This window comes from Eulemur rufifrons, chromosome 7, assembly GCF_041146395.1.
Source record: "Eulemur rufifrons isolate Redbay chromosome 7, OSU_ERuf_1, whole genome shotgun sequence".
NCBI classification, from domain to species: Eukaryota; Metazoa; Chordata; class Mammalia; order Primates; family Lemuridae; genus Eulemur; species Eulemur rufifrons.
This window is the reverse complement of record NC_090989.1, coordinates 274721538-274793626: the sequence shown is the minus strand read 5'-3', so window position 1 is coordinate 274793626 and position 72089 is coordinate 274721538. Positions and strand designations below refer to the sequence as shown.

The window sequence follows — 72089 nt, the reverse complement described above, 5'->3', positions numbered from 1 at the left end:
TTCAATTCACCTCTCCACCATTTGTCAGCTATAAGTCTTTGGGCAAGGTATTGCACCTCCTAGAGCCTCAGCTTTTCCTCTCTAAAATTGGCATCACAATCCATGAATTATAGTAAAAATTAAATGAGGTAATGTATGTAAAACACCCCACCCACAGAATGTATCCTATACAAGATGACATTGCTTCCATTAAATATAAAATGCAAAGATCTCCATGGAAGAAATGCAGTGCCTTATCTTCATTGCAACCCAAGCAAAAGTAAATGTGGTCATAGATCTTTCCTGGGATCAAGGTTTGATGCCTTTGATGAAAGTATGGGACTACACTAGGGATTATAGGCAGGAAATCATCGAGTAGATTCTACTAAGGAGCTACAATATTGATGCTAATTAGAGAAAGAAAGAAACCAAAGCTCTCTAGCTAGAAGTGTCCTTTAAACAGACTTTCAGGTAACAATGCTGTCTAAAGAAGAGGGAGGGAATGATCAGGGACTTTGGAGAGAAACCTTAGAGAGGACTGATCAATACTGCATGCACTAAATAAGCACACATTCTGCTACCTAGAACATGAGTCATGAGACGGGAGCCCCAGCCTAGATTTGAGGATGTGCCCACTAATTTTTATAGCCTGATGGCTCTGTTCCTCATCTCCCCAAGGCTTGAGGTTAAAGGCATGAAAGTCATTGGCCAGTGGTGATTTGTGGTATCCCTGTCTTCAGGAGCTGGGAATAAGAAATGACTTCAGCAAAAGCACAAAATGCTGAGCACCTGTACACACACACACACACACACACGCACACCTGCTACTGATAAAGGATACCAAGTCCTGCTCTGAACTTTATGCTTAAGTTCTTCAGCTCCTGGGAGTACGGATTGGTTTCTCAGCTTCTTTTCTAGGAGACTCAGAAACCATAGTAAGCCTACAAATTCCATGGTTTGAAACTTCTCACTGAAATCAGAGAGAAAAGTCATGAGTCTGGAACTTACTCTTTTCAATTCATCAGCTTCAGAAATGGAGATGTGAAGACTCAACTCTACCTACCAGGAAGAGGATTCACGTAGACAGGGCACCAAGCTCTTGGTTTGAGACCTGCATTAATTGCTCAGTTTTTCTCTTACTGTCTCCAGGACAGATGCCCTATGGCAGTGCTCCCTAAACTTTGATGTTCATCAGAATCACCTGAGGATCTCATTAAAGATGCAGATCCCAGCTGCCCCTGCAGAGATGCTAATTCATGAGATCCGGAGCCAGGTGATTCTGAGGCAAGTGGTACTAAGAGTAAACCTTGAGGGAACAGTGTCCTTAGGAAGAGTGTCAGGGTACATGCCCTGTGAGTGTAAGTCCAAAAGGAGTTGGGAAAAGACTTTCCCTGCCAGCTTCAGGTTTCCCCTACTTAAGTGTTAATTTAAGATATAGATAGGGATTTTTCTCCCAAATGGAAATTCTTTTTTGGTTTGCTGGTTATAAAATTAATTCTTCTTCATGAAGGAAATCCAAATAACATAAACATGAAAACAAAGGAGACAAAGTGCTTCACCCTTTCATTATTTTTTATCCTTCTAAGATGGCTTTTATTCATAAACATATATGTTTACATAAATGAGATTTATTTTATAGTACTTTATGGCTTTCTTTTTCTATAATAATTTATTGTGACCATATTTGCATTTCTACTTATATGCATATCATCACATACATATGTACTTAAAATTTTTAATTTTTAGTCAATCTCTTATTAAATTCACACAAAGATTCACTGTGAAAATTTATTAAAGACTATGCAGTGCCCCAAAATCATCTCTTTTGTCAGTTGTCTGATCAAGGCTACTTTAATCTCTCTAAAAGCATAAATTTTAATGGCTCCACTATCTTTGTGCCCTAGTGCCTGTGGCTCCCTCTTTTGGAGAGAGAAGAATTCAACTGCTGTGAGAATGCATGAACAGTGGAAGTCCAGATAGAACTCTGTGGAAAGGGAGGCAACAACGCTAGATTGTTTTCATGCACTCATAGCCTAGGTCAAAGGTTATGGAATGAAACAAGATGAATAACAGAGAAAAGTTACTATGGCAATATTCCACATGCCAAACTCCTTCAAAAGGCATGAAGATTTCTGTCCTCACACCTCAAACAGATTCTAGTTTAAGCCATCACCACAGTCTTCAATGTCATCCGAGTTACTTGTTGCATACTGATTAGTCTTACCTTTATGTATGAAATTGGGTAAACATATTGCATTTTGCATAGGGCAGATCAGGCAGAAAAAGAGAGGAAGTAAAGACTGCAGTAAAAATAACAATAACGTAGATTGGATTCAAGACAAATGCAATCTCACTGGCTATGTAAAAAACATGGCAAGTTAAATGAGGCCTTTTAGAAATGAATGAAATCATTTAACATAAAATTGTTCAATGTCCTGCCAAGAACTTAAGTATCCTTTTGTGGGGCTTTTCTGAAATCGTCTAGCACTTTATACCTGATGTACAATTTAATGTGCATCACATGTGAAATAATTGTTTCAGTTAGTTCAAAAATATAAAAGTATGTTTTTTTAGAGTTGTTATAGATAGAACATGTGAACATGCCTCAATAATCTTCAAGGAAAATTAGAACATTCTGAGTGACATTAGCAAAGTTACAAGTCACACTGAAATTCCACAAGGCTTAAAGGAAACAAGGAGCCACAGATGGATATGGAATATAATTTTTTTCAAAGCCTTGGCTTCATTTTCATTAAGCATATAGTCAGGTGTGAATGGTACAAAGCATGATATGTAGTAACTGATATGTCCATATTATATATAAAGGAGAAAAGAAAATCTGATAGCTCAGTAAAGAACTCATATATTAGAGATTGAACAAAGGAATTTACTACACTCATAATTAATCTGAAAATATCAAGGTGAACTACTGACTTCTCTATTACTAAAATAAGCTGTCTCTTGTTTCACTCTATCTGCTACCAGAATTCATGTAAGGTGTTATAAATGGGCATCCCACAACTTCCAAGATTTAATTCCCAGTTCTGCAGCATCAGTGTCACGTGGCAACTTATTAAAAATGCAAATTATTGGGCCCCACCCCAGAACTACTGAATCAAAATTTGCGGTGGTAGATCTCAGGAATCTGAGTTTTAACTACCACTCCAGGAATTCTTATGCACACTAAAGTTTGAGCAGCTTTGCTTTTCATTCTTCATTTGGGAAGGCAGGATGTTCATGAAGGATAGTCAGTGGTGACTCTGGAGTGACATTTGTAGGAAAATGATGATGCTTTCAGAGAGCTAGGACTCTGATTTGGTCATATTCCAAAGGAGGCCAGTATGAAACATCCTTTCATTAAAGATCGAATATGGAAGCTAAGCAATACCAACCATGCAGCATTGGCAAAAGGGGAGCTTCTGGAGAAGTCTCAATCTCCTACAGGTCCCTCAATCCTCAGAGTTATTGTTGTATCACTTTACACCATGGACAGAGAGTAATACACTTCCTCTTATGTAAGTGGCAAGAAGTTTGGATTTTTTTTTTTTTTTACTACAGTAGACCCATAAAGACAAAAAGAAAATCTACTTAGTCCACATGAGACAGAATAATAAAATAATGCGGCTAATTCTTTAGATCCTGTGTTGTGTTAAAGCCTAGGATTATGGGCCAAAAATAGATGTATCTCCAAAAATCTCCTCAAATAAGGGATAACAAAACTGTGTATTATTGTATTATTTATGTCCCCCCCAAGTGGCAGAAATAAGTAATAAAATTAATTTAGCATTTGCAGATCAAAAGCTATTTACAAAGAAAAACATTATTAATAAGAAAATGAAATTCTCATCAATAAATATTTACTAAGTGCATCCAACATGCCATCATTTGGCTTAGGGTTGGAGGACAGAAAGGGTTTTGAGACACATTCAAATGGAAAATCAAATAAATGAGATCAACTAAAATGAGATTGTGATTTTTAAGAGTCAGATGTCACTGTGAGAAGAATGTTGCTCTACTGCAGAGTCTCCCAAGGGCCTCTTTCATGTCCCTGTTCCTAAGGCTGTAGATAAAGGGGTTCAACATGGGTGTGACCACCGTGTACATGAGAGCCACAATGATGTCTTTGTCAATGGAATTGCTTAATGCTGGGAAAAGGTACTGCCCAAATATTGCCCCATAGTACAGAGACACCACAGAGAGATGAGACCCACACGTGGATAATGCTTTGCAGATCCCTTTGGTTGAAGGGACCCTCAGGATGGTGGCCCCAATGTAGCCGTAAGATACCAGGATACATAAGAATGGTAGGGTAATAACCACCACCCCTACTGTGAATATGACCAGCTCATTGAGGAAGACGTCTGAGCAGGACAGCTTGAGCAGAGCAGCAAGGTCACAGAAGAAGTTGGGAATGGCATTAGCAGCACAGAAGGACAGCCGGGTCAGGAGAAGGGTGTGGGAGAGGGAGCTGGCACAAGACAGGAGCCAGGATATAGCCACCAATAAGGTGCAGAGCTCTTCCCTCATGATGGTGGTGTAGTGGAGAGGGTGACATATGGCAACATATCGGTCATATGCCATTGATGTAATAAGAAAGCTGTCCAGGTCGGTAAAAAATATGAAAAAATACATCTGTGCTATGCACCCTGCATAAGGGATGGAGAGGTGTTGGGTCTGCATGTTCGTCAGCATCTTTGGGACAGTGACAGATGAAAAGGAGACGTCAGTGAGGGCCAAGTGGCTGAGGAAGAAGTACATGGGGGTGTGGAGGCGACAGTCCAGCCGGATGAGCAGGACGATGAGCAGGTTCCCCAGCACTGTGGTCAGGTACATGCCCAGGAACAGAAGGAAGAACACGCCCTGCCGCTCCGGCGGGATGGGCAGCCCCAGGAGGAGGAACTCGGACACGCTGCTCTGGTTCTCAGGCCTCATGCTCCTCTTTTCCCTAATGGGGATGAAGAAAGGTTGAGAATATTAGGTTGAAATAACCATTTTTAGCAGTCAATTAAAAAGATATATTTTTAAATGTTTACAGCATCTTTGTTCATATAATAATCGCTAAAACTTGGAACCAACCAAGATGTCCTTGAGTAGATGAATGAATAAACAAACCGAACATGCGGACAATGGAATATTATTCAGTACCAAAAAGAAATGATATCAAGTCACGAAAAGACATGGAGGAACCTTAAATGTATATTGCTATGTGAAAGCCAATCTGAATGGGCTACACACGGTATGATTTCACGGACGTGACATTCTGGAGAGGGGAAAGCTATGGAGACAGTAAAAAGATCTATAGTTTTCAGGGGATGGGAGTTGGGAGGGAAAAATAGGTGGAACACAAAGGATTTTTAGGGCAGTGAAACTATTCAGTATACTATGGTGGATACATGTCATTTTACATTTGTCAAAACCCATGGAATATACAACACAAATAATGAACTCTAATATGAACTATGGACTTTGGTTAATAATAATGTATCAATATGGACTCATCAATTTTTTTTTTTGAGACAGTGTCTCACTCTGTTGCCCAGGCTGCAGTGCAGTGGCTATTCACAAGCGCGATTATTGCACGCTACAGCCTGGAACTTCTGGGCTCCAGCAATCCTGCTGCCTCGGCCTCCCTAATAGCTGGGACTACAGTTGCTGGTCACCATGCCCGGCTCCTACTTATCAATTGTAGCAAATGTACCATCGTGTAATTGGAAGATGTTAATAATACAGGAAACTGGAGGGGAAGCTTGGCAGAGTGTATATGGGAGTATTTGGGAACTTTGTACTTTTCACTCAATTTTTCTATAAACCTGGAACTGCTCAGAAAAAGAAAATGTATTAAGAGAAAACCAAGTTGTACTCTATATAGCTAAATACGTCATAAATCTGTACTCCAGGCGACAGGAGATGCTTGGGATAGTTAGGACATAGCACAGCAATTATTGGGATGTAACTCAATTTATGGGCTCTCCACCATTTGTCCTTCCAATTAGAGAGGCAACGAGAGACTTTTATAAATTTTTGCCCTGCATTTTGGCAAATAGTGGGAAGCCAGAGAGTTTTTCTTGTATCTGTTTCTTCTCAATTGCCTTCAGCTTAAAATAATGTTGATTTTGAGGTGGCATATTTTGGTCCCCTACATTGTGTTCAAACAAGGTTACTTCTTCTTCCCCATTCTCATTAATCTTTTCATTATCTTCTTATTCCTCTTAGCACAGTCAGGGCATAGCATATTATCTTCTACGCCTGGGGATGGGAAAGTGCAGGCTGGGAATGGGAAGAGAGAAATCATCTTCCTGGGAGTGCCAGGCACCCAGACCCGACTGGCATGAAACTGCAGGCAAACCCAGCCCTTTGTGTCTGCTGGGAGAGTTGCGCCATGGACCACACGCCACCTGACGCCAGAGGCTTCCATCAGAAAGGCCTCAACAGGAGCAGGAATGGAACGTGAATTCACAGCCCCAGGCTGAGCAGCTCTAGCAGCAATCCTTGCCCACGATGCCAACGCAGATTCCTGAGCTGATGTTACCACTACAACTATATCAGTCTCTCCTGCTTTCTCATTCATCTTGCGACTTTCCTGCAGCCCTGCTCTCTTGATCCCTGCCCTGTGTCTCCTTGAATAGTACCGAGATCTGGCCTCCTTAAAGGTTTCAGGAATATCATGTTTCTGTTCAAGATAAGCGTGCTGCGGAAGCCTCAGAAAAACTTCTGTTTTCTTGCCATCAATACTCAAATTGAGTTGTTGGCACCAGTTCCGCAAAGGGCCTCAACACACGTTATTAATCGGAGGCAAAATGGTTGGCAAGGGAAGAAATGGGCTTTTACATCTAGCTTTTGGGGGAGCTTTCAATTCTTCATTTGTTGGGGGTAGACGAACTTCGTTCATTGTGTTTCCTGGGCTTGTTTGGTTTGACATCAGAAGTTGAAGAAACAGTTGGTTCCACTTGTTGTTCTAGATTTGACTCATCTTTAACTGGAACTAATGTCAAAATCACACTTTCCTTATCATCTATTTCCTCGACAGAGAAATTCTTCTTGTTGCTATCATAATTTGAGTCTGTGTTTTCAGCAACACCTAGGGGAAGGCAAAGCCAGCAATGTTAAGGACACGTGCAGTTTACTTCTCTTAATCTCTAAAAAGATATATGTTTTATTTCAGAATGTGGGAAACTTAACCTATTTCTCATATTGTTCCCTATGCTGGAACATAAGGAAGCTAGAAAAATCATTGTGGAGGCAAATGTTAATGAAAGCCAGCATTTCCTGGTTCACTGACAAAATAGAATTCTTGAACCTGTGACACTGAGCACTAGACTGTGGAAAGAGGTGTTTCAGCCACATTATTGCCCCAAAAAGTTTCTGTGGTCCATGGTCCAGCAACTGTTAGAAGATTTGACTTCAACATCCATTGTTAAATAGCAGGTGAGAAGTGGCCTTTTCAAATAAAAGGATGCAAAGCATTGTATTGTATTCCTTAAAGAACAGTTATTAATATGCATACATTTTTATTTGTTTCAATTAAGTAGAGGGTCCCTAAGAAATTCTGGATTCTATCAATCCATTTTCTCTACTGTAGCCAGAAATCTTTTTTGAAACCCATATTTCAATATGACTTCCCCTGTCTAAAAGTTTCTACAGATCCTGCAAAACCTATGTTTCTCCTGCACATCCATCCTCTCTCTCACCCTCCCTCTCCTCTCTTACCCTTGCTGACTTCTCTGTTCCAGCTTCCCTGGAAGGAAGGTTTCTATTTAATGTCATTTAGACATCTGGTCATCGTCCCGTTTGTGGCTGTGGATTTCCTGTGATCCCATGTTATGTTGAGAGGGCAAGTACCAGTCTGGCTTCTAGAAAATATTTTAGGCAAATTCATTTATACTTTATTGTCTACTGCTATTACTAACATAGAGCAGCTTAAGTGACAACATCATCTGAAATTATATTTGAAATGTATATTTTCTAATTCTTTCCCAATCAAGCCCTCTTTCCTGCCTAGGCAACATAGTATTAATGGCACTCATCCCATAACAAGCTGTGGAGGCTATTATCAAAAGTTTCCAAAAGAAGTGAGATATTAGTTGTTTCTCAAGTTTTTGTCTCCCTCTTGGGTTCTCCTGTCAAGTTAAAACACACCGGTTTGCCAGTTGTGGTAAGCAGGGTAATGACCCAAAAGAGGTTAGTCCATGTCCTGGTCTCCACAATATATCAGTATGTTATGGTGCATGACAAGGGGGAGTTCAGGTTACAGTTAAGTTTGCTAATCAGTTGACTTTAAAATAGGGAGACTATCCTGGGTTGCCTGGGTTGGTCCAATGTAATCATGAGTCCTTAAATGTGGAAAAGGAGGCAAAAAAGTCAGAGTCAGAAAGATATTTGAAGATGTTATGCTGCTGGCTTGGAAGATGCAAGAAGATAAGCCGAGGAATGCAAGTGGCTGCTAGAGCCGCAAAAGGCAAGGATACGGTTTCTGCTCTAGAAGCTCTGGAAAGAAGGCCAGCATTTTGGTTTTAACCCAGGGAGGTCCAGTTCAGACTTCTGACCTCCAAAACTGTAAGGTAATAAGTTTGTGGGGTATTTTAAAGCCACTGAGTTTGTGGCCAATTGTTAGAGCAGTAATAGGAAACTGATACATCAGTATCAGAAACACTTCATGTATATCCAAATATTCTGGTTACCTGGATACCAGGATGCAACAAAATCCATGTTTCCTTACCCAATTTCCACACTGCATGAAACAAAACAAAGCAATTACTCAACAGGGCTAATTTCTACCTAACAAGTAGGGAAATTAGGTTATTATCTCATTAGAAGCATTTGTCACTAATCATAAAGGAGACTCTAGTACACCCCCTCTCCTACAAAATTTTAATGCCATCCTTTCTTTTAATAAGAATAGGCAGAGAGCTGGAGAGGGCTCTTACCCATTAATAGACTTTTAGCCAAGAGCAAAAATCCAGCAGAAGAAGACAAACTGGTGGCAGGTTTCAAATCTTTGAATTTCTAAATCTAACCACATAGACTTCATCCCAATTCCTAAAGGCATCCTCACTCTAACATATCTAACATACATATTGAGACTGGTCAGTAAACACAGTGTTAAAAGTGTTAGGCTCAAATTTTCTCCTTTTTCTAGTGCTACCCAAGGAATGAGGCATTCTCTCTCTCTCTTTCTCTTTCTCTTTCTCTCTCTCTCTCTCTCTCTCTCACACACACACACACACACTTTGGAGGCAGCGTGAGACTAGAGAAAAATCCATAGGTTTTGGAATAAGATAGGCTTGGCTCATAATCATAGTTTGATTATGGTATGCTTGTCCCACAGCAGGTTTCTGAACCTTTGTGAATCTCAGAAAGATGAGGATCTTTAAGCAACAGGAAATTACACCCCATAAGGTTTTTGTAAAGATGAAATGAGACGACATGTGCAAAGCCCCTAGTACCTTTGCTTGCAGAGCACTCAATACATGTTGGCTCCCTTCCTGCCACAATTAAAGACAAAATGCAAATCTACCCAGAGAGGGAGCAGAGGCATTTACATTCTTTTGCACCCAAAAGAAAAGGATCCATATCAATTCCTTTGCTGGACTCTGGGAGTTAATTCCTTGGACAAAGATGTGGAATTGAGTGTAGAAATTGCTGGCAAAAATGTAGGTGGCAAACCAGGAGCAGCAACATAGAACACATATGAGCCCAGAGGAAAACGATCATCCCACTGCTGGAATGATCATTCAGGCCAGTGAGAAACAGACAGGTACCACTCACCGGGGAGAGAAACCAAACAGGAAACTCAGGAGAGCGGCTTGTTCCCACAGCAGTAGTTTTGTTCTGACACCCAGCAGCACAGCACAGTGCCTGTGTCCAGGCTGTACTTGGGGATGAGCCGGATGATTTACGAGGCAGCCACGTGCCGGCCCACCAGCAGCCTGCCAGAACTCAGAGCCAAAGGCAGGAGGTTAACTGCGTCTTCAGCAAGATGTAAAGAAATGACATTGATTATCCTGGTCCCAGCCTCCTACATCTTTCCTTCTTCAATGACCCTTCTTACCTCCATCTTTCTTTTCAGCTTCAGGTACCCTCGTATTGCTCCAGAGATTAGGACTTAGCCGAACAATTTCTACACAGGCAGACATCAGGGAGTAAATGAGTGACCCTTTGGAGAGACATTTGTCCTTAGAAGACACCTGCTCTCATTCTGCAACTGGACCCTCGAAACCCACCACACAACGGGCACTGTACTAGAGTGTTGTCCTGACTAAACAGAGAGGAATAATGTTTGTCAATAGGGAAAAATTATCCCAAATGGTGGCAGTTGGAGGTTTTTTTTGTTTGTTTGTTTTATAGCCAAAAGTAAAGACATCAAAGCAACATAGTTAGATGACATGGGGGTCCAGGCTGTCTCTTTCTGAAATTTACTCTTGCTCTCCAGACCTACCAAGGCTGCCCAGACATAAGCTGTCCTAGTCCATTTTCCAGCTGTTGTTATAATTCAATAACTGAGGTTACCTTTATTTTTCTCTCTCTCATTTTTGCCTTTCTCCCCATTAAGTCATCACTCTTCTGTTTCTATACTTCCATTCTTCCATCACTCCATGTATCTCTGTTCCTTTCTTCTTCTTCTGTATGTCTTATTTTTCTCTCTCTCTTTCCTCCCCATGCCAAATTTTACCTTCTGATTTTTCCTCTTCTATGTCTATTTATAAACCCATCTATTGATGAGAGAAAAAAATACCCATTTCATCCCCCTTACTGACCTTGCCTGCATTTATGTCTGATGTTTGGTGGGTAAATGTGCCCTAAGATCCTCTTTATAGGACCGAAAAACCAGCTTCCAAAATCCCAGACATTTCTCAGGCATCAGAAAGAGAAGCTGTGCTCTCAAGTTCTCAATCCTGTCTGCCAGCCCCAGAGCTATGAACTGAAGAGAATAAACCAACCAAGAAGAGAACCCTAGGGGGCAGGGAGTAGAACTTGCATATAATAACTTCCTGTTAAAGACATCCATAAACATGGATTAATTGCCCAATTCTCCCTCGATTCCTCTAGGAAAGGTGTCCTGTGGGACGATATTTGTCCTGGGAACCTTAGAGGATGAGCCCACAGAGGAAAGATCTCAGGGCACTCTCAGTCTCCCTTCTGTTCTACCCTCTGCTTTCTCTGGCTTAGTCACACTTTGGCATGGGATAAACCCTGGGGAAGTTTAAGACAATACTGGCTTCAACCACATCTAAATAGAAAGCCATATGGCCTCGGGAATTTAGGTAGAGCCATATCCCACTCAAGGGGGGTCTTACTGGACCCTACCCACCAGGTAACTCAAAGAAAATGAATTTGTGTTTCTTTTCTCTGGTGATCATTATGAAATGCAAACTAGGAAGAGGCAGGGATAATCACCTTTTTTTTTTTTTTTTTTGAGATTTTATTTTTTGTTGATGAGCTTAGGTATGGTTATATATATAAAAAAAAAATAGTTTCCAAGGAAAAAAGGGAAGGAAGGGAGGATAGAATGAGAGAAGGAAGGGAAGGAAAAGAAAACTAAATAAACAAACAAACAAAAAACACAAAGAAAACAAACTTGCAAAAAAAACATGGACACACAAAATCCAGAAAAACTGACTCAAAGTTGAAAAGCTTCAGGTTCTTTGAAATTGATCTTTTGAAGAAAATGATCATTTATTGTGCCATTTATGATTCTTAGGGGTAATATATAGGAAAAATAAAGAACAATTTATAACTTGAAATAATGTTTCGGGATTTATTTGGCCTTTTTGGTATCTGGGTTTAAGAGATGATGGATACAGCAAAGCTTATGCTATGGTTTGAATGTTTGTCTTCTCCCAAACTCATGTTGAAACCTAATTCCCAATGTAGGAGATTTGAGAGGTGGGGCCTTGAAGAGGTGATGGGGTCACGAGGGCTCTGCTTTCATGAACAGCTTAATTCATTCATGGCTGTCTAGGTTATCATGGTAGCGGGACTGTTGGCTTTATAATAAGAGGAAGAAAGACCTGAGTTAGCACCCTCAAGCCCCACTCCATGTGATGCCCTGAGCTACTTTGGGAAGCTGCAGAGAGTCCCCACCAGCAAGAAGGCCCTCACCGGATACAACCCCTTGACTTTGGACTTCCAGCCTCCAGAATTGTAAAAAATAAATTTCTTTTCTTTGTAAATTACCCAATCTCAGTTATTCAGTTATAACAACAGAAAATGAACTAAGACAGCTTATACCTGGACAGCCTTAGTAGGTCTGGAGAGCAAAAGTAAATTTCAGAAACAGGTGGCCTGGACCCCCCATTTCATCTAACTATGTTGCATTGATGGCTTTAACTCAGCTCATACCTGTGGCCTCATGATGGATTCTATTTAACAAATTGAAAAGGGGGGGAAAGTCCTTAACTTGGTTCATCTTCAATCCATATGAAGATGGATTGGCTACATATGTTTGTGAAAGCTGAAAATCGACTCTTGTTCCACTTCAGGCCTGATCAGTGTGACTCTGAACAGCTGTGGTAGAGGGAAACCCTCCCTGCTCTGAAAGCTTTTTCACAGAATACCTGGTCCTGTCTTTGTGCAAATGGCCTGAGGTAAGAATGTGTGTGGATTCTTTGGTATTGGTGAATGGTGTACCTGGTTTTCAGGGGCCTGGAGGGAATAAGAATGGAAGTTATACAATATTCTTATGAAGGAGTAAATGAATGAATTCATTATTGAAAGAAGTAATGAACAAAATGCTGTCTCCTCCACTTAATTCTGTGTCTCTTCTCTGTTTTTTTCAATCTGAATAGAGCAGGTTTCTGAAGATTTCTCACATTCATTTTTATGGTCAAAAAATATTTTTTGAGCCCTGAGTATGTGCCAACTACTACTATGTGCCATAACTGACCAAAAAAATTGCTGTGTGTATTCTGGTATTTCTGTAGGAAGAAAGAACTCTCTTTTCCTTGGTAAGTGTTTTTGTTTCCCAGGGACTTCTAGCAACTCCTTTTCCAGTTACAAATTGAATGTGGGAAGGAAGAAGCCCATATGACACAGAACCCACTAATGTAAGGAAGGCATAGGGGTACAATGGAACTAGGCTTTAGGTCTGAAGTTAATGTGTTGGTGTTTGAAAACTCATTTGGCCATTTTCCTTGGAGCCATTCTCAAACTCAACAAAATGGGAAAAAGTACTATCTACATTAAAAATTATTGTGATAGATAAGCTCATAGATGTGGAAGTTCTTTATAAATAAATGAATCTGTAAATAATAAAAGTTCTTATTTATATTCCCAAAGGAGTTGGCTATCTTTACTCTCTGGCAAAGGCACATCTCCACTGGGAATATTAAGGGAAATACAGTAATTACTCTCTAATTGTATCTCACCAGAAACTTGCGGCATCAATCCCCTAGGTTCCCAACCTGGCTGCTAAAGGGAGATGTCCTTGTCACAGTCTTGAAGCTGGTGAAAAAGAGAAGTTGTGCCTCTTCCCTACTTCAGGGTTGGGCTCATGACTTTCCTCCCTGTCCCAGCTTTCAGACTTTGGGGAACAAAAGGAAAACGTATTTCATGCTGTGGAGCTGATAGTATTTGAATTTATCACTCGCCAAGCTAGGTAAGGGCAGTGCTTGCAGACTGCACTAAGCAATGTGCGTGTGTGTGGTGTGCATGCATGTGTGTATGTGTGTATGTATGTGTTAAACTAAAAAATCTTGCAGATGAGTACACTTGTGCCAGGCACTCTATATGAATGTTTTGTATCATCTCAAATAACTTCAGTGAACATAATTATTGTAATTCCTTGGGGTTTGTACTCTCCTCTCCAGGAAAATGTTCTCTCTTACAATCTTGCTGAATATCTGGCCTGCATCCCAGCTGTGAGCATGTCCCATCCTTCAATGTTTAAAAAATTATGATAGTCTTCATTTTTGCAAATAGTTGTAAATATACTATATGTAATTTTCTATTATAGCCTATAAAATTATATCATAAGCTTTTCATAAACTCATTTTATTGACTACATATTACTTCTAACAGCTGAGTACCATAGTTGCCTTAACTTTTCCTTTATTAATGAAAACTAAGTAAAAACATTGGCCAGGGTCTTATTGGCTTTTGTCCTGGAGCTCTGAGAAATTCACTTTATGGGCAACTGTCTTTGTAATCCAGTAACTGGGAGCCTAGCCTCTCTATTCACTTCTGATCACCTGATTAAACACCGAAGCAACACAAAACGCAAAGCCTTTTGCAAAATTACAGGCTCCACCTTCTCTGTAATGAGAAGTGCATATCCAGACGTCTCTTTTCCATCAAATCATGCTCTGATGGAGGTAATATAACATAGTGATTAGGAGTATAGGTTTGAAATTGGACAGATCTAGGATTGAATGACTTCTCCATCATTTTCATAATGTATGATTTTAGGCAAATTATTTATACTCTGTTAGCCCTGGCTTCCAATTGCTTAAATGAGAATAATGCCATTTTTGTGATCCTGTTGGGCTGACATGACATAAATTACACATCACAGCAGCTGGCCTATATTATTATTCACACAATAAATATGTGATTACTGAATGACTTCTATTCTAATTTTTATTATTAATATTATTGATATCTAGGCACAAATCTTGAAGCCATAGATTTTTATTTATCCTTAAACTCTCTGATTTACTCCTGAAATTCTTGAGTGCTCTCAGGCAGCAAGTACTGAGAATTTATTTAATGACAGCTTTTAATAGGGTGGGAAGAACATAGTCTTCGAAGTCAGATAGACGTGGGATCAAATCCCAGGCTCACCATATTCTAGAGCTATAACATTGGGCAAGTTTCATTACTGAGTCCCAGTAATAAAACTAAATGAAAATAAAATGAGAACCAGAATGCTGAAAGGTTGTGGGAACAAGTGAATAGTATGTGAAAAGCACCTGGTGCAAATTAAATGCTATATCAGATTTTATTAACAATGCAACTATTTCTACAGCCCAACCTTACAGCAGTCATCTCAGCCAAATTGGGAAGATAGTAGATTTGTTCTCAGTGTCTATAGCCTCTACTTTCATTCTGCCTGAAATCCTCAACCCCCTTCCCACCTCACTGTGTCTGAGGAAGCCAGTGCCCTTATTCTGCCATCCAATCCTGGTCCCCCAAAATGGACTGCTCTCAGCCATTCCTTCTGAGTGAGAGTGTTGACCATATGGCTGTCTCTCCTGGAATATTTATCCTTAAACCTAATCTCTAGTTGAAAACTTAAAGTTCTTTTTTTCTTGCTGAAATAATTTCAGATATCAGCAACCTATTCAGGGTGGTGTCTTGGGTAGGGGTATGGAAGACTCAATGTTGTTCTGGAAATCACACTACACAGGTGTAGGTTTGCATGTTCACTTGGAAAACAAAAGCGACTCAGATAATCTGAAGAATGTAAAAAAAACTTAAAGAGAGGGTTCCATCACTCATTTTCCATCACCCCTGAAGATTCTGGGATCAGGTTTTGGTCCAAGGTGCTAGAATTTGTGCAGAAAACCTTCAGCCTCTAGAATTAAGTAGCAAACTCTCTTTCACCTGTTTCTGGGAGACCTATTGGTAAAAAGCATTAATAAATATTCTAAAATTAGGCTTCCAGAAATTATATGGAGCCAGTTGTCTACTGTAGTCACTGAAAGATTGTTTTACATGAATTTTCACCTACTTGATTAACTTGGTTCCTAATAACACTCTTCCTTCACTCAGGTGGAGAGGGGAAACCTAGGATTGGTGGTACATGGTTGCCTTTTGAATACATTTGACAAAGTGATGGTGGAACTTCTGGACACTACCATCTTGAACTGCTTCTTTCTAAATATGACCAGGGGCCCCAGGATTATCAGGACTAAACCTTTTCTTGAACTATGGCCAATGTAAATTTCTGAATGAAGCTGTCATCATGAATTTAAATGGATGTGAGATTTCATTGATCAACAAATTTATATAGAGCATATGTTAATTGGCTATGGTAGATACTGAACAAATTAAAAATAATCACGTAATGTGTAGACAAGCAGGGGATACAGAATTAAACCAATCATGACACACAAAATTATGAAAGGGAATGAGATTTCTGATGTCAAATAACTGCTTTGCTTCCAGGGAAGAAACTCTGGAGTCAAAATACTTGGGTCCAAATCTCAGCTTCTCTTCTTACTGCTGTGACTATGAGATTGTCTGCCTCAGTTATCTCATCTGAAGAGTGGAAATAATAACAGTACCCAGCTCATACATTTAAGACCATTGAATCAGTTACAACACATAAGCTATTAGAACAGTGTATAAGAAAAACATTCATTAAACATTAACTGTTGGTATTATCATTTACAGAGACTGGGACAAGATTAAAAAAGAAAATGGCTGCATAGCCTAAACCAACATTTTTTTCCAGCACATTTGCATCAAAATATGTGGAGAATGTAAGAACATATGGATGAAGACATTCCCTAAGTCAAAAGAACATTTCTACTATACTATGCCACAATCAGCATTTCTTATTCCAAGACATTCCATTTTTTCCCTTCAACTTTCCAGTGCCCTCCAGCTGATATACAAGCATGAGGCCAGGGAACCAGAGCAGCATGTCCGAGTTCCTCCTCCTTGGGCTGCCCATCCTGCCAGAGCAGCAGGGCGTGTTCTTCCTCCTGTTCCTGGGCATGTACCTGACCACAGTGCTGGGGAACCTGCTCATCGTCCTGCTTATCTGGGTGGACTCTCGCCTCCACACCCCCATGTACTTCTTCCTCAGCCACTTGGCCCTCACTGACATCTCCTTTTCATCTGTCACTGTCCCAAAGATGCTGGTGAACATGAAGACCCAACACCTATCCATCCCCTATGAGGGGTGTGTTTCACAGACATATTTTTTCATATTCTTTGCTGACTTGGACAGTTTCCTTATCACATCAATGGCCTATGACAGGTATGTGGCCATCTGTCACCCTCTACATTATACCACCATCATGAGGCTGAGTGTTTGTGTCATGCTAGTGGCTGGGTCCTGGGTCATTGCTTGTGCTTGTGCTCTTTTGCATACCCTCCTCCTGACCCGGCTTTCCTTCTGTGCTGACCACAAGGTCCCCCACTTCTTCTGTGACCTTGGTGCTCTGCTCAAGTTGTCCTGCTCAGACACATCCCTCAATCAATTGGTAATCTTTACGGCAGGACTGACAGCCATTATGCTTCCATTCCTGTGCATCTTGGTTTCTTATGGTCATATTGGGGTCACCATCCTCCAGGTTCCCTCTACCAAGGGTATCTTCAAAGCCTTGTCCACTTGTGGATCCCACCTCTCAGTGGTGACTCTCTATTACGGGGCAATTATTGGTCTCTATTTTCTTCCCTCATCCAGCAACACCAATGACAAGAACATAATCGCTTCAGTGATATACACAGTAGTCACTCCCATGTTGAATCCCTTCATTTATAGTCTGAGAAATAAAGACATGAAAGGGGCCTTAAGAAAACTCTCGAGTAAAAAACCATAGTCTTCTAAAGGACACTTACCTTTCTTTTAAAACAGCCATATACACTCTGGTTTCTCTTCAGATCATATAAATCTTTTGCCTTTTCCTAAAATAACCATATGATCTTATTTCATAAATAACAAATAAATACAAATTATTGAAAATATAGCTCACTTATCTTCCTTCCACAGCCATAACTCTGAAATGCTTTGCCAACATTATTCTTACACCTGTTGGGGGAATAGCAAAATATAATATGTTTTATAGGACTTTATTTGACTTTTCTTATATAATGGGATTGGAAAATATTTTGAGGATGTTCTATCATTTTGGCTGGTATCATTAAATGGAAGGCATCAGAGCTGGTCCTTCCCCAAATTTTAAATATATTATAAAATGTGTCTGACCTTTCACACCTCCATTTCTAAGGGATTTTGCATTTTTGTGAAGATATGGTTCCTCCTTCACCCAGGCACCCAGACATCCAGGGACCCTGAGGTTTTCCAGAAATTTCGGGGAAAACATTACATTTTATTCTCCTTATGGAATAATTAGCACACTGCTTTCTTGTCCTTCAGGAATACAGCCTATGCTTCCTTTTTCCCAAAACACATACAGTTATTCAGTGACACAATAAATGTTACCTCAATTCTCTCAGGTACTAGTCTAAGATACATTAAAATTACCTAACTTAACCTTGACAACAACACCAAGAGGTAGGTTTGGAAAACTCAGGCTCAAAGGGGGTTAGAACACCCCAAGATCACACAGTTAGTGAAAGGAAGATTTGAGTCTTGGCTGTCTGACTCCAGTGACTCAGTGGGGCAAAGACTGTAATAGTTTATATGGAACACTGTAAGTTTGAGGAGGAATAATTAGCTTAGCACGGTAGAAGAGGATATAAACGACTTTCCAGAGAAGATGTTGCTTTACCTGAGTCTTAACGGATAAGAATTATCCAAACACACAAAATTTAATCTTGTTCTGATGGTCACAGGCAGAGGGAGCCGCATGTGTCAGGATGTTAAACTGGAAGTTTCAACCAAGGCACCAAGACATCAGATACTAAAGTGAGTTGTGGGACACAAAAGATATTTATAGGACATACCCAGTAATCAATATCATAACTCTTGAGCCTCTCAATCTAATATGGATCTAAAGAGAGCTGAGAGCTGGGGACAAGAGGGTGTCTTGTAAAGAGTTTTCTTTTGGAGAAAGCTTGTGTAATGAACTCCAAATCCTCCCAACAGAGAGGGGGCTGCTTTCATCTTCATTTCAAGCTTAGTGAAAGAAGCATTAATAGACGATTTAGAGAAGTTGATATATATCCCCTGCTATTGTGAGAGCAAGGAAGGGTAAAGTGAAAGTTTCATTGGCAAAAAGGAAGGGGTTCGTGTAAGCTACTTAGAAACAGAGTTCATTGGCTCCAGAGGCTCAAAGCCAGAGTTGTCATCAATTCCTTGGTGAGGATGCTATTACTGGGCAAATGTCCATTTGAAAGTATCTTATCTGAATTCCTCCAATCCTAAAGAATATCTAGTGATCAACCTTGTTATGGAAACATATGTAGGTTCCTCAAAAAACTAAAATGAAAAATACCATATGATCCAACAATATCACTGCTGAGTATCTATTGAAAACAAAGGAAAGTAGCATGTCAAAGAGATATCTGCATGCACGTTTATTGCAGCACTAGTCACAGCAGCCAAAACGGGAAATCAACCTAAAGTGTCCAACAACAGATGAATGGATAAAGAAAATGTGTTGTATATACACAATGGAATATTATTCAGCCATAAAAAAGAATAAAATCCTGTCCTTTGCAGCAACATGGATGAGCCTGGAGGACAATGTGTTAACTGAAATAAGCCAGGCACAGGAAGATAAATATCATATGTTCTTGCTCATATGTGGGAATTTTAAAAGTTGATCTCATGAGGTAGAGAGTGGAATGATGGTTACCAGAGGCTGGGAAGTGTAGGGGGGAGGGTAGGATGAAGAGAGGTTGGTTAATGAACACAAAAATACTGTTAGACAGAAGGAATAAATTCTAGTGTTCAGTAGCACAGTAGTATGACTATAATTAACAATAATGTATTGTGCATTTCAAAGTAGCTAGAAGAGAAGATTTGGAATGTTCCCAACACAAAGAAATGGTAAATGTTTGAGGTGATGGATATCCCAATTACCCTGATTTGATCATTACACATTCTACACATGTATCAAAATATCACATGTACCCATAAATACATACGATTATTGTGTCTCAATCAAAAAAAGAAACTAGAAAGAGAAGAACAAATTAAATCCAAAGGAAGCAAACCAAAGGAAATAACAACAAGAAAGCAGAAATCGGTGAAATAGACAAAAGAAAAACAATATATAATATCAATAAAACCAGAAGTCAGTTCTTTGAGAAAAATGATAAAATTAGTAAACCAGATTAAAGAATGAAAAAAGAGAAAAGACCCACAATTATTAATATCAGGAATACAGCGAGGGAGGGCAGGCTTACAAAAAGCATATAAGAAAACAAAACAAAACTTCTCATGATGACTTCTGGGGGTGACAGATATGTACATTATCTTGGTTGTGGTGTTCACAACCACAGGTATATGGTTCAAAACACATCAAGCTGAACATTTTCAAACTATATGTTAATTACACCCCAATAAAACTGAGTTGAGTCTATAAACTCTGGAAAAAAGACTCTGGGTCCTCCCCTTTCACTAACAGCATACCTAAGCACATTACCAAAGGTCTCTGGGACTTGGGTTCTTCAAAGTTGAAATGATAATAGTACTTTCAGTGTGGGTTTAGGGTATGATTAAATAAGTGTATAATGAAAGCTTAATAAATGCTAAGGTTTATTGTCAATGTATTTTACTACTAGGGATCAGCTAGCTGTGGCACACATTAGGCACTTGGTAATTATTAAATTCATTTGTTCACTCACTCACTCATTTACTCAACAAAACATTAAGGCTCTCACAAAGGTAATACATCGATATACGCTCTGGAGATGTAGCAGTGGATAACATAAACAGAAATCCCTCTTATGAAATACATCTCCAATCTGGAGATTACAGAAAAAAATATTTTAATGCAAAATAAATGGCAGGTAAATGGTGAGAAGTGCTGGGGAATAATAAAAATAAGGCTTGGAGCTAGGCAGAACCAAGGAGAAGTTTAAAAAAATGTCCAGTGTTACAGAGGTCTTTCTCAAAGGAACCCAGCTGCTCTCCAGACTTACGGGGTTTTTGTTCCAGATATACAAATCAATTATTACTTTAGTAGATAGCCCATTCATTTCATTCCTAGGGATCGCAAAATCAAAGAGCCATTGCTATAGATCTCTATGCGTTAGAGCAGTTTTATTGACACTCTGCCATTGCCATATAGTACAGTAAAGCATCATCTTTTCTCTGTTGGTTAAGCAAGAGAACCTGGCCTTGCCACACCAGGTGCCGTTAATCCATGGAAATCAAGGAGCTCATGTCAATGGCTGCATCCACTATTACACCAAACCTCAGAGACACTGTTGCTACGATGAATTTACCGGTGCCTTAGTGAATGAGGTGTCCTCCAGGCCTTTCCTGGAGACACAGATGGGGAGAGTAGGAAGGTTGTATGTAATGAATACACTCCAAAAACTTCCACTTCTCTAAGCCTTTGGATTGTTTCCCTTATATTTTTCAAAGAAGTACTGGCATCTTGGTATTATTAAATACAGGCCATTAATAAGTCAAGTTGGCTAATCTGCCATTCTAGCTTAGCAATTATTTTTGATTTTCAGTAAAGATGTCATTCTTTGTCTTCTGGTTTCCATCAACCTTTTCTTGCTGCTATTGTTAAAAGGTCATGTTTCAATCTTATTATGGCTTTTCTTCCTTTTGTTCATATAAGTTCTTCTTTTCCCAGCTTTATTGGGGTATAATTGACAAATAAAAATTATGTATATTTACTGTGTACAACGTGATGTTTTAATATATGTATATACTGTGAGATGATTATAGCAATCAAGCTAATTAACATATCCATCACCTCACATAGTTATTATTTTTTTTTGTGCAGTGAGAACATTTAAGATTTACTCTCTTAGCAAATTAGAAGGTGCTCAAATATATAATACAGTGTTATTAACTATAGTCACCATACAGCACATTAGGTCTCCAGAACTTATTTATCCTACCTAACTGACACTTTGTACACTTTGACCAGTATCTCCCCATTTCCCTATACCCCAGTCCCTTGGCAACCACCATCCTACTCTCTGCTTTTATGAGTCTGACTTTTTTAGATGGCACATGTAAGTGTGATCACGTGGTATTTGTCTTTCTGTGCCTGGCTTATTTCTCTTAGCATAATGTCCTTCGGGTTTATCCATATTGTTGTAAATGAGGAGATTGCCTTCTTTTGTAAGCCTGAGTAATATTCCAATGTGTGTGTGTGTGTGTGTGTGTACCACTTTTTTTTATCCATTCATCTACTGTTGGACTCTTGGGTTGATTTCGTATCTTGGCTATTGTGAATAATGTTACAATTAACATGGGAGTGCGATACCTCTTGAAGATACTGATTTCAATTCTTTTGGATGTATACCCAAATGTGAGATTGCTGAATCATATGGCAGTTCTAGTTTTAATAATTGAGGAATGTCCATGCTATTTTCCATAGTGGCTGTGCTAATTTACATTCCCACCAAGAGTATACAAGGATTCTCTTTTCTCCACACACTCACCAACACTTATCTTTTGTCTTTTTGATAATAACCATTCTAACAGGTGTGAAGTGATGTCTTATTGTGGTTTTGATTTGCATTTTCCTGATTATAAGGGATATTGAACAATTTTTCATATACCTGTTGGGCATTGTCTTCTTTTGAGAAATGCCTATTCAGGTCCTTTGCCCATTTTTTAATCAGTATCTTATATTGTCTTAATTGAGTATTATGTATTTTTTTTAATCTGGCTGCTTTTAACATTTTTCCCTTCTCTTTAAGATTCAACAGTTATACTAGGATGTAATTTTGTGTAGGTTTCTTATTTGCATACTGCTATGGTTTTTCTGTTTCTTGAATTTATCACTTGGTGCCTTTTATCAGTTTTAGAATTATTGAGAATTAGCTATTTATTTCTCTTTTCTTCCTCTCTCTCCTCTGGAATCCCAATAAATGTGTTTTTAAACTTTCCCCTCAATTTATGTATGCTTTCTTTCTATATATTCCACTCTTTTATTTCTTTATGTGTTTCACTTTGCACATTTTCTCTTGATATGTCTGCCTATTCATGAAGCCTTTTCACCATGTTGTATAGGTAAACCCATCTCTGGCATCTAGCTTTTGGTCCCACTCATCAGCCAACAAATTCTCCAGCCACCTCCCCTCAAGTAAGACCACTGGGAAAAGCTTTTGTTGGCTTCCTAGAGGGCAGACTTCCAACAAGCTTCATGAATGCCAGAGAACAATTGCAGTAAGTCAAAAAGAAGTACCAGATGACCTCTCAATTCCACATCTAGGTATATACTCAAAAGAATTGAAAAAGGGAGTTTTAACAAAACCTTGCTCTGAACATATGGATGTTCAGAGCTGCATTATTAACAATAGCCAACAGGTGGAAACAACCCAAATGTTCATCAGTGGATGCATGGATAAACAAAATGTTGTATATCCATACAATGAAATATTATTCAGCCACAGATAGGAATGAAGTACTGGTACAGGCTACAATATGGATGAACCTTGAAAACATTATGTGAAATAAGAGAAGCCAGGCATGAAAGGCTCACATATTTTAGAGTTTTATTTACATGAAATATCCAGAATAGGCAAATTCATACAGACAGAAACATTTTGCTGTTTGTTAGGGTTTAGAGGAGGGGAAAATGGGAACAACTGTTTAATGGGTCCATAGTTTCTTTTGGAGTTCTGGGGTGAGGTAGTGGTAATTGTTGCACATTGTGAACATACTGGATGCCACTGAATTATACATCTCAAATGTTTAAAATGATAAACTTGCGTTATGTGTATTATGCTTCCACAAAAATTTTTTGAAAGGAAGCAAGAAGTAATTGTTACATAAGGCACAGAAAAGAATAATAAAATAATAATGTATGATTAATAAGTTAATAAGGAAGGAATGGAGGAACAAAAACACATATTTAATTAATCAAAATGGAAAAGGAGGAAAAAATATGAAACAGATATCTCAAATAGAAAACATAGTAATATGGAAAATATAAATTCAAATATATCATGATTACATTTAATATAAATAGATCAAATTTTCCAGAAGAGTAATAATTGTCAATCTACATTAAAAAAAGAGCAAAATCAACTTACACTATTTACAATGGGCACGGCACATATATAAGGACATAGAAAGGTTCAATGTTAAATGATGGAAAAGAAACATCATGTAAACACTAACCAAAAAACAAGCTGGTATATAAATATTAATATCAGAAGAAGTGGGTGACATGTTAAGGTAGGAGTCTTCAACAGAAATCAAGAGAAATATCTCCTAATTATAAATGCAATAGTGTGCAGCTAACTTAATAACAAATGGCTCTCAATAATGAGAGATCCTTGTTTTTGGAATTTGTCAATTTCCATACTGTAATTATTCCCATTATGGCTAATTTCAAACTATCAACAAAATGTCATTGGTGGTAGACTTGGGAAGAGATGTACACAGTCAGCTTGAAGCCAACACGAGCCAGCTTCAGCACATTACTACATGAAAGGATCAGTCTACCAGGAGTAGATCATAATGCTAAATCTATGTGTCCTCATAACATAGTTTAAAAATATATAAGGAAAAATTGACATATCTCAAAGGAGAAAAAGACAATCCTCAATTATAGTAATGCAACACGTTTTGCATAAGATTTTGCACATTCTTATAGGAGATGATGAACATTAAGGATAAAAAAGAAGGTGCCTCGTTAGCGCAGTAGGTAGCGCGTCAGTCTCATAATCTGAAAAAAGACATAACAACCCAAATAACAAACTTGATTTAGTTGACATATTAGGAACACCATACATATAGCAAAACACATGTTATTATTTTAAAACTATATGGAGTTGTCTATGATATAATAATTTTTAGGAGATATATTAATATCTCACAGTGTTCATGAATGAAACCAGAGAATTTAGTGATTGTCACTTAAAGAAGTTAGCCCTATTGACAAATATTTCTAGAGCCTGTTTTATATCTCTGTTCCTCAAGCTGTAGATGAAGGGGTTCAGCATGGGGGTAACTACCGTATAAATAACAGAAGCAGTTATTTCTTTGTCATTGGAGTTCCATGATGAAGAGAAAAAGTAAACAGCTGCAAGTGTCCCATAGTATAAAGACACCACAAAGAGATGGGAGCCACAGGTAGAAAAGGTTTTAAAGAATCTCTTAGTAGAGGGGCCCCTGAGGACAGTGGTTCCTATACAAATATAGGAGCCCAAGATACTACCCAAAGGTAGGGAAAAAAGCACTGCCCTCTCAGTGAAGATGACCAGCTCATTGAGGGAGATATCCGAGCAGCTCAGCTTCAGGAGGGTAGTGAGGTCACAGAAGAAGTGGGAGATGGTACTAGCAGCACAGAAGGACAGTTGGACCAACAGGAGGGTGTGCAACAGGGCATGGGCACAACAGAAACACCAGGACGCAGCTACTAATGAGACACACAGCTCCTCCGTCATGACAGTGATATAGCGCAATGGGTGGCAGATGGCCACATACCTGTCATAGGCCATCACTGCAAGAAGGAAATTGTCAAGACAGCCAAAAAGTATGAAAAAATATATCTGAGAAATGCACCCCACATAGGAGATGGATCCTTGCTGAGCCTGCATGTTCATCAGCATTTTGGGGACCGTGATAGAAGAAATGGAAATGTCAGAAAAGGCCAAATGGCTGAGGAAGAAGTACATGGGGGTGTGGAGCCGAGAGTCCAGCCGGATGAGCAGGACGATGAGCAGGTTCCCCAGCACTGTGGTCAGGTACATGCCCAGAAACAGGAGGAAGAACACGCCCTGCCGCTCTGGCGGGATGGGCAGCCCCAGGAGGAGGAACTGGGATACGCTGCTCTGGTTCTCCATCCTCATGCTGTTCTTACTCTGTTGGGAATTGGGGAAAGTGGGAAATGCCAGTGAGCATGGCTGTAACATTACAGAAATGTCTGTTTAGTTTTAATACAAAAATGTTTAATTTTGGCTACACTTCTGTTTATTTTTCACACTTGGTGCACGAATCACAAGTCTGTCCCATTTTAGTGCCAATGATACATCAAACCCTCACATTAACCAAGTTTTTTCCAAAGAAACAAAAGGACATTAATTCTTTATCCAATATGTGTTTATTTAACAACAGCCTTGACCCAGGTACTACACTAACTACGGAGTCCATGAGTACAAACAAGAAATGCAATGTCTCTGCATTTGAGGAATTTATACCTTTATATCAAGCCAGATTCAAACCTCAGTCATTCACTATGATGATTGAAACATGAAATGAGTATCGGTTATTTCCTTTTTTTAAGCTGCTGGATATTATTTATTTACTTATTTTATTTCCTGCAGCATAACCTAGGTTCTCTTAGCGAGACACAGAAAGAAAATACTTCATCATCTCACTTATATGTGAAATCTAGAAAAAGAAAAAAAGCCAAATACATAGCAATAGAGAATTAAGTGTGGGCTATCAGTTATTTCCTTTAGAAGAAAGTGAAACTCCCTAAGTTGTAACAGAATTGCTAAAGTTTTGTCACAAGCTTACAGTGTCATTGGTTGGGTCCTGCTGTTCTGAGTGATCTACAATTCCCTGTCACCAAAATTGTCCTATCCAGGTTTGCAAACTGACATTAACAATAGTGGTAGGCACTATTCCAAGTTTTTTACATGCACTTTCTACTTAAATCCTCAACATAGACCTATTATTTTACCTATTTTAACAATGGGAAAATGAAAGCATGCGGTATTTAAATGTGCAATTAAATACAACAGATGGAATCACAATATTTGTCTACCTGACCAGAATCCATGCTCATAGCTACTCTGAATAGAAATATACTCCCCATTAGTCAGAATATCCAAAGAGGCAACATTATGTCCACTGCTTTTGTCCAAAATGTCCTTAGCTCCCTACTTAGAAAATTTTACCACTCACATTTATACATCATACACTTTACAAAAGACTTTCACGTCTTTTGCTTCCCTCAAAGCAATAAATATATATTTAGAGCCTGTCAGGTACACAAGGCAAATACTATGTCCTTCATTTCATAGATGTGAAAACACTTAGGCCAAAGAGATAAATGGCCAACACAAAGTCACTTGGCTGTTTGACAGGGGATTCCAGATTGAACGTTTCTCCAACCGAGAGGTTGGGTCAGAGGTTAGGATTACCAAATACATACCCTGACGAGGGAATAAAGACTGGCCTTCTCACTCAAGTGTAGGATCTTGATAGCAAGTCCTTCTAAGGGACTATGCGCTTGCTTGGGGGCACAGGTTATCTACGTTTGTAGCCACCAAGTGGGACAGTGACTGGACCCTTATGCTTGGGCCCAGCTGCCCACTGACGTGGGCTGTGTCAGTGCTCACCAGGAAACCAGAAGGAAAGTAGAGGGCGGCCAGAATCAACCAGGAACCATGATTCCAGTAGGAGCTTACATGAAGGAGGCAGCTGGGCCCATGAGCCATGAAAAGGAAGTCAGGCTGTGATGTGAAGGAGTTAGAGGGAGTCCTTGGATGGGCCAGTTTTCTCTGACTTCTACCTGTGCTACTGCACACAATGGTGAAATAGAAACTTCCATGACACAAATATTAGATTTTGAGAAAGATGGCAAAAATACCTTCTTTTTACTGAGCATCAATTATGTGTCAGGCATGGTGCTGAATAATTTGTTGGAATTGGCTCATTTATTCCTCAAAATACCATTATAAAATAGAAATAGTTACCTTCCTTTAAAGTAAAGAGTCTGGATCTCAGAGAGCTGTGGTCATTTCTCAAGGTCACAGAAACTCACATGGCCAAACTGAGGGTCCAAGTGTTACTCACTACAGACACTGAGCTCTTATCTATTAGATACGAGCTGCCCAATGGTGCAAACGCACACGAACCTGCTGCCTAATGCAGAAATACGGCCACTGCTGAAAGACAGCTAAGGAGACATTTTAGTTCAGAGAGGCCAACCAGAAGCCCCTAAAACACATACATGAAAGATACATACCACCGCACACACATGCACACACTTAAATTGCTGATTTGTGATTTCTTACCACCTGAGATCATGGTGATCCCAAAGAAAGGCCAGTAACTGCGTAGTTCAGTTACCCTCAGAGCCATAAAAACAAAATTCACAAATAATACACAAGGTTTGATATACAACAGCACAAGTAACCCATATAACCACACACAAACACTTGTAGAGTCTCAACACAAACAACACAACCAGCAACACATAAAAATCACATATCAGATGTATAAATTCATACTGTGAATATAGACTCATGCAATCAAACAACAAAAACACAAGAGCGAACACATCACATAAAAATCATGCAAAAAACATACCAGTTACACACACATGCTTCTTCCCAGTCAGGCAACAAACAACACACACGGTCACACACACACACCCTCATTGCAGAACAAGGTTCCAGCGCCCACTGACCTACGCCCAATATAGGTGAAGGTCGTCAGTCAGTGAGTCACTTGGGCCCATTTTCACTCACAGACGCCAGCACAGAAAACATTCCTACAAATAAAACAAACAGAAAATACACACACACACACACACACACACACACCACACTTTCTCAAACACATGCAATTACTCATAAACAAAACACAAGATCATGCACACCCATGTCGCTAAGCAGAGATTGCAAGATCTCCTTCCTATTACTGGTCATGAATAAATTCAAAAAACTTCTGCTCTAGATTGCTAAATACATCTGTCTCACTTCAGACTCTCCACTCTCATTTACTTAACTATGATATCTGTTCACAGATGAAAATGTGGGAGGTATGGAAGCAGAGTGAGATAAATATTTGAGATTAAAGGGACTGATTAGGAGATCCCAGAACACAAACAAGTCTACTCTTGCTTGTTGTGAGCCTATTTGAAGTTGTATGTTCTGGGTCTGTAGAGGAAAAGAACCAGGCTGAAGGTCAATTGCATATCAATCACTCTCTCTCACAGAGAGAGAGAGAAAGAGACAAAACTCACAAGGAAAAGATACACACACCTACATCACACAAGCAAAGAAATACCACACAGCACACGTATGGAATATATGTGAAATACATATGCAGACCTCTAGACAGAGACACACCTTGCCCACCTAGAATTCCCAGCTCATTCTGACTTCTGCCAGTCATGGATGAACTCCAGCACCTGCTGATTCAAACAGTTTTCTGGGTCCTCAGCTTCTGTTGGGGACACTAGGAACAAAAAAGTAATGGGTGAGGCTCTGTGAGCCCAGGATCCCCTAAGTTTTCTGGGTCTGTCCTTGAGCTCCAGAGCAATAGGCAGGAGGATACCATTTTTAAAATCACAGAGAGGACTCAGGAAAAGTCCCTAAGCTCCTGGTTAAAGAAAGAATCAAAATTGACTGATTGCTTCCAATTCCTACCAGACCTTGGGGAGGAGCCTGTGCAGGAGGGACTCAGGAAGGACTGAGCTGCTGGGGTCATCTGAGAGGGTATCCCAGATATCAGGAACTCTCTGGACTCCTCTCTACCTGCTCATATCTCTAGCTGGGAAGCACGAGTGGCTGTCATCCTCCAATACTGATACAGCCAATGCAGAGTCAGCCTTTCCCAACAGTACGTTACGATCCAGGTATAGAGAGTCTGGCTCCTGCAAACCCTCACACCTCTTTTATGCGCTACCATGAGAGCACAAATTCGGCTTTAACCCCACATCCTACAGGTCTCTTCTCTTCCCCAGCAGAGACTACGGGGTGGGAAGAAATGACTTTTCCAATAGATTATAAAGTGGGGAGGTGGAGCCTTTGGGCTCAGGACCCAGAGAGAACTGGGTCTGGGCTATGCTAGTCAGTCATTTTTGACAGTGAGCAAGCAAAGTAACCTCTTGGCCTTATTTCATCAGCTGTAAAATGCAGATAATAATTATTGTCATCATGAAGTTATTATAAGATTAAATGATATAATGCATGCTAAGCACATAATGTGCAATAAGTATTACCTCCTCCTATCAATATCTTTTTAAATTCCAAAAGAAAGATAATTATTTCTAAAATTATTGATAGTAACATAGGATTGATATTGAATGACTGAATAATTAATTCTTCAAAATTTAATAAGGACCTCTTCCTCTCTAAGAAAGACCTATCCTGTCCCCTGCCACAGTACAACAAAATTATTTACTTACTTCCTCTCTCCCACCACTCAGAGCTTAGCACAGGTTTAGACACATGGTAGGGGCTCATGAGATGTCAGATTCTGGAATCCAGCCCCTTTCATCCAAGCAGAAAGACCACTGAAGTCACCCTCACGGCCAATGCCTAGCCCACAGGTGCTTTCATTTCTCTATCTTTTAACACCTGAATCAGGGAAAGCACAAGTTAATAGGGGATAATGAGTATCCTTAGTGTGAGGCTCTGTATTACTTTACATCATAGAACCAACCATACCAATTCCTTAAGGATAAATTAGTCAAACGACCAATTCTACAAGTGACCATGCAATGTTATAAGGTAAGTAAAGTAAGAAATTAACTGGGAAATAATAATCATAATTTTCTATTTATTGCTAAACATAAAAAATTTAGTGAATATCATACTTGAGGATTTAGCAAAACCACCTTAATATGTTGTAAATACAGAAAAAAGATTTGAAAAAGAATTCAGATAAAATTCATTGTAAAACTAAAAACTAAATACTGAAACATTTATAATTGATAATAAAATATAATTTTCATTAAAATAATGTATTTATAAGAAGTCTAAAGCATTTCATGACTCCTGGCTTTCAAAAGTTCAAGCACTCCTTAAAAGGCTGCCATAAAGACTAATAGAATGTGGTTTTTTAAAGTTTTTTGAAATATTCAAAATGACTAAAACCTGAATATCTAATATTTCTATAAACTTATTGAATCGCTAAAAGCAAACCATTTTTGTAAATCAGAAATTTGGCGTCAATTCAAGAGAATGACACCAGCAAGACAGTGGTATAGGAGGTTCTAGCCCTCAAATCCCCACAGAAACACTGATTTTAACAACCATCCATAGATGAGAATACCTTTATGGGAGCCTACCTAAGAGGTTCCAGCACCCCAGGGGAAAAAAAAAAATAAAGAATAGGTGCACTGAAGAGAGAAAGAAGAAAAGTTTCAATTTACCCATGTCATCCCTCCCCCAAGATGACACAGCTCAGCGCCAAGAGAAATCCTCTTGGCTTGTGATTTCTCTCATAGGGGAAAGTGATAGAAAAGTGAGCTCCTGGATTATCTAGCCTTGTGGGATGCTGCCCAAGAGGCCCACTTCTCTCACACCCTACCTGGAACACTGAGGGGATAAATATGGTGAATGGTCATGGGACAGGTAAAAGCAGGGGAAGGGGACAGGACTTCATTAAAACTAACATGAAGATCTCAACAACTGGCCACAGATCTCACTAGCTGGCTCACGGACTCTGCCAAGAGCCCCACTCACAAACTCCACAGGACTACTCACCTGAAGACCCCTCCCCAGCTGGCTGGCAAGTACCCCCAGCACTCCATGCTCCCTCCCCACCACCATAGCTGGTGCTCCATGTTCCCTCACAGATTGCAAGTACCCTTCCCCCAAAGACAGAACACAAATAGCAGCAGCTGGCTCAGCTCTGCTAGACCAGGAGAAGGCACACACCCTTGAACACTTCAGGACACTGCTTTAGGGAAAATAAATATGAGGCTCTCAGAACCTGAACTGTCTTTGTGGGAGAGAGAGAAGGCATACAATCCTAAGACATCCACCCCAAAAGAGAACAGAGCAGTGTAGTGGGAACATGCATAGAAAAGTTTTGAGAGATTCACAGATCTCTCTAGACAGCCTGACTAGTAAAGGTCTTTCTCTCCTAAAAACAGTAAAAGGCAGAGGAGGTGACTGTGTCTTCAGCTGAAAAGACAGCAACACAGTCTTCAAGGAACATGGAAAAATCAATAAAATGTGACACCACCAAAGGAACAAAATAAAGCTCCATTAGTTGACACCAAAGAAATGGAGATCTAAAAATTGCCTTACAACAAATTCTTAAAGAAGCTCAGTGAGCTATAGAAGAACACAGATAGACAATTAAATAAAAATCAGGAAAATAATACATTAATAAAATTAGAAGTTCAACAAAGAGATAGAAATCATAAAAATAAACCAAACAAAAATTCTGGAGCAAAAGAATACAATGATTAAACTGAAAAATTAAATAGAGAGTTTCGACAACAGACTCTATCAAGCAAAAGAAACAATCAGAAAACTTGAAGACAGATAATTTGCAATCATATGGTAAGGAAAACAAAAAGAAAAAAGAATGAAAAAGAGTGAGGAAAGCTTATGGGACTTACGGGACACCATTAAGTGAACAATTTATGCATTATGGGAGTCTTGGAGTAGAGAAAGAGATGTGCAGAAAGCATATTTAAAGAAATAATGACACTTGATAAAAGCCTGATAAAAGCCATTCTCACTGGAGTTAAGTGATATCTCTTTGTGGTTTTGATTTGCATTTCCTTGAAGATTAGGTAAGTGGGAAGGACAAGGAGGGTAAATTCACACCTAGTGGGTGTGGTGCGCACTTTCTGGGGGATGGGCATGCTTGTAGCTCTGACTCAGGCAGTGCAAAAGCAATATATGTAACCAAAGTGTTTGCACCCCCATAATATTCTGAAATGAATTTTTTTTTTAAAAAAGAAATAATGACAGATTGCACCAAGTGACATCAGCAATATGGCCAACTAGAGTCACCTGGTATTCATCCTCCTCACAGAAAGGGAACAAAATAATAAATAAACAACTATACTTCAACTGGAGTAACCTAGGATGTAAGCTGTAGAGCACCAGGGGAGCAGCAAAATTCCTGTGGAGCCTAAAAGCCCAGGATAGTACCATAGAGAGAGGAGTAAAGCACTCTGCCTCTTTCACGCTATCTCCCCCACCAGGATCAGCATAAAGTCAGAGGATACTTTTTCTCGCAGGGAGAAGATAAGCTAGAGACCCTCAGTGGTCCCTGTAGCTGCCACAGATGTCAGCAGTCTCTGCTACAGCAGGGTTCTCCAGTTCTCACAGGTCCCAAAGTCAGTTTGGAGAGTTGCCAGGAGTTTGGGCAGCTGCATTGCCTCAGATTAGGGGCCTACATTGAGCACCTCCACTCCTGAGACCTAAGCTATGATGGCATGTGGCCATCTTGAAACTGGATCCATTGCTAGAACACATCTGGCTCTAGAAGTCATTAGCCACTGACTTTCTCCATCCCAGAGGCCCTACCATCATTCTACGCATTCACATGGGTGCCTGCAACTCCATGACACCAGCTGCCCAGAGCCCACATCCAGCAAAATGACCAAGAACCCAGAATTTGAATTCATGCTATGCCCCACCCAGGGAATAAGCTGACATGCACAATGGGGAAGCTACCTAACAGCTGGCGAGCTCATGCATGCACTCACACTGCACAGCCAGTTAGCACACAAAGCCAGGCACACCCACACCCAGCCCAATAGCCAGTCTGCCAGCAGCCCTACCTCCCCAGGGAGAGTGCCACACAGCCAACTGGCCCACTGCACCCTCATACACATGCACCCAGCCCAACAGCCCATTCAGCAGCAGACTTGCCACACAGCCAGCCAGCTTGCTGTGTCCATGTGTGCCCATGCCCAGTCCAATAGCCAGTCTGACAGCATCCCACCCAACCCGGAGAGAATGCTTCACAGTCTGCTGGCCCACCACCCACATATTCCCAGCTTGACAATGAGGAAAAGGATATTTACAAAATGCCTGAAAAGGATATCAAAATAACAATCTTAAGGAAATACAGGGAGATGCAAAAAAATAAAAACAAATAATTCAATGAAATCAGGAAAATAATTCATGAACAGAATGAAAAATTCAAAAAAGAGATGGATATCAAAAAAAGGATCAAACAGAAATCTTGGAGTTGAAGAATTCAGTAAATAAAATAAGATATAACTGAGAGCTTCAGCAACAGACTATATCAAAGAGAAGAAAGAATTTTTGAACTTGAAGACAGATTTTTGAAATAACCCAGTCAGAAGAAAAAATAATAATAATAAAAAAGAATGAAGAAACCCTATGGGACTTATGGGACACCATTAAGTGAACAAATATTCATATTATAAGAGTGTTGGAGGGAGAAAAGATGGAATATGGCACAAAAAAAAAACCTATTGAACAAAATAATAACTTAAAATTTCCCAAATCTTGGGAAAGATATGGTCATCTAGATACAGCAAGCCCAGAGGTCCTCAATTAGATTCAACCCCAAAAGATCCTCTTCAACTCACATTATAAGTAAATTGTTAAAAGTCTAAGAAAAGATTAACTGAGCCAGCCAACTGAGCAGAAGGACCACCAAGCCAACCTAAAGAATTATGAACTAAATAAAGTGATCTTTTAATTTTCTTCTAATTTTTATTGATACATAATAATTGTACATATTTATGGGGTATATATGATATTTTGATAACTGCATACAATGTGTAATGATCAAATCAGGATATTTAGGATATCCGTCACCTCAAACATTTATTTCACTGGGAACTAGCTGAAAAAAATCAAGAAAGAAATCCCATTAAAAATAGTTACAAAAAAATTATAAAATGCTTAGGAATAAATTTAATCAAGGAGGTGAAAGATCCCTACAAGAAAAAGATTATAAAAGACTGATGAAAAAAATTGAAAAGAATGCAAACAAATGGAAAGACACCTCATGCTGACAGATTGGAAGAATTAATATTGTTAAAATGACCGTATACCAAAGCAATCTACATATTCAATGTAATCCCTATCAAAATACCAATGACATTCTTCACAGAGGCAGAAAAAAAATCCTAAAATTCATACAGAACCATAAAATACTCTAAATAGCCCACAAAATCCTAAACAAAAAGAATAAAGCTGGAGGCAACACACTACCCAACTTCAAAATATACTACAAAGCTATAATAACCAAAACAGCATGGTATTGGTATGAAAACAGACCCATAAACCAATGGGATAGAATAGAGAACCCAGAAATAAATCCATATATTCATAGCCAACTGATTTTTGACAAACGAACCAAGAACATTTATTGGGGAAAGGACACCATTTTCAATAAATAATGTTGGGAAAACTAGATTATCAGTATGCAGAAGAATGAAACTAGGCCCCTATTTCCTACCATATACAAAAATCAACTCAAAATGGATTAAAGACTTAAACTTAAGACCTGAAACTATAAAACTACTAGAAGAAAACACAGGGGACATGCTTCAGAACATTGGTCTAGGGGCAAAGATTTTATGGCTAAGACTTCAAAAGCACAGGCAACAAAACCAAAAATAGACAAATTACCAAAATATATTAAACTATACTATATTATACTAAATTAAACTAAAAAACTTCTGAACAGCAAAAAAAAAAAAAAAAGCATTTAACAGAGTGAAGAGACAGCCTATAGAATGGAAGAATACATTTGCAAACTGGGCATCTGACAGGGGACTAATATCCAGAATAAACAAGGAGCTTAATATAACTTAACAGCAAAAATAATAATCATCATCGTAATACCATTAAAATGGGCAGAGGATCTGAATAGACATTTCTCAAAAGAAGGTATGCAAATGGCCAACAGGTATATGAAAAAATGCTCAACATCACTAATCACTGGGGAAATGCAAATCAAAATCACAATGAGGTATCATCTCATCCCACTTAGAATGGCTATTATCAAAAAGACAACGACAACAAATGCTGGCAAGGATGCAGAGAAAAGGGAACTCTTATACAGTGTTGGTGGAAATGTAAATTAGTGTAGCCATTATGGAAAATGGTATGGAAGTTTCTTAGAAAACTAAAAATAAAACTATCATACGATCCAGCAATCCCACCACTGGGTATTTATCCAAAGGAAAGGAAATCAATATATCAAGGGGATACTGGCACCCCCATGTTTATGGCAGCACTATTCACAATAGCAATCCAAGTGTTGATCAACAGATGAATAGATAAAGAAAATGTAATATATGTACACAGTGGAATACTATTCAGCCATTGAAAAGGATGAAATCTTGTCATTTGCAGCAACATGGTTGGAACTAGAGATCATTTTGTTAAGCGAAATAAGCCAGGCACAGAAAGACAAATATTGTATGTTCTCGCTCATATGTGGGAGCTAAAAAAGGGGATCTCATGAATAGAATGGTGGTTACTAGAGGCTGGGGAGAGAAGAGGAACAGGGGGATGATGAGAAGTTGGTTAAGGGATACAAGAATGCAATTAGATAGAAGGAATAAGTTCTAGTATCATACAGCACAGTAGGGAAATTATAGTTAACAATAATTTATTGTATATTTCAAAATAGCTAGAAGATTTGAAATGTTCTCAGTAGAAAGAAGTGATAAATGTTTGATGGATATCCTAAATACCATGATTTGATCATTATACATTGTATGCATGTATCAAAATATCACATATACTCTATAAATTTGTACAGTTATATGTATCAATAAAAAATTGTAAATATTCCTGAACTATTTAAAATATAAAGAAACAAGAGGGGAAACTTGGTGAGAGGTATATGAAAAATCCTATAGTATCTTTGCAACTTTTTTTATAAATCTAAAACTATTCTAAAATTAAAAGTATACTAAAAACAAAAAATAATTCAAGCATGTTCTTTTTTTTTTTTTTTTTTTTTTGAGACAGAGTCTCACTCTGTTGCCCAGGCTAGAGTGAGTGCCGTGGCGTCAGCCTAGCTCACAGCAACCTCAAACTCCTGAGCTCAAGCGATCCTCCTGTCTCAGCCTCCCGAGTAGCTGGGACTACAGGCATGCACCACCATGCCCGGCTAATTTTTTCTATATATATTTTTAGCTGTCCATATAATTTCTTTCTATTTTTAGTAGAGATGGGGTCTCGCTCTTGCTCAGGCTGGTCCCGAACTCCTGAGCTCAAACGATCCGCCCACCTCGGCCTCCCAGAGTGCTAGGATTACAGGCGTGAGCCACCGCGCCCGGCCTCAAGCATGTTCTTTATGAAAATTGGTGAGCCAATTTTAAATTTAAATAGAAATGGAAAGCACCTAGAATATCAAAGGATCTTGAAGAGAAATCACAAAGTGGGAGGACATACATTATCAGATTTCAAGACCTACTACAAAGCTAAAGTAATTAAGGCAGTGTGGCATTTGTGTAAGAATACATAAATAGATCAGTGGAACAAATAGAGAACCCAGAATTAGATCCACATAAATGCAATTACTCAAATTCTGGCAAAGGTGCCAATTCAATTTAATATGGAAAGGAGGGTCCTTATAATATATAATGCTGAAACAACTGGATATGCATATAAAAAAGAAATAAATCTTAACCCCATACTACACACCATACACAAAAATTAATTCAAAGTGGCTCTTAGACCTAAATGTGAGGGCTTAAACTATACAATTCTTAAAGAAAACATGAAAAAAATAGAAAAATATATTTGCAACGTTGAGGTGAGTAAGATTTCTTGGTCAAAAAAGCAAAAAGGACTAAACATAGAAGAAAAATTGTTAAAATGGATTTCATCAAAATTTAAAACGTCTGCTCATCCAAAGACACAATTAAGTGAAAAGCGAAAAATATCCCTAATTGGCCGGGCGAGGTGGCTCACGCCTGTAATCCTAGCACTCTGGGAGGCCGAGGTGGGCGGATCGTTGGAGCTCAGGAGTTCGAGACTAGCCTGAGCAAGAGCGAGACCCCATCTCTACTAAAAATAGAAAGAAATTATATGGACAGCTAAAAAAATATATATAGAAAAAATTAGCCGGGCATGGTGGCGCATGCCTGTAGTCCCAGCTACTCGGGAGGCTGAGACAGGAGGATCCCTTGAGCTCAGGAGTTTGAGGTTGCTGTGAGCTAGGCTGACGCCACGGCACTCACTCTAGCCTGGGCAACAGAGTGAGACTCTGTCTCAAAAAAAAAAAAAAAAAAAAAAAAAAAAGAAAAATATCCCTAATAAATATATCTGATAAAGACATAGTCAGAATATATAAAGAACTCTTACAAATCAATAAGCAAAAACACACAACTGAATTTTTAAAAGTGGGCAAAAAACTTAAAGAGACATTTTACAAAAGAAGATATTCAAATGGCCAATATGCATGTGAAAAGGCACTCAACGTCATTGCTTATTAGGGAAATGTAAATTAAAGTCACAATGTGATACCACTGCACACATGATTGAATGGCTATACAATTAAAAAGACAACATGAAATGTTAGTAGGATTTGAAGCAACTGATGCTCTCATATATCGATGATGGGAATGTAAAATTATCTAATTACTATGGAAAACAGTTTTACAATTTCTAATAAAATTAAACATACAACCACCCTATGTATACAAAAAAAAAAAAAACTTGTGCAGAAATATATGTAGTAGCTTCAGTCATAATAAGCAAGGTGAAAACAACCCAAATGCCCATCAAGAAAATAGATAAACAAATCATCAATTTTAAAAAAAGCTGTACACTTAAGATATAAGTCATTTTACTGCATGTAAATTAAACTTCGATTTTAAAAGAAGTTGAATGACCTGGAGACGAGGAAAGGCTTTGGGGACTATTTGGCACTAGTGCACAATGCAGATTAATACTGGGCAAGCATGTGCTTCATCTGAATGTACGAGCTCACTTTGGAAATTTGAGGGGTGCAGGGGTGGGAATGAGAGAGCTAGGGACGATGCTAGCACCTCATAAAAATTATCTTCCCCTCACAAAATGTCTCTTTGTCTTATGCATCCAATTGTCTTGAGTCTAGAAAACACTTGCATGTCTTGACCGGAGATATTGCTGCTCAGAATTCTATTTAAATTCCTCTAAATTTGTACGTATTCCTAAAAGAATAATGGGCTGGATCGTGACTTGACCTCACAAGGCTCAGTTGAGAAATTGAGACTGACCATAGGTGACACCTCGCTCCCCTATGTGAAGAGAGTCCCACCATCCTTTGCCTTTCTAACCCTATGTCTTCTTCCTGGAAATGGCCGGAGAAGCAATTCTGGAAAGCCCAATCCTGCCACATGCCTGTAGAGGGCAGTATAGCTGAACGCGAGATGTCCACCCAGAGAAGCCCCGGCAGGGTTAATAACTGGAAAAAGTGGGGGAACTGTGGCTGATGAAAAGAAATCACCTAGTGGAGAATAATGCCTGGAAAGGAAGTTGTCATTCTTTTCTTAAAGCAAGAGAGTAAAATTCTCAGCTCTTTCTCTCACATGTGGTGCCGAGTCATGGCCAATACACACAGATGCCCCAGGATTCACTTTCCCTGTCGGAGGAAGGGAACAAAAGCCATCCTACAGCAATTACCTGAGACCTTACATATGAGATTTGGAGAGAAGACATTGGAGTTCCTTGATGACCTGCCTAAATACTAGTTGGTTGGGATTATGTTAAAAAATAATGTTTTGATCACATATTGTTGTTTTGGTTGTCATGCTGATACTCTGTGACACTAAGAGGATTCCTGCCTTTCGACCTCACTAGACATATTGTTACTGTCAGCTCACAGCTGCTACATTATTGCCATAAACCAGGGTGACACCATATTGTTAAAACAAATACCTAGGTATGAGGGAGACACGTTGCTGTTGTCCACCTAGTACTTTGCAGTCTACTTTGCCCTTTTGACTACAGCAGATATCAATATGTTTGCAAAATGCTACAACAGGCATTCAAAGAATCACAACAATGCCCAAAAGGGGAGTATTGGCATGACATGGTTATTACCTATCAATGATGATTTCACCCTGGAACTGCCAAAAATAATGATTATGGGAAGCCTTTGGGATTCTTGAAGCGTATCTGGGAATTGAATATGTTCACCCTGCAATCTCTTGAGGAACACAGTACTTTTTGGTGCTCGTGGTTTACTCAAATTGGGCTTCTGCCACAAATACTCATGGCAGCCGCACTTGTGATCACATACCCAATGTCTGCTGTTGCAGCTGGAACTGGGACAACTCTCATAACTTCCCAGTGGGTAAATCATGTAAAACTTCATTCTGCCTCCACACCGAAAATCCAGCACTAAGGAGCCCCTAACAACATCAACATCCCTTGAACCCAAAGAACATAGAATGCTAATCTACCTTCATCACTAGTCTCTGGACTAGTGCGTGCACACACATACACACTCACACACGCCACAAACTACACCTTTCCTCTGCCTGAAAACTGCTGCCCCCCCCCCCAAACTAAGCTATCCCACACCAAAAAACAAAAGAGCATTTCACTTCCATAGACACCCTCATCTTCCGAAATACTCACCACTGTCCCTACACGCTAGTCACCCACAAATGGGGAGCTGAGTCACACTTCTGAGACGTGACCGTGAAGCCTGGGAGGCTCTGGGAATATTCTCAACACCAGGGAAGAGACACTGGCACGTTCCGTCCCCTGGGGTTGTGCTTCATTTTCTAACTCGGAGAAGGCACAGAGCGAGTTCCCTGAGGGACCAGCAGGCAGAGAGAACACCCTGCTCTCCCGGAGCACAGAAGGCCCCCAGGAGGCCTGGCAGAGGAAGGCTCAAGCACCGCGGTGGGGGAGAGGTCTCCAGACCACGTAATCCTCACCCCGTGGCTCCGGGTGACTCTGCCTTCTGAAATCAGGAGTCGGGAAGGTGCCGGGGCCAGAGGTGGGGAATGAGAGGAATCTGAAGCCGTGTCGGGAAAACCTGTGACCCCTGTCAACATCTGCTCCCCTCCTTGTTCCCCTATAGGCCGTTGGTGAGGGGGCTGCCAGGAGCCTGCAGCCTTTAGCTGAAGTGTGGATTCTGAACAAATTGGCAGACATGGCACAGAAAGCGCTTCTGCCCCAGAGAGACCGCAGTGGAGAGAAGACATCTGGCTGGAGGAAGCACCGTGACTAAACTGGCACCGCGTACAGCCCCATCTATCAGGTACGCCCGCCTCACGAACAGTGGCGTCCAAAGTGTCTGTGAGTCAAACCTTGGCAAAAATCATTCCGAGTGCTTTTACAAGCCATCAGTAAATCAGGAAAGGGTTACCCATGTGTTATTGTCCAAATGAAGCCAACGAAATCAAGCATTTTCCATGTATACAAAAAGGAGTGGGTGGTCACTATGACTAAGCCTCCGGTTTTCGAATGTTTGGTTAACCTAAGTGCAGACGAGGCAAGCTTCCAACATCGAACCACGACTGGTTACTTCACTAAAATGGTTTTTCTCTGCCTCATAGTGTAAGTCGCTAATGTTTGGGTACTGGCCACCTGCCAGGCATGGTGCTTTTACCTGCTTTGGTTCATTGAGTCCTCCCCACAACTCTGAGATAGGTGCTCCCATTATCCCCACTTTACAGTGTCGCAGGGAGGCTGGTGACTTGTCCTATACCCCTGGCCTGATGAGGGGCAGGACCACATCCCTAAAAGTGGACCAGAGCCCATTCTCTTAGCCTCCATGCACACGACCTCTTTCCATGGAGAAGTCAAGAGGCCCAGGTTCCATTCTTGACTTTGTAAATAAAATGTCTCCATAAAAATATCACGATCATTCAGGTCTTGCCTCCCATCGGGCCTCAATTTCTCCTTTCTTTGCAATGAGGGAATTGGACCCCATCATCTCTAAGAGTTTCTCCAGCTCACAGCCCCTAGGAGTCTGTTTCAAAGTTGGAGCAAAAAGAAACAAAGAGGCACCTTCAAGAAGACGTGGCCCCTGCCATGCGTGGCTGCTCTCTGCTCTTGCGTGGTTACGTGGAGTGCTGCTCTTTAGACAGCGGCTTGAGGTCCGTCGCATTTCACCCTTCCATCTGTTCAGAATCCTGAATGACCATCCAGGCATTCTTTCATTCTGAAAATATTTATCAAGGGACCATTGTGTTCCAGGCACCGTGCCAGGTGGGGTGGGGTAGCAGGGAACCAGATGCAGTCCGTGCGCTTGGGCAGCCCACAGTCTAGTGGGGAAGACGGTGTTGTGAGTGCTAAGACTAGTTCCGTTTTGTGTGCAAGAGGGGCACGGATCCAGAACTGGGGGAGGAACATCAGGGCAGGCTTCTGAAAGGATGTGACATCCAATCTGAGCCTGAAGGGTGAGGACTCATCAGCAGGGCTAACAGAGGGGAGGATGGGCATCCTCAGGTAGATGGAATGGTGCATCCCTAAGGCAAGAAGAAGCAAGGGAGCACGGAACGCAAGGGGGAATAGGGAGGAAGGCAGGAGATGAGGCCGCAGAGCCCAGCGCGGGAAGCTAAGTGAGCGGCGGAAGGAGCTTGGCCTCCCGTCTGCAGGTAGCAGGAGGCTCAGGCAGTGCAGAAGTGGCTGGGCTGGCAGAATTGGGTTTGGTTGAATCGTGTCCCCCCAAAAAGACATGTTGGATTCCTAATCCCTAATTCCTCAGAGTGTGGCCTTATCTTTTATTTGGAGATGGGGCCCTTAAAGAGGGAATCAAGTTAAAATGAGTCATTAGGGTGAGGCCTAATCCAACACGACTGGTGTCCTTATAAAAAGAGGAAATTTGGACGTAGAAACAGAAACACGCATGCATGAGGGAAGAGATGTGAAGGGGCGCAGGAGCAGACAGTTATCCCCCAGCCAAGGAGAGAGGTCAGAGCACATCCCTCCCGCACAGCCCTCAGCAGGAACCAGTACTGACAACACCTCCGTTTCAGACTTCAGCCTCCAGAACTGTGAGACGACAGACTCCTGTTGTTTACACCACTCAGTTTGTAAGACTTCATTAAGGCGGCCCTACCAAATTCATGCAATGACTTATCTGCATTTTGTAAAAATTGATCTGCCTACAGTGTAGAGAATGGGTTGAAAGGGGACAGTCTTGTCTGCCAGGAGACCAGTTTGGAGGCAAGAGATGACAAAGGTCCCCGTGAGGGAGGGCAGGAAGGGCAGAGACCGAGAGGCTGACAGACTAGGAGACCTCACAGAGGCAGAGTCTCCAGGCTGCAGTCACAGGCTGAGTACGGGACATGAGAGAAAATGAGGACCAAGGGCTGTGTCCAGTCCACGTTTGTAGCTCAGGTAAACATGTGACCAGAGCAACGTCTAGCCAACCACCTCAGCAGGAATCTCAGGCACAAGCTCTGTGCAAATAGGTAAATGAAGGATACACTGCATAGTCACCACCTTTAGCTTAACACCCACTTCTGGCTTTTACCTTGACGTGCCCCCCGCTTCAATGCCAGGATAGCTTCATTTCTTCAACAAACATTTACTGACCACCCACACCGTGCCAGAGACTGTACCAAGCTTTGGGAACACAATGGTGAGATGAAGGAAAGAGGGTTCCAGTGTATTATAAAGACAGATATTAATCACATTGATAAATGAATAACTACACACTGTGATAAGAGCTAGAGAGCATACAGCAGGTGACTTGATCCAGAAAAGTGAAGGCTGAGCTGATATCCAAAGGACAATAGACAAGTGGAGAAGCACCTGGGACAAGGATGTCCTGAGCCAAGGTGGGAAGGGACCTGGCACAGGTGAGGGACCAGATAAAGTCCCTGGGGAAAGCAGGCATGGGATGAAGCTGGAGGGGCTAGTGAGCATTTATCCTAGGGCCTGGGAAACCATCAAAGGGATTTGGAATTCCACAGTAGGGACTCAACAAGTATTCATTAAATGAAGAAGGACTTTGTACTGGGTTGAGTCGTGTCCCCCCAAAATTCATGCCCACCGGAACCTCAGAATGTGACCTTATTTGGAAATAGGGTCTTTGTAGATGTAATCAAGTTAAGATGAGGTCATACCAGATTAAAGTGGGCCCTAATCCAGTGGCCAGTGGCCTTGTAAAAAAAGAGAAATGTGGACACCGAGAGGAAAATGCCACGTGAAGTCACAGAAACCAACACAGGGGAAGGCGGCTGTGTGCAGGGCAGAAGCAGAGATTGAAATGAGGCATCCACCAGCCCAGGAACACCAAGGATTGCCCACGGCCACCAGAAGCCAGGAGAGAGGCATGGAACAGGTTCTCCCTCAGAGCGTTCCAAAGGAACCAACTCAGCTGACACCCTGATTTTGGACTTCTAGCCTCCAGAATTGTGAGAGAATAAACTTCTATGGTTTTACACTACCCAGGGTTATGGTACTTGTAACAGCAGCCCTAGAAAACTAAAACAGACTTTAACCTAGAGAGTTAGATGACCGAATGTTGATTGGTAAAAGATCACTGTAGCTGCAGAGGATGGGTGGGGACAAGGTGTCGAGAGGGGATGTGGAAACACCAAATACGTCACTGGGACGATACTGCAGTAACCTAGGTGGGAAACCGTGGCCTTCGCCGGAGTGCCGGTGGGAGAGATGAAAAGAGTTACGAGACTCTAGAGACATTTACGAGCTAAAATCATGGGGATCCTTGAAGAAATAAAAAGCCCATGGTGATGGATAACAGATAGAATGGGAGAAAATGGAAAAATTTGTTCTAATTCCAGCAACACCTGGCCCCCTCATGCTTCTAACCCTGGCCCCCTGCATTTGCACAGCCAAAAGTCCTTTCCAGTTCCCTCTGCCTTTTGCCTCACTCAGCCCCTGCTGCTATTAATAGTTTCTTCTCTATCAGATATTTATTAGTTCCTCTGACATATATCGTGTTTGTGGCTTACACACTGCTTTTACATACATGCTCTTCGCACGAGAGCATTAGAAGCAGGTTTTGTTTTATCTTATGTATGAGGAAAGTAAAACTTGGTGGTGATTTTGCCAAAACTATTGTCAGTAGATGGTGGGGCTAGGATTCGAACCCACACCTTCCATCTCTACACCCCAGGTACTTTCCTCTGCCCTGACACAGAACAACACAGTAGCAGTCAACATGCAGCTCCAGAAAGGTCCTGTCTCTAGCAACTGCAGTAAGGGACTACATCGCAACATGGATTTTGAAAGCTTGCAAGTCACTGGAATAAAGCTGTTCCAGCAGAAAACTTCCATATTGAAAAAAGCACCCTGCGCATTTGTCTCTGGTGTAAACTTCTGAGGCTTTACTAAACTGTGAGGAGATGTTGCTTTATATTTAAGACCCATCCTGGTTGGGATCCAGGCTCTGACCCTTCCAGGCTGCATGGTCTTGAGAAAAGCACTTCACAACTTTAACCTTGGTTTTCTTATCTATTAAAAGCAAATACTCTGGAGAATTAGCTTGTAGGATTGCTTTGAGTAATACACATAAAATACTTAGCTCAGTGCCTGACACACAGTAAGGATTCAATATGCCTTAGACATGACTGTTCTTACTCGCCTTCATTGCATATTCATTTTCAAATCATACAAAGCACAAATATTTCTTCTACAAAGTCTCACAAACTTGAGTGAAGAGTGGTCAAATAATAAAAAATACAAGGGCTGCAAGATTTTGCAAAGAAATACAAAATAGCTGCTTTCAGGAGCACCTGACAGGGAAGGGGATTTGGGCAGGAAGTAAAGGAGAGGATAAAGCAAGATAAGAGGAGGAGGAGGAGGAAGAGGGGGAGGAGGAGGAGGAGGGGGAGGGAGGTATTTACTATCCCCACATTGTAGATAAGGACACCAAGAATCAGAGGTCAGGTAACCAGCCCAAGGCTGCCCAGCCAGAAAGTGAAGGAGATGACTTTAAAATATATGCTCTGAGCAAAAACAGGATGCCGTGCTATGCTGCTTTCCAGTGTGTTCATCTCTACATCTGTAGCATTTTATTGCACTTTTATTTAAAAGTTGGCCTTTCCCACTAGTCTGCACCATCCTTAAGCAAAGGAACTGGGAATTACTCACCGTTGTAATCCCCATGTTGAGTTCTCAGTGAGTAGTTGATATTACACAACAGTGTTGAATAATTGTGAGTGCATGACATCCCCAATGTCTAGGAATCCTGTAATAGAGAGGTTCATATACCAGATAGCTTCTTAGCGTTTCAGTGTAAATGTTGGCTCCAAAAGGGTGACCATAAACACCATGGGCTCATGTCAGCATTATTTACCCGATTCACTTAGTTGTTTGGGTTTTCTGTTTGTTTCGTTTTGTTTGCAAGGATAGCAGAGAGGTGAGCCACAATCTGACATATCTGAATGATATTGATGAGGAACTGGAGGAGTGTGCATCCCTGAGGTCCTCCTGGGCTTCTTTCCAAGGGGAAATCCATTCTCTGATGTCCCTGCATTTAGGTTAAACTTAATTATTGTGCAACTTATTTTTGTGGACTGTGGAAGGGAAAACAGAATAATGGACCATTTATAGGAATCCTAAGAGAGACAAAAATAAATTGAAACTTGTTCAATTGAAAATTCTAGGATTTTCTATGTTTCTTGGTGTACACAGGATCATGAAAGGGGTCAACCAAACCGGCAGTGTCTCTGAGTTCATCCTCCTGGGACTCTCCTCCCGGCCCGAGGACCAGAAGCCGCTCTTTGCCCTGTTCCTCGTCATGTACGTGGTCACCATGGTGGGGAACTTGCTCACCATCCTGGCCATCCGCTCCGACCCTCAGCTGCAAACACCCATGTATTTCTTCCTCAGCATCTTGTCCTTCATTGACATTTGCTACACAACCACCATCGTTCCCAAGATGCTGGTGAACTTTCTGTCGAAGAAGAAGTCCATCTCGTATGCTGAGTGCATGGCTCAGATGTATTTCTTCTTGGCTTTTGCCAACACAGAAAGTTACCTCCTGGCAGCCATGGCCCTCGACCGCTATGTGGCCATCTGTGACCCCTTCCACTATGTCACCACCATGAGCCCCCGCCGCTGCGTCCTGCTGCTGTCCGTCTCCTGCTCCATCTCTCACCTGCACTCTCTCCTGCTAGTTCTTCTGATAACTCGGCTTCTCTTCTGTGACGCCAATGTTATCCACCACTTCCTCTGTGACATCAACCCTCTGCTGAAATTGTCCTGCTCCTCCACGTTTGTCAACGAAATTGTAATTAACACAGAAGGACTGATAACCTTGGTGACCCCCTTCATATGCATTGTCATCTCTTACCTACGAATCCTCCTTGCTGTTCTTAAAATCCCCTCAGCCGCTGGGAAGCGTAAAGCCTTCTCCACCTGTGGCTCCCACCTCACCATGGTGACCCTCTTTTACGGCAGCATAATCTATGTTTATTTCCGGCCCCTGTCCACCTACACCGTCAAGGACCGAGTGGCAACAGTCATCTACACGGTTTTGTCCTCCATGCTTAACCCGTTTATCTACAGCCTGAGGAACAAAGACATGAAGCGGGGCCTGCGGAAGCTGATGGGCAGGAGGGAGTCCTAGGCAGCACCTCCACGGACAGGCCCAGGAGAAACTCTTCCGTGGGCCTCGTTTCTGCTGGTTCCTGGTGTATACATCCAGCTACCAGAGGTTAGCATACCTAATCCAAGTGCTTTATAGGAAATGGTACAGATGACAAGACTAGAGTGTTGTACCCAGGCTTATACATTCGGATCCATCAATCAAGGCAGCCTTACCCAGGCCTCCTGATTGGCCCAGGGTCTTTGTACCCAACCCTAATTCCCCCTTCCATTCTCTTTTCCTAGTCAGTCCTTCCGAGTGCAGATGAAAATTAATATTTTTCATTAATTTTTCTTGACCAAATTTCTCCTTGTTCAATAATTCTGAGCCCCCAGTATTCTTACATTTTTCAAGAAATAGCTACAACCAGTTACTCACTTTGCAGCAGTTTCCTGCAATTACACAAGGTGGTAGAGTGTATACGTGTGGTGTGGTGTGTGGAATGTGTGTGTGCATGGAGGTGCACATACATGTTGTTGTTTTCCCTGTCAGATTAGGACTCCTCCGCAGCAGGGACAGTTTCTTGCCCACCAGGAAGAGCATAGATGATATTTCCTCCTTTTTTTGAATCTCTCTTGGCACAGTGTCCTGGGTCCTGAGCCCAGCACATAATCAATTGTTGACTCATCTTCAGAATATGTAAAAAGCTCCTACAAATAAACACAAAAATGGGCAGGAGACTTGGATAGGGACTTCATAGAAAAGAGAATATCCAAATTCTCTTTGGACCAATGAATATGAAGAGAGGTTCAAGATACCACTAAACATCCACCAAAATTTCTAAAATGAAAGGCAAAAAATGAAAACTCTAGTCCAGATTAAGGAGCAATCGATACTTTTCTTCACTACTGGCAGGAATGTAGATTGGTACCACTTTGGAAAACTGACAGTATCTACTAATATGAACATAGGCACACGTTATGACCCAGCAATCTCACTCCTAGGAATATACCCAACAGATATGCATATATTCACTAAGGAACATATATTAGGATATTTGACTGACCGAGCACAGTGGCTCACATCTATAATCCCAGCACTTCCAAGAGGCCAGGGCAGGAGGATTGCTTGAGCCAGGAGTTTGAGGCCAGCCTGGGCAACACAGCAAGACCCCATCTCTAAAAAAAGAATTTAAAAATTAAAAAAAGATTAGCTGGGTGTAGTGGGACATGCCTGTAGTCCCAGCTACTGGCGAGGCTGAGCCAGGAGGATGGCTTGAGCCCGAGAGTTCAAGGTTGCAGCGAGCTGTGATTGCACCACTGCACTATAGGCGACGGAGTGAGATGCTATCTCTTAAAAAAAAAATGAGCGCGAAGGTTTCCTGCTGGTCCCACAGCACTGCTTAAGGTGTCAGAGGATGTGACTGGTGGGGCCTGCAGCAGCTCATGGAAGATGCTTGTCCGCCTGGGTACGACAACCCTGGTGCTGGTGCAGAGATGCCATGAGTGTTGCCCACAACCACAGGTGGAAAAAAATCTAAAATCTCCTCAAAATGTAGAGGTCAACATCATAGATGACAACTTTATCCTAAAGTGGAACAGGAGCAATGAGTCTGTCAGAAATGTGACATCTTCGGCAGATTATCAGATACCTGGAATGGATAACTGGACAAAATTATCTGGGTGTCGACATATTACTAATACTAAATGCAACTTTTCTTCCCTCAAGCTGAATGCTTATGAAGAAATTAAATTGAGTAGAAGAGCAGAAAAAGGAAATACTTCTTCGTGGTATGAGGTTGACTCATTGATACCATTTCAAAAAGCTCAATCTGGTCCTCCAGAGGTACATTAGAAGCTGAAGATAAGGTGAAAATAATAAATCTCTCTCCTCTTGGGACGAAAGGTAGTTATCTCGTAGGTGTTGTATAGCTCAAGCTCTACACATAGCCTAGTTATCTGGAAAAACACTCAAGTGCAGAAAAAAGAACTGAAACTGTTTATCCCAGAGATAGAATTTATAAACTCTCACCAGAAACCACCTATTATTTAAAAGCTAAAGCAAGACTACGTTTGCAGAGGGAAGTTGGTGTCTATAGTCCAGTCTATTGTATAAACACCATGTTGAAAATAAACTGCCTCCACCAGAAAATACAGAAGTTGATGTTAAAAATGAGAGCTGTGTTCTTAAATAGGATTACACACGTGCAAACATAACCCTTCAAGTTCCGTGGCTCCCTGCCTTTTTAAAAAACCATCCTGGGAACCATTCATATAAATGGAAACAAACACCTGACTGTGACGATGTTGAAACTACCCAGTATGTCTTTCCTCAAAATGTTTTCCCAAAAGGTATTTACTTTCTCTGTGTATAATACAAGCATCCAGTGGAAATAACACGTCTCTTTGGTCTCAAGAGAAAAAAAACTTGACACTGAAATACAAACTGTCATACTTCCTCCAGTCATTAATGAGAAATCCACTAGTGAATCACTGCGTGTCTACATCTGTGCTCCAAAACAGTCTGGAAACAGTCCTGTGAACTAGCATTACCCGCTAAGTTACGAAATCATTTTTTGGAAAAACACATCAAATGCTGAGAGCAAAATTGTAGAGAAAAAAACTGATTTTACGATTCCTAACCTGCAGCCGCTGGCTGTAGATGGTGTCAAAGTGAGAGCACACCTTGTGGAAGTGTTTTTAGAAATATTGTGTGTGAGAAAGCAAAACCAAGAAATACGTGCAGAACCTGGCTTATCGCTGGCATTTGCACTGCATTATTTGATCTGCTGGTTGTCATTTATGCTGTGAAAGTCCTCTTTTCTCTCAGTATTTCTCTGAACAGCCATTAAAGAATCTTCTGCTTTCGATTTCCGAGGAACAAACTGAAAGATGTTTTACCATTGAAAATCTAAACACGATTGCTACAGTAGAAACTCACCAAATTGATGAAGATCGCAAAAAATCCAGTTCCCATACTTGTCAAGATTTAGGAAACAATTCTAAAGAAGATGAAAATAGTGGAAGTAAAACAAGTGAAGAACTAGAACAGGAAACTGTATGACCAGAAATGAACTCTACGAAATATTAGATTATTTTGAGGGAGTTATACTGGGAGCTTGAGCTCTTTCCTCCTCTCAGTAACTATAAAGAGGATATTTGCTCATTGGGGAAGAAAAAACGTCTTCAGATCATACATTCTAACAATACAGGCAAGCACGTAACCATTTAAAATGAAATTACAGGAGTTGGGAGAAAAGTTTCCTACATTCTTTCCTGTATGTAAAACCTTGAAAGACCTGTTATCGGACTTGTCTTTGACAAGATGAGTCAAATCCAGAAGATGGACAGCTCAGGTCCCATGTGCCAGCTGTGCTCTGTGGCTAAGCATGGCACTTGTGTTCCTGTCACCCACCACCATGGATGCTGCTGGCTACTGTGTGTGTCGTCTATTCGTTCTTTGTGCCCAGTGTTATACTTCATTCTTTTTCAGGACATATTTAGAATCTTTGGTCTTTTCTTTTAACACTGAGGTAGGCCCTTAGGAAATTCATTTAGACACCATTATCACTTGGTGTTCTGAAATGTTGCTCACCCTAGCAAACAGCCACAGATGCCAGAAACATGATCCTTAATAACGTTCAGGGAATTCTACCCATTTACTCCAGACCATTGGCTTCTCCACCACAGTTACCTGTCCCCGACGTGGTCTAGGATGAAAACCAGGTAACCTTTTACTATGCATTAAGACTTCTTGATCCATAACTTATTAGAACAATCTCTTCTGGTTAGAATTTGCAATTACTGAAGTCATAGAAAATGGGTTACTATCTAATTAGGGAAGTCGTTGTTTTATTTTAAGATCTTAGAGTGTGTACAAATTAGTCACAGTGTAGGCAAAGAGTCTTGGGACCAGAAAATGCTAATGATAGAAGAGACAGAAAAAGAAGTAGAATTCAGTAGGAAAGAAGCAGGTAAATTTGGTGAAAAAATAAGAATAATGTATATAATCAACTTTTAATTATTAGCTCACTATATTTGTTTGTTTTTACAGCTCATCTGGTCACTTTAATACCAGGCCAACTTCTCTGTACCATCTAGCAGTGCTCAGGTACCCCTTCCGTTCTGCCTGTATGTACTTAAGAAAATACAAATTATTGAATGTCAAGGTGAGGGGAAAAAATGTAACTAGGAAGAAAAATTACACAATGCTTTCCAAAGTCAGCTATAAGTTACTTTTAAATTACTTGATATTCGGAGTTACCCACAGATATCCTTTATTGGTAGGAGGTCTAGAAATTCTGATAGCCTCTAGGGCAGAATCCTCCCTTCCATTGTTGCAGCAGGGACCAGAAAAAGAGAAAGGAGATGAAGTTGCAGAGAGGGTGCTGAGGAGTGTCTGTCATTAAGGCCAGTTTCACTTATGCAGCTGTCTCTGCTAACAGGATCATCCTGGTGGCAGGAAAGGCCGAAACCCCTAGAGAGGGCTGGGACGCTCAGCACATCCTGGGCATACACACGAGTCTGCAGACCACACCTGCTGCCGCCGCTTCCTAGGTCATTCCAGGAGGGCATAACGGGCCATCAAGGAGACCCAGGAATCTCCTTTGAGACACAGCTCTCTGCTGGAGAAAGCTTTTCGTGTTTCGGAACAGAGGAGTTTGGTTTGAAGCACATCTGCTGGGGTGGCCTTACATTTGTAAAGGCCCTGTCACTTAGGAAGTTTGCCTCCTTAAAGAAGAGACTGGGAATGCACCATGACTCCCTGCCACCACTGCCTTTCAGGCTGTACCAACTCATTGATCCAGGCCTGTGTTCACCACAGGGAAAAAGCTGCTTCAGACTGGACATCCTAAAAAGAGACAGTGCTGTTATAGGATGTGGAGAAGGGAAAGCACAGACATTAGCATTAAAAGACACCGGTGGAATTGTTAGGTCCCTAAGATATAGGAACACTTCTCTTAAAGTTTTGAGACCTATGGTTTCTGGAGAACAAGCACTTGAGCAACAGGAAAAACAAACAAACAAACAAAAAAAACCAAAACCTTTATTTTTGCCTTGTCTTCTAGACATGAAAAGGCAGTTCTATTATGTTCTACATGTTGCTTAATCAGGATGTGCTTAGTCGTAAGGTGATAAGTATTTTTTCTGAACAATAGTTGACTTAGAAATACCATGTACTTGGGGGCACTAAGAAACTGCCTCAAAATTATTATGTTGACAGTTCCTGGAGAAACTGGATATAATCTAAGAATTTATGTGAAAGACTTGTATCATTAGAGCCAGAAATAATGTTATATGGACATATAATACTATTAACATTAATATATATGCATGTATATATGTGAATAGTAAAATGGGCCTATAAACACAGACAGATGTACGTGTGTACGTGTGTATCCCTACCGGGATAGGGAGAGGCGAGAGGAATAGAGGGAAGGAGACGGCCAAATTGGTCCTAGAGCAGAAGAAAGTTTTTTAAATGGTGTATACTACAATTGTTTTTTAAAAAAGGTTTTTCAGAGACAGAGTTACCCCAGAGGATCAGACAAGAAGATACCAGGACCACACCCTACTCTGGGAACTACACCTTGCTTTAACCGCCACCAACTAGGTCACTGGAGTCAAAAATTCCCCAGGAGACCCCCACCAGGACCGTGCCCTTGCTATAAAAGGGAGGGGCACTAGAAGTGAGACTGCCCTCTCCTCGAAAAAGGGGATCACACTCACCTTCTGGAACTGGTGGGCCCCCTGAGCCAACATTCTTCATACCCACAGACCCTCTAGATTACTTCAGTCTGATGGACAGATCCCAGCTTGGGAACAAGCTCAACTTCATCACACCTGGATGACTGAGCCCTAACTCTCTCTCTCTCTCTCTCTCTCTCTGTTGCAGGTAAGCAAACTGATTTTAATAGACACTGGAGCCACTTACTCTGCTTTTCCTAAATTTTTGAGACCTCTGTTTCCCTCCCCTATCTCCATCATCCGTGTAGTAATTAAAATACAAAACCTCCTAGGTACCTCGCAGCTCCTCTGCTCACTGTGAGATCAAGTCTTTTCTCACTCCTTTCGGTACTTCCCAATTGTCCTCCCTCCCCCTGACTAGGAAATAATCTTAAGGTTAAGTCAGACACCTAACTCCTTTAACACCACAGGCTTCCTTTCTCAGACTCTTGGAAAAGACTTAACATTTTCACTGACTCTAAATATGCCTGTGATGTCTTTTACTCTCATATAGCTATTTGCAAAAATAGGGACTTCTCACTGCTCAAAGTACTTCTGTCAAACATGCTAACCTTATCATACAACTCATACAGGCAGCTCCTCTCTCCATTTGGGGAGGAATTCCCATTCGGGTTGGAAGCCTCAACCATTTGGAAGAGTAGGACTGTTTGTATTTGACAGTCCCCAGACTGACTTGTTAAGCTACAGTCCATTTGGTATATGTGAAATCCTCTGTCTTTACCATTTGGGATATTATGCCATTTGGACCTAAGACAAATTTGAAGGACAAGTTACATCAAGGAAAATTCAATGCTCAAGTGGTCAATCTGCCACTATAGGTTTAAAACAGAGTTTGTTAAGCTCTCTATATCTCTATATTTTCTTTTCTGATTGAGATAAAATTCATTTGAAACTAAAAACAAAGATAGAATTTGGTTTTCCCTTTTAAATAAGATTTCCATAAGATATTAATAAAATAACAAAAGATTAAGTTCCCCTTTTAAAAGGGGTGGGAGAAAAAGGAGTAAACTTTTTTGCCTCCTTATAAGCTGTGTCTCCTGTCTATCAAAGAATAAAGTTTTTGCCTTCTAAAATCTTTTTTTTTTTCCTCAGTACTTTTTTTTTTTTTTTTGAGACAGAGTCTCACTTTGTTGCCCGGGCTAGAGTGAGTGCCGTGGCGTCAGTCTAGCTCACAGCAACCTCAAACTCCTGGGCTTAAGCGATCCTACTGCCTCAGCCTCCCGAGTAGCCGGGACTACAGGCATGCGCCACCATGCCCGGCTAATTTTTTTTGTATATATATATTTTAGTTGTCCATATAATTTCTTTCTATTTTTAGTAGAGACGGGGTCTCGCTCTTGCTCAGGCTGGTCTCGAACTCCTGACCTCGAGCGATCCACCCGCCTCGGCCTCCCAGAGTGCTAGGATTACAGGCGTGAGCCACCACGCCCGGCCATCCTCAGTACTTTATGTTTTATTTTTTTTTTATGTGATATTTAGACAAGGCATTTTTTTTTTAATTTTAGAAAACTCCATACAAGAACTCTTATCCCTGTAATTCCCCTCAGAGAATATAATATTTATAATTTTTTCTTTGTATGTCACAACATGAAAAAAGCTGAGAAGCATTTGGCTGTAATAACTATGAATATCACATCTTGTCCCAAAACACCATCACCCCATCATAATTTCTTTTTTTTGTTTGTTTGTTTGTTTTTCAGCTCATTAAGGGGGTACAAAAGATCAGGCTATATACATTGCCCATGCCTCCCCATCCCCCCCGAGTCTGAGCTTCAGTTGTGTCCATTCCCTAGACAGTGCACATCACACTCATCATGTAGGTGTGCACTCCTCCCCTCCCCCCACCCCAAATCTTTTGACTGTCAGTTTGGCTAAGTGAATGACTATAATTTTATGATAACCTGTGATCCTGTTTCACAGTAACAGGTATTTTATAACAGAATGTGGTCAAAAAATTCAGTCATTTGTTCCCCTATTCAAGATACTATTTTTTCTTGTTTAAGTTCCTCTGTATTGTACTGTTCACTCGTGATCCTGGACACACTCTTGAGAATTTAGGTGCCCTTCTCATTGGGTTTGACTTCCCAGTTGTCCAAAGGGGCTTCCCATAAAAAAATAGACAAACAGAAAGAAAACAGTCACACTGCGGGAGGTTTTTCTTTGCCCTTTTGGGGGCTGGCCTGAGAGAGGCAAGGATTTTATGCTTTGTCAAGATAATCCCTGTGCTGTTTTCATTAGGTTTTTGATTGACTAAAAGAACTAAACTTTAACGGTTAAGATTTACACCCATGTAATATCCTGCATTGCCTTTAAAGTCTTCTAATAACTATCACTCTTGGTTAAATAAACACCATTGTTTTACAGTGACTTGTGATTCTATTTAAACAAATATTTTAAATCTGTAATGTTTGGCAGGCTTTCCAAAAACAAAATTCTGGAGTCAGTTTTTTTAACCTCAAACTAACTTTTAATAGTGGAGACACTAAAAGTCCAAGAAAAACGTATTAGGTTTACTGGTATGTTAAACTGTACAGAAAGAAATTGTCAAATATAAAATGGTGTTTAACTTTTTGGGAGTTATATTTGTATAAATATATTATAGATATCGGTTCCAAAACTGTATGGGATTTCTAAAATTCTAACGTGCCTTGGCATTATATTGTCAATCATAATTATATACTAAATTGTGTGCCATGGAGATGGCCAGGTCTCCTTTATGTCTTTGACCATGGCTATTGTAGAATTTTTATCATCAACAGACAATTATTATTTTACTTTGATTTTCTTAAACAACAGTTTATAATCAACTCTGATCTAAGATTTGCTGCTTTAAGAAAAAAGTCATAGAACTAAAATATTTGTATGACTTTTTATTTAAAATAGTGCTGATTCTCTTGCTTTGTTTTCAAGTCATGACAAGTGTTAAGTACATAACAAAGTTTATCTGATATCTCCAGGATCTAAAGCTGTTAAATTCCGCCTGGCCCAACCTTATTCATTGCCACTAAAACTACAAACATTCTCCCTCTAGGCCCAGAGACTATCCCAAAAGAGACAGGAGTGTGAAATTACAAAGGCCAAGGGATGGAATTAGTTCAGACTCCGCATCTTCCCTGAGACGCCTTTGTTTCCTAGCCCCTTAAAACTTAAGTATGGACGTGCTGTTCCCCTGACATCTTTCTCCTCAATTTCCCCACCCCTGCTTGGCACCTCCCGACCAGCAGTAAAACCCACTCAACAACTTCTTAAAGGAACTCCAACATTTACAGCCTAGAGACTAAATTTTGCTCAAAGATTTCCCAAGACAAATTGGACCCCCTCAAACCTTCATAGAAAGGTCCTTTTTAAATAACTCGCACTATTCCCACTGCAGCTAAGTTGCTGGGAATTCTGTCGTGGAGCCTCTGGAGGAACTTACTTCTACCCACAGTGAGCTCCCTAAAAGCCCACCTGCTTCTACCTGCCAGCCCATCATGGATACCGGACTGCGATTCTGTTGACAAAAGCCTCAAAACCATGAACTTTAATGTGCTGTTGTATTATATATGGCTCCTTATCACCCTTTTCCTCCTCTTTATACTTCTCATGTCATTCTACAAATGTCACCACAGCCTAAGCTTACAGACCAGGCTAGTCACTCCAGGCTAGTTTCCCATACTGGGAACCCTAATAATCAGAATTGTAAACTCTTCTCACCAAGTGTGGCCTTAGTTTTCTTGACTAACACCCCTTCTAGGATCCCTGTTAAGCTCTGCTTTTGGGACTCATTTTCAGATCCTACACTCTCCACTCTCTGGTAACATTCATAGAAAACTGAATTCAAGCCCTAGCAGTTTCTCTCCAGCAGAACCCCCATTTTGCCTCTAATCTTGCTTTTAAGACCAACCATTTTCAACCCCCACCTTCATGACCCAAATGAAATCTCTCCACAGGGACAGCTCTATGATCCAGTCCAGCAGGAAACAACTCCAGTAAATGAGACCTTCATCCAAATTCCCCAGTTTCTAAATTCCTTAAAAAGAATTTTAAGTTTAACCAAAGAGAGGGGGTAAATGAAAGGCGGCCTTAGTAATAACCTGTCTAACAGAGGAAAATAAACTATCTAATGAAAAGTAAGGAAAATAAACTCATCGTACATGATTTTGAAGAGAAAACTCACAACTACCCCCTTTGTTTTAATTAAACACCTGTGGGCCAACTCATTATCTATAAGCGTCTGTTTCTCAGCCTTGAAGAGCCCTAAGCAGCCAGTAGGAATACGAACTCTCTGCTCCAGCTCTCTGCTTCAGTTCCCGTCAGAAACACATTTGAAGGACTCAAACTGCCCTCACAGAGAAAAGAGAAAAAAATAAAGAGCACCTGCAACAGCTTCTCAGCCACTTCTGTTATCAGTCTGCTGAAGCAGAGGGAAAAAAAAGCCATTTTTACTGTTCAAAAACTCCAAACAGCTTTTCCTCAGTGGTCCGGCACTTACTCACTTCCTCCGTGTGTCAATGGCCACTCCCTCCTTTTCTCTCTCTTTCTCTCTTTTTCTATCTCTCGGTTTTTTCTATCTTTCTTGAAAAAATAAAATAAACTTTCTTTAAAACTATTCTACTCCTAGTGTGAAAATTGTTTCTCCAACCCACACTGTGAGCTCCTCATGAGTCTCTGCCCTTTCAGAATGGAAAAGTCAGTTGTGGTAAATTTACAGAATTAGGTACTATACAATGATGAGAATAACCAAACTACAACTACACCCAGATATATTGATGAATTTCACAAACATAATGTTGTGCAAAAAGTATATATCGAGACACAAGAAAGTATTTTGATTCCATTCGTACAATGTTCCAAAGAGACAATACTAGCATATGGTGTTAGAAGTGAGCATTATGGTTATATTTGGGAAAGGTATTTCCTGAAATGAGGCATCATGGGAATTCCTGGGCGTTGGCAATGTTTTATTTTTTTATTTTTTATTTTTTTTATTTCATCTTGTTATGGGGGATACAGAATTGCAGGTTACATACGTTGCTCCTGTACCGCCTTTCCCCCCAAGTCAGAGCTCCAGGCGTGTCTGTTCCACAGGTCGTGCGCCTTGCACCCATCGTGTAGGAATGTTTTATTTTTTAATATGAGTGCTAGTTATGTGGTGTATTCACTGTTCTAGGAACATTCATTAAGATGTTTTCTAATAATTTGATCACTTTTTTCTATGAATGTTTTAATTTTTTAAAAATTTTAAACACACACAATAAAATGCCATTACATATCTACCTAAATGGTCAAATTGTTTTTTCTTTTTCTTTTTTTTTTTTTTTATTGTTTCTTTCAGAATGTGACAGGGATAAAAAAGTTTGGCTATATGAGTTGATTTTGTACAGTTTGAGTAGAAGTTATAAATGTGTCCATCACCCAGATAGTATGCATGGTACCCATTAAGTGTGATTTAACCCATTCTCCTCCCCATCCCTCCAACGTGCTTGATTTCTGTTGAGTTTTACTTCCATATGTGCACATGAGTACTGATCAGTTAGTTCCAATTTAACAGTGAGTACATGTGGTATTTGTTTTTCCATTCTTGTGATACTTCACTTAGGAGAATGGTCTCCAGTTCCATCCAGGTTGTTACCAAAGGTATTAATTCCTCTTTTTATGGCTGAGTAGCACTTCATGGTATACATATACCACATTTTATTAATCCACTCATGAATTGATGGGCACTTGAGTTGATTCCACATCTTTGCGATTGTGAGTTGTGCTGCAATAAACATTCTAGTGCGAGTGTCTTTTTGATAAAATGGCTTGTTTTTCCTGGGGTAAATACCCAGTAGTGGGATTCTGAATGGTTAAATTTTAAAACACTGACACTATCACATTTTGATGAAGATGTAGAACAACATCTTCAATCACCTGGGGAAACTCTTGGGAATTATCTACTGAATTCTAAAATAGTCATACCCTCTGACCCAGCAAATCCACTCTTCAGTATACACCCAACAGAAATGTGCATGTGTTTTCATCAAGAGATATATCCAAGAATGGTCATATTATCATTATTCCTAATAGCCAAAAAACTGGGAACAACCCAAAAGTTCATTAACAAACAGGACAATAGATAAATAAATTGTGATGCAGATATAATTCTTTATATTCTACAGCAAGATGAAAAATTTCTTTAGGCTCTACAGGAACATGAACAAATTATAGCTATTTGTACCAACATGAATGATTCTCATAAATATAATGTTGAGGGAAAGAAGTCAGACACACAAGAATACATACTATCTGATATGTGTATATAAGGTTTTTTTAATAGACAAAAACTAAACTCTAGAAGTCCCGTCAGTTACTTCTGAGGAGGAGAAAAGAGATGGTGATGGCAAGGGAGCACGGGAGTGTCACTCATGAATGGGAGGGCACAAGGTTGCATGGAAGAGAGTATGGATAAGACAAAGTGAAGAATTGGGGCCATTTTTTTTTTTCATGATCTGTTCATCTCTTCTGTTTCCCAAGAAGGGGGAAAAGAAAAAGAAAAGAAAAACCTTAGAGAGGTCACTCTCCGGCCTTATCTTTAGCGTTCATCAGGCCAGCATGCCTTGGGGAATTTTCTCTCAAATCCCCTGTTCTGTCTTACCTCTGACTCATCTTTCTGAACCGTTGGTGATGGCCTCTTGCAAAGAGCAGTTTGGTGGAAGAGACCCTCTTTGTGGTCGGAGTTCCAGTTGTAAACCCTCATGCCAGCGCACACTTAGCTTCCAAATATTTGTTAAAAATCCCACTGTTTCTACTTACTCTCATCTTTGGAAGCTTCCTCCTCCTGCTGCTATTCCAACAAGGATGAATGCAGCCTTGTGACTCTTCTCTCTTAAGAGAAGTTCATCATTTTATGTATTTTATTTCATTTACATGGTTTTGCACTTAAATATACTTTAAAAATAAAAAGACTTGGTTCTCACTATTAGGGTAGTAGTGTTCTCTTATGACTTTCTACATCCTAAATAGAAGCAGAAGTCTAAAGTTTTTTTCATTGGGTTACACACATTTCTTATTAACTTATTCTTATGTTAGTCAGTATTGTCTAGATAAATAGAACTAATAGGACATATGTAAGAGGGGGTTTATCATGGGAGTTGGCTCAAGCAATTATTATCCCATGATTTGCCATCTGCAAGCTGGAGAACCAAGGAAGCTGTGCTCTAATTCAGTTTGAGTCTGAAGGCCTGAGCACCTGGAGCTCTGGGTAGAAGAAGGCAGATATTCCAGCTCCAGGAGAGCAAACTCACCCTCCCTCCACCTTCTTGTTCTATTCAGACTCTCAAATGATTGGATGATGCCTGCCAACATTGGCAAGGGTGGATCTCCTTTCCACAATCTACTGATTCAAATGCTAATCTCTTCCAGAAACAACCTCATAGAAACATCCAGAAATAATATTTCACCAGCTATCTGGGTATCCCTTAACCCAGTCAAGTGGACAGACAAAATTAACCATCACGATTTCTGAGTAGCTTCTTTCAGTTGTGAATGGGATCATTTCTTCAGCTTAAATGCATAGCCATGGTACAATATGGAGCACTATTTCAAACCCCTATATAGCTAGTAGCTTGAAACATTGAAACCAAGTTGACCTTGCTTTATAAAGCTAGGAGAAGTGAACCACCTAGGTATTATCCTCTAGAAATTTATGTACCAAGTTCATGCCTCAAGCAAGTATCCCCATGTTCAATGTTTCTGTCTAGGAGCCCCCATAAGAATTTGTAGATGGTATGTCACTTAGCTTTTTTAAAAATAATGAGAATCTCAGAATAAGCTTTAAATTTTGTAAATTTCTTTGTGACCACCTCGTGGGTTTTGGTTTTTGTAGTATCTCATCAACCTCACAGTTTGTTTGGTAACTTAGCAGTCCCTTTAAACCATACTATGAGGCATCAGATTACCTACATCTGAGAGAGATGGAGGACATCTGATAAAGACCCACCCACTCTCTCCCCTTGTACATAACACACAGGTGCACAGGACATGCTGAGGTCTTGGGGCAAGACAGGAGGACTGAGAAGAGGAGAGGAGAAGAGGCAGAAGAACTGAGAAAGAACCACCCCTTCACCAGGCTAAAGTACACTAGGTTTGCTAAAGGCTGAGGAAAGAACAAGAGGACTAAAAGAAACCCCACATTTATTCATACCCACCCTTCTTAAGGGAAAGTTATAATCCTGTCCTCATATCATTTGAAGTCAATAGTAAACTGGATCTAACTAAAACCACAACAAAGTCCAGACCTTGTTCAACTATAAATTAGTTTGACTCCATTTCCTAAACTAATGGCCTCACTGAAAATGGGGCATGTCTTTTGGAGAGCCTAAATATTATTTATATATTCTCTACTGATATTTTACACATGTGAAAAAACAAGATGTGACCCATCATCAAGAGAGAAAATAGTAAATATGACAAGACCTAGAAAGGGCTTATATATTGGAATTATCACAGAAAGACTTTACTATATGGTGAAAATGTTAATGGGTATACTGGAAAGACAGGGAACCTGCTTGAACAAATGGCAGTTTCTGCTGTAAAAAGGAAACTTTTGTAGTTCTTTAAAATATATTTGAAAAAGCCAAATGGAAATATTAGAAATAATAAAATAAAATCTCAGATTAAAGAATTTTCACTATGCATATATATATCAAAATACCACTATTGTGCACCTTAAATGTATACCAAAAAAAAAGAAAGAAAAGAAAAGAACTAATTTTGAAACAGAAAAAAAAGAATTTTCTTGGTGGGCTTATTAGTAGACTGAACACAGCAGAAGAAAGAATCATTGAATTTTTGGACATGTCAATAGAAATTATACAAACTAAAACATAAGATCGGGGGAAATATAGCATCTGGGATATGCAGGACAATAGAAAATGGGATAACATCTGACACTGAAGTGCGAGAAGAGGGGAGAGAAAATGTGGTAGAATAAATATTTGGAGAGATAATGGATAAGAATTTTCCCAGAGATCCAAAAAGCTTAGTGAAACCCAAGTAGGATAAACCCAAAGGAAACCATATGTAGGCATACTAGTCAAACAGGTGAAAACCAAAGATAAGGAGATAATCTTGAAAGCAGTTATAGGAAATAAGATGTATTCCACATAAGAGAAAAAAGATGAGAATAAGTTAAGAGTGATGTCTGACTTTTTAGCAGAAACACTAAAAGTCAGAAGATAAATGGAGCATCAACTTTAAAGTGCTAAAAAACAAGCCAAAAAAATTAAAACCCCACCAACCTAGAATATTATATCTAGCAAGAATATCCCTCAAATATGAAAGCAAATGAAGTGATTTTGTGACAAACACTAAGATAATTTGTTTCTGCTAGACCCTCCTTATAAGAAATGCTAAACGAAGTTTATAAGGCTGAAGGGAAATGACATAAGATAGAAATATAGATCTATAGGAAGGAAAGAAAGGCACTAGAGAAAATAAAATGTAGGTAAATATAAAGGACCTTTTTAAAAATTATATATTTGCAATTATATAGAAGTAAATTATAGGCCGGGTGCGGTGGCTCACGCCTGTAATCCTAGCACTCTGGGAGGCCGAAGCGGGCAGATCATTTGAGCTCAGTAGTTCAAAACCAGCCTGAGCAAGAGTGAGACCCCATCTCTACTAAAAAATAAAAAAGAAAATTAGCTGGACAACTAAAAATATATAGAAAAAATTAGCCGGGCATGGTGGCACATGCCTGTAGTCCCAGTTACTCAGGAGGCTGAGGCAGGAGGATCGCTTGAGTCCAGGAGTTTGAGGTTGCTGTGAGCTAGGCTGACGCCACGGCACTCTAGCCCAGACAGCAGAGTGACACTCTGTCTCAAAAATAAATAAATAATAAATAAATAAATTATAAATATGTTTATAATTGTCTATGGTCTTTAAGTCTCTTTAGACAACTGTTGATTACTGAAAGTAAAAATAGTAACAATGGAGTATGTGGTTTATGGCATTTTTAGAAGTGAAACATACGATGATGAGAGTAGAAAGGCTGTGGGAAGAATCAGAAGTGTACTGTTCTGACGTGCTTATGTTATTTGTGACACTGTGGAACACCTTTTGAAAGTAGACAGTGATAAGTGAAAGTGAATATTATAATCTCTAGAGTAATCATAAACACAGAGGCATAACTAAAAAGAGAGAAGTAGAGGCTATAGAAAAGAATACTTTAAAATAATCAATCCAGGGAACACTCATTCTATGGTATAGAATGAGGTGTTGTCCAATTCAGTAATAAATTTTTTTAATTAAAATAGAAAAATTAATCCACCTAAAGGGAGGCAAGAAAGGAAGAACAGATGAACAAAAAACATACATGACGAATAAAAAACAAACACCAAAATGGAATAGAAAGTTTAAACCCAAAACTATTAATAATTGCATTAAATGTAAATATTCTAACCACCTCCTCCCCAGAGGTTTAAAAGACAGAGATTATCAGCCTGATTGAAAAAAGATCCAACTAAATGCTTTTATAAGAAACAGACATTAAACATAAAGATAGAGAAAGATGCTGGGAATGTAGCCAATGCAATTATGTAGTTCTTATTTTTCCCCATTTCACTGCAGATTCATGAAAGTTTCATATGGGCCAACACTGACCCACAGGGGAACATTTGAGAAGCATCAGTGTAGAATACACTGGAACATGGGAAGTAGTTCAAACATTATATAATCTAAGATTAAGATTTTATTTTGATCCTGGAACATATTTGGTGGGTGCCATCTCAGCTCACTTTGAAGCAGATATCTGATGACCTTGTTTCTAGGCTCAAGTCCTTGTTAGACTCCTCAGCTTTATAAAGAGTTAATAGTAATATTATTATTTATGGAGCATTTACCATGCACTGGTTATTGTGTTAAATACTTTACTTGTATAATCATATTTAATCCCAACAACACTATGAAATGAATACTAGTATTATTCCCGTTTTACAGAGGAGGACCCTGAGACTATGTGAAATTTTATAACTTGCTTATTACTGCACAGTGAGTTGATTTATGGAGTCAGAATCTGAAACACTATCTGACTCTAAACCCTGCTCTCAGTGTGTTGCTTGATTGCCAACTCTCAATAGCATTCATCTCTACTCAGTTGATAATAGACAACACCAGAGCTTAAGTACCAACCAGGGAATACTACTTGGAGGCCACTGACACTCAGTGTTTACCAAAAGTTTAACTGAAGGAAAAATTACTTAGGGAAGATTTCTCAAAGGACACGCAGCTCATCCCTTCTTACCTGCAAGCCTAAAATCCAGTATGTTGTTAACCCAGACCACTGAAGACCTGAGCACCTGGACAGCATTATTTTTGCCTCTGAGCTATTGCTCATAGTGAATTTTTATGCACTGATATGATTGCCAAGCCTATATTGAGACTGATTAAAAGAAAGCCCACGCGATGTGTCTTTTCTTAGAACCACAGATGGTAGTGTTTCACCTAAGCAACTGGTTTATTTTTATTTTTGGTCACTGTGAACTGTGTGACGGACTAGAAAGCTTGAGCCAAATCTGAGGCCCACCCATAACAAGAGTCATCATAATCTGCATTTTCAGAGTCATTCCTGGCTCAATGTTATTTCCCCACCCTTGTTTATTCCTTCTTTTGTTCTCCTCTAACCTCATTTTCAGGTTATCTAATCTTGTATTTTATATGTATTTCCAAGCTGCCTTAAATTCTCCAGAAATAAGACTTGATATAAACATAAATAATTTTAAGTCAGAGAAGGAAATCCACTAACATGTAGAAACAATGGCTACCTCTGGATAGCAGAATGATAGATTTTTTAAATTTGCTTCTTCATAAAGGATCGCAATTCTCTGACCATAAATAGTCTTTCTTTTATAACTATAAAATATATTTTTTTAATTACAGACAAACTGTAAAGTTCTAGTTTTTTGTTTTGAATACTGATAAAAATTAGTAGTCCATTAATGGAGACTAAAGGTGAAGATAGAAATATCTGTCAGAGGCCGGGCGTGGTGGCTCACGCCTGTAATCCTAGCACTCTGGGAGGCCGAGGCGGGTGGATCGCTCGAGGTCAGGAGTTCGAGACTAGCCTGAGCAAGAGCGAGACCCCGTCTCTACTAAAATAGAAAGAAATTATATGGACAACTAAAAATATATATAGAAAAAATGAGCCGGGCATGGTGGCGCATGCCTGTAGTCCCAGCCACTCGGGAGGCTGAGGCAGAAGGATTGCTTGAGCCCAGGAGTTTGAGGTTGCTGTGAGCTAGGCTGACGCCATGGCACTCACTCTAGCCCGGGCAACAGAGCAAGACTCTGTCTCAAAAAAAAAAAAAAAAAAAAAAAAAAAAAAAAAAAAAAGAAAGAAATATCTGTCAGGAAGGGGACTGTGACAGTTGATTGTATGTTTCAATTTGGCTGGGCCATGGTGACTAAATATTTGGGCAAACGTTATTCAGCATGTTTCTGTGAAGGTGCTTTTTGGCAATCCCTGATCTATGGGCTCAGTGCAATTCAATCAAAATTTTATCAGTCATCTTCGTAAGTTGAAAAGCTTTTTCCAAACCTGATATGGAAATGCCAAAGAACCTACAACAGCCAAAATAAATGTGGAAAAAAAAAGAGAACTTACACCACCCAATTCAAGACTTCCTAAGGGACAATAATCAAGACAGTCTACTACTGATTTTATAGATCAATGAATCAGAAGAGTTCAGAAATAGATCAGCAAATACATGGTCAATTGATTTTTGACAAAGGTTCCAGTGCAATTCAATAGAGAAAAGATAGTTTTTCAACAACTATCTACGGAAAGATTCCTTAATTAAAATCAAAATGATGGCCGGGCGTGGTGGCTCACGCCTGTAATCCTAGCACTCTGGGAGGCCGAGGTGGGCGGATCGTTTGAGCTCAGGAGTTCGAGACCAGCCTGAGCAAGAGTGAGACCCCATCTCTACTAAAAATAGAAAGAAATTATATGGACAACTAAAATATATATATACAAAAAATTAGCCGGGCATGGTGGCGCATGCCTGTAGTCCCAGCTACTCGGGAGGCTGAGGCAGTAGGATCGCTTAAGCCCAGGAGTTTGAGGTTGCTGTGAGCTAGACTGACGCCACGGCACTCACTCTAGCCCGGGCAACAGAGTGAGACTCTGTCTCAAAAAAAATAAATAAATAAAAAATAAAATCAAAATGCTGGGACAATTGGCTATCCAAATGCAAAAAAAAAAAAAAAAAAAAAGGAAGACTTCAATTCTTAACTCAAACCATATACAAAAATTAAGGCTGGGTGTGGCGGTTCACACCTGTAATTCTAGCACTTTGGGAGGCCAAGGCAGGAGGATCTCTTGAGGCCAGAAGTTGGAGGGTGCAGTGAGCTATGACAGTGCCACTGCACTCTAGCCTGCACAATACAGTGAGACCCTGTCTCAAAAAAAAAATTTATTCAAAATGGATCATAGCCCAGGCACAATGGCTCATACCTGTAATCCCAGCACTTTGAAAGGCTGGGGAGGGAGGATCACCTGAGCCTAAGAGGTCAAGACCAGCCTGGGCAACACAGTGAGAACCCATTTCTACAAAAAAATTGAAAAAATTAGCCAGGCATGGTGTTGCATGCCCATAGTCCCAGCTACTCAGGAGGCTGAGACAGGGGAATTGCTTGAGCCCAGGATTTTGAGGTTACAGTCAGCTATGATCACACCACTGCACTCTAGCCTGGGTGACAGAGCAAGGCCCTGTCTTGGGAAAAAAAAAAAATGAATCAATGACTTGAATTTAAGAGCTAAAAGTATAAAATTTCTAGAAGAAAACATAAGATAAAAGCTTAGTAACCCTGGGTTAGACAAAGAATTTTTACAATAGAAACAGGTCCCATTTATTTATTTTTGTTGTTGCTGTGATTGTCTTAGGGGTCTTCTTCATAAATTCTTTGCCTAGGCCAATGTCTATAAGAGTTTTTACAACATTTTCTTCTAGAATTCTTATAGTTTCACTCCTTAGGTTAAAGTCTGTTATCCACTGTGAGCTGATTTTCATGAGAGGAGAAAGGTGCGGATCCTGCTGGGTCTTCTACATGTGGCTATCCACCTAATGGGTGCGGTGTGCACCATCTGGGGGATGGACACGCTTGAAGCTCTGACTCGGGTGGGACAAGGGCAATATATGTAGCCTAAACATTTGTACCCCCATAATATGCTGAAATAAAAAAGGAAAACAGAATTTTTACAATAGAAACAAAAAGCAAACATCATAATTTCAAAAAAACTGCTAGCTTCAGCCTCATCAGAGTTTAAAACTTTTGCTATTTTAAAGATACTGTTAAGGGAATGTAAAGACAAGCCACAGGCTGGGAGAAAATGTTTATGAAACACATATCTAATAAGGACTTTATCTAGAATAAAGAACTCTCCAAATCAATTATAAGACAAACAACCCAATTAAATAATGGGCAAAAGATATGAACAGACATTTAACCAAAGAAGATATACAGATGGCAAATAACCACGTGAAAAGATGTTTAACACCATTAGTCATTAGGGAAATACAAGTTAAAACCACAACAAGATCCCACTACATATCTGCTAAAATAGCTGATACCAAGTCCTGGTGAGGGAGTACCGGGAAATTTTATCCATTGCGAAATGGAACAGCCCCTTTTGAAAACAGTTGGGCAGTTTCTTAAAATGTTTAACATATACCTTCCATACAACCCAGGAATCCCACCGCTAGGTTATTTACCCAAGAGAAAAGAAACCATATGTTTACACAAAGAACTGTACACCACTGTTTATAGTAGCTTTATTCACAGTAGCCAAAAAGTGGAGACAGTCCGTCAACTGACAAATGGGTAAACAAATCGTGGTACATCCATACTCAGCAATGAAAACAAATGAACTACGGATACGTGCAGCAACTTGGGTGAATCGCTTAAGTATGCTAAATCAAAGAAGCTAGACCCCCCAAAAAGGCTACAGCCTATATAATTCTAATTATATGACATTCAGGAAAAAGAAGCAGGAACTCAGATTAGTGTTTGCCTGGGGTTGGGAGTGGGAGAAGGATGGTGACTAAAAAGGGGTGAGAGAGAGCTTTTGAGGGTGATGGGAATGTTTTATGTCTTCATTGTGGTTGGTACATATCAGCATACAGTTGTCAAAACTCATCAAATGAAATACTCCATATGGATAGATTTTATTGTTCATAAATTATATTTCAGAATACCTGATTTTAAAAAATAAAACACTTTATAGAAAATAAAAGTAATTGTATTTTAGACCTTGGGCTAGGGAAACGTTCCTTAAATAAAATAAAAATGCATGGACAACAAAATATTGATAGAGTTGGCTCAGCATTAAACCCAAAATCTTTGCAATGATCTGTCTACAAGACCCTGCATGAAGTGGTCCTGGGGCCACTCTGACCTCAGCTCCTGTTTCTCTTCATTCCTTCAATCCAGTCCAGCTACAGTGGCCTACTTGTTATTCTTCAAACACATCAGGCACACTCCTGCCTCAGGGCTGTCACCAATCCCATTGTATAATTTTATACCTCCTTCAAAAAGAAATTCATAGAGGAAATTACTAAGGATGAGTGTGGCCACGGAAGACCCCCCCCCCCACCCGCCGCAACTTGGTGCCTCTATTCTAGGTGTCACTCCAGACCAGACCCCAGTAGGCCCTGCTTGTCTGTCTGGGAAGGCAGCAGGTGAGCCTGAGAGAACAGCACCTGCTCCTCCATACTTTGAGCTGACGAGAGCCAAGGGCTGTGTTTCCAATGAAGACACTGAGAGACCATGCCTATTTCAGAATTACTAATCACTTGGTTGAAGCCAAACAAATGCCACCTAATTAATCCACAGTGGCATTCCCTGAGTGGCTAATTAGTATCAAAGGAGAAAAGCCAGGAGATTATCAAATGGAGTTTCTCTGGGGCCTTGTTAACAAAAATTAAGCAGCCCCCATAGAGGCAGCTCCACAAGTGCTGAAACTTTTCACACTCAAAGCCCTCCTGGTTTCTTCAAGGGGTTCCAATCACCAACACCACCATCCAAAACATCTTCCCAGCCTAGGCCCTGCTTATCTCCCTAGCCTCATTTCTCTTCATGACTTATTCTCCCTAGTCCCAGAAGTAGAAAATAGATTTCATCTTTTATATTACCACTATTTAACTAAGAGTAGCTGCCCGGAGTGCTAAGTTGAGAAGGATTCAAAGGCTCAGATCAATCCCAGTGAGAAATAATGCTCTGCGGTAGATTAGCAATGTCTGCCATGGACACAGAATGGAAGAGATTGCAGCATGCAAGCTATATATTATCCATCTCTACCTTATACCAAATCTTGAACCATGCTGCATTCCTGGAGCATTAGTTTTGTATGTGATTGTAGTACCTTTGCTTCTCTTCTCCATTTAATGAATGCATAACTGCCACCCTTCAATGCCTTACTTCTCTAGCTTTCTCTGAGCATCCTTCATTGGATCCAAGTGGGATTAATAACTGTCTCCACTGTACTTTTAACATCAGCTTACCATTGCGAGTATTGCACTGATCTGAGTAATTGAGGTGGTGTGCAAGAATGGCCTCTAGAGAGAAGTTCTCAGTGGACAGCATGAGAAGACAGAAGAGGCTGGTAGTGACTCTCTGGTGGGAAAAGGGAAATAAAAAGAATAGAGGTATTCATGGGGGCTGATAGGAAAACAAAACATAGAACCTCTAAGAATAGCCAAAATGAAAGAGAGACCCTCCCCTTAAAGGTGCCAGTGAGGGTTTGCCATGTAATAGCCCAGGACATTGAGAGCAGAGTGAGAATCAATGCAGAGAGCATGACCTGGGTGCAATCACGTGGCTCAGAAATCCTGCACTGAAAGAAACACTAGATGGGGAGAGAGAATGATCCCAAGTGGAAGCGCAAATTGCAGGAAGAAGTGAAGTGCAGCGGAAAGGATAAAAATGTGGGTCAATCTAAATGAACATTGCCTGTTAAAAGCAATAATAAGGATGTTTTGTGAGGTTCAAACTCTATGTTGAATTAAAATACTTTACATCTACACCTCAAAGGGCAGGAGGGGAATAAATGGAGTTAAAGTGTTGTAGGGTTCTTGCATTCACCACAAAATGGTAAGAACACTAATATATATTAGATTCCAATAAGTAAAAGATGTACACTGTAATGTCTAAGGTAAGCAGTAACAGAATAGTTTAAAATTTATAACTAGCTAATATTAACAGAAGTGCAAAAATTGAATAATAAAAAATAATCACAAAAGAAGGCAAGAAAAGAGAGAAAAGGGAACAAAAAACAGGCAAGACAAATAGAAAATATATAGCAAAGTGGTACAGTTCTCATTCCTGTTACAGCAAAGCATCTTGTCTCAGTCTGACCCTAGCATAGTAATAATTTTATTTTTTTTTATTTTTTTTTTTTTGGCTTTTTTTTTTTTTTTTTTTAATTTTACAGAATCAAAGAGTCTAACAGTATATCTTGTTAGATACAGTATGTCCTCATAATGTATACATTATTTCTTGTACAATGATATGAAATAATATGGGAAATATTCATGATAAATTATTAAGTGAACAGTGCAAGTTAAAAACAATAGTTTCATATTTTTTTCCCCACCCCCCCTTTCCTGAGTCAGCACCTTCAAGTCTTACCACTCCCCAAACGGTGCGCAATGCACTCATTGTGTAGGCATACCCCCATCCCCTCCCCCACCCCCCACCTCAGTCTGACGTCCAATTGGTGTCGTTTCCAGATTTGTATTTAGGTGATGATCAAGGAAACCAATTTTCTGGTGAGTACATGTGATGCTTGTTTTTCCATTCTTGGGATACTTCACTTAATATAATGGGTTCCAACTCTCTCCAGGAGAACCATAGAGATGTTGTATCTTCATCATTCCTTATAGCTGAGTAGTATTCCATGGTATACATATACCACAGTTTACTAATCCACTCATGTATTGATGGGCATTTGGGTTGTTTCCACATCTTTGCTATTGTGAATTGTGCTGCTATAAACATTTGGGTACACGTGCCTTTGTTACAGAATGACCTTTTTTCCTTTGGGTATATGCCCAGTAATGGGATTGCTGGGTCAAATGGCAGGTCTACTTGAATCTGTTTAAGATACCTCCATAATGCTTTCCACAGAGGTTGCACTAGTTTGCAGTCCCACCAGCAGTGTATTAGTGTTCCTGTCTCTCCACACCCACGCCAACATGTGTTGTTTTGGGTTTTTTTGATAAAGGCCATTCTCACTGGGGTTAAGTGATATCTCATTGTGGTTTTGATTTGCATTTCCCTGATGATTAGAGATGTTGAACACTTTTTCATATGTTTGTTAGCCATTTTTATATCTTCTTTTGAAAAATTTCTATTCATGTCCTTTGCCCACTTTTTGATAGGGTTGCTTGATTTTTTCTTGCTGATTTTCCTGAGTTCTAAATAGATTCTTGTTATCAGTCCTTTATCTGATGTGTAGTATGCAAAAATTTTTTCCCATTCTGTAGGTGGTCTGTTTATTCTCTGGACTGTTTCTTTGGCTGTGCAGAAGCTTTTTAATTTAATCATGTCCCATTCATTTATTTTTGTTGCTGCTGTGATTGCCTTGGGGATCTTCTTCATAAATTCTTTACCTAGGCCAATGTCTGTAAGAGTCTTTCCTACATTTTCTTCTAGAATTCTGATTGTATCACGCCTAAGGTTTAAGTCTGTTATCCACCGTGATTTGATTTTTGTGAGAGGTGAAAGCTGTGGGTCCTGTTTCAGTCTTCTACAAGTGGCTAACCAATTCTCCCAGCACCATTTGTTGAATAGGGATTCTTGTCCCCAGGGTATATTCTTTCCCGCTTTGTCAAAAATTAGGTGACTATATGAGGATGGTTCTATATTTGGATTTTCTGTTGTGTTCCACTGGTCTGTGTCCCTGCACTTGTGCCAATACCAGGCTGTTTTAAGAACCACGGCCTTGTAGTATTGTTTGAGGTCTGGCAAATTAATACCTCCCATTTTGTTTTTGTTGCTTAAAATTGCTTTTGCTATACGGGGTCTTCTTTGATTCCATACAAAGTGTATAATTATTTTCTCTATGTCTGTAAAGAATGATGTTGGTAATTTAATAGGGATTGCATTGAATCTGTAGATCACTTTGGGTAGTATAGACATTTTAACAATGTTGATTCTTCCGATCCACGAGCATGGTATATTTTTCCATCTATTTGCCAGTTCTGCTATTTCTTTTCTCAGTGTTTCATAGTTTTCCTTATAGAGGTCCTTTACCTCTTTAGTTAGATATATACCTAGATATTTTATTTTCTTTGTTGCTATTTTGAAGGGTATTGAGTCTTTAATTTGGTTTTCCGATTGACTGTTATTGGCATATATAAATGCCTCTGATTTGTGTATATTAATTTTGTAGCCTGATACTTTGCTGTATTCGTTAATCAATTCCAGGAGTCTCTTGGTTGAATCCTGGGGGTTTTCCAGAT

General features: G+C 40.0%; 4 protein-coding genes and 1 pseudogene across 4 annotated transcripts; 3 read left to right on the top strand and 2 right to left on the bottom strand.

Annotated features, from left to right (window-relative positions):
• Positions 1-3969: 3969 nt before the first annotated feature.
• Positions 3970-4911, bottom strand: LOC138387542 (olfactory receptor 1J2). Its single transcript, XM_069474630.1, has one exon. It carries the CDS (start codon positions 4909-4911, stop codon positions 3970-3972), a length of 942 nt encoding a protein of 313 aa, XP_069330731.1.
• Positions 4912-16538: 11627 nt separating this feature from the next.
• On the top strand, positions 16539-17468 carry LOC138386003 (olfactory receptor 1J1). Its single transcript, XM_069472158.1, has one exon. It carries the CDS (start codon positions 16539-16541, stop codon positions 17466-17468), a length of 930 nt encoding a protein of 309 aa, XP_069328259.1.
• A 7144-nt stretch (positions 17469-24612) lies between these two features.
• LOC138387541 (olfactory receptor 1J4-like) lies at positions 24613-25551 on the bottom strand. The gene has a single exon (XM_069474629.1). It carries the CDS (start codon positions 25549-25551, stop codon positions 24613-24615), a length of 939 nt encoding a protein of 312 aa, XP_069330730.1.
• Positions 25552-45967: 20416 nt separating this feature from the next.
• On the top strand, positions 45968-46900 carry OR1L8 (olfactory receptor family 1 subfamily L member 8). Its single transcript, XM_069474628.1, has one exon. The coding sequence runs from the start codon at positions 45968-45970 to the stop codon at positions 46898-46900; it is 933 nt and encodes a 310-aa protein (XP_069330729.1).
• A 1494-nt stretch (positions 46901-48394) lies between these two features.
• LOC138387539 (interferon alpha/beta receptor 1 pseudogene) lies at positions 48395-49921 on the top strand (annotated as a pseudogene).
• Positions 49922-72089: the final 22168 nt, after the last annotated feature.

Excerpts from the sequence above, each read along its gene's own strand:
- LOC138387542 (XM_069474630.1), bottom strand. The coding sequence starts at position 4,911 with ATGAGGCCTGAGAACCAGAGCAGCGTGTCCGAGTTCCTCCTCCTGGGG.
- LOC138386003 (XM_069472158.1), top strand. The coding sequence starts at position 16,539 with ATGAGGCCAGGGAACCAGAGCAGCATGTCCGAGTTCCTCCTCCTTGGG.
- LOC138387541 (XM_069474629.1), bottom strand. The coding sequence starts at position 25,551 with ATGAGGATGGAGAACCAGAGCAGCGTATCCCAGTTCCTCCTCCTGGGG.
- OR1L8 (XM_069474628.1), top strand. The coding sequence starts at position 45,968 with ATGAAAGGGGTCAACCAAACCGGCAGTGTCTCTGAGTTCATCCTCCTG.